At 55.9% G+C, this 57,850-nt stretch overlaps 3 protein-coding genes across 4 annotated transcripts; all 3 read right to left on the bottom strand.

The window, feature by feature from the left end:
* Positions 1 to 13,609: 13,609 nt before the first annotated feature.
* Positions 13,610 to 17,599, bottom strand: ELF3 (E74 like ETS transcription factor 3). The gene is made up of 9 exons (XM_006173452.3): positions 17,449 to 17,599; positions 16,892 to 17,062; positions 16,442 to 16,663; positions 16,225 to 16,320; positions 16,001 to 16,120; positions 15,779 to 15,865; positions 15,519 to 15,635; positions 14,834 to 15,029; positions 13,610 to 14,360 (listed from the first exon to the last, which is right to left on the bottom strand). Exons 2-9 carry the CDS (start codon positions 17,052 to 17,054, stop codon positions 14,246 to 14,248), a joined length of 1,116 nt encoding a protein of 371 aa, XP_006173514.2. The 5' UTR covers positions 17,055 to 17,062; positions 17,449 to 17,599; the 3' UTR covers positions 13,610 to 14,245.
* Positions 17,600 to 20,158: 2,559 nt separating this feature from the next.
* Positions 20,159 to 34,697, bottom strand: RNPEP (arginyl aminopeptidase). Of its 2 annotated transcripts, XM_032466905.1 has the most exons (11): positions 34,223 to 34,697; positions 31,403 to 31,540; positions 30,943 to 31,091; positions 26,694 to 26,810; positions 26,061 to 26,296; positions 24,442 to 24,555; positions 23,696 to 23,808; positions 23,504 to 23,612; positions 22,436 to 22,660; positions 21,475 to 21,617; positions 20,159 to 20,669 (listed from the first exon to the last, which is right to left on the bottom strand). In XM_032466905.1, the coding sequence occupies exons 1-11, from the start codon at positions 34,661 to 34,663 to the stop codon at positions 20,511 to 20,513; spliced, it is 1,944 nt and encodes a 647-aa protein (XP_032322796.1). In that variant the 5' UTR covers positions 34,664 to 34,697; the 3' UTR covers positions 20,159 to 20,510. The 2 variants fall into 2 exon arrangements, with proteins under 2 accessions (XP_032322796.1, XP_032322797.1); XM_032466906.1 differs by lacking the exons at positions 30,943 to 31,091; positions 31,403 to 31,540; positions 34,223 to 34,697 and adding an exon at positions 29,407 to 30,924.
* Positions 34,698 to 45,181: 10,484 nt separating this feature from the next.
* On the bottom strand, positions 45,182 to 55,216 carry TIMM17A (translocase of inner mitochondrial membrane 17A). Its single transcript, XM_032466907.1, has 6 exons — positions 55,139 to 55,216; positions 52,696 to 52,795; positions 52,503 to 52,566; positions 48,972 to 49,100; positions 48,176 to 48,286; positions 45,182 to 46,268 (listed from the first exon to the last, which is right to left on the bottom strand). The coding sequence occupies exons 1-6, from the start codon at positions 55,162 to 55,164 to the stop codon at positions 46,183 to 46,185; spliced, it is 516 nt and encodes a 171-aa protein (XP_032322798.1). The 5' UTR covers positions 55,165 to 55,216; the 3' UTR covers positions 45,182 to 46,182.
* Between the last annotated feature and the right edge of the window lie 2,634 nt (positions 55,217 to 57,850).

Raw genomic sequence — 57,850 nt, 5'->3', positions numbered from 1 at the left:
ATGCAGTGGAGGCTCCCTGCATGCTTCTGGAATAAATCGTACACACGATCATCACTGTGACGTCTTTCACTGAGTTTTCACCTCTCTCCTACAATGTTCTTTTAAAGATGCATATACAAAGGTGTACATTATATACAAAGGTATACAATGAAAGCGAGTGTAATATATACGAGTGCATATATAATGCGTGTGTATACAAACAGCATTTGCTAAATTTATATGTGTTTTTTAAGCTAGAGTCTTGTGATGGTTCTTGAGAAAAATTAGCTTTCTAATACAGAATCTGCATGTGCATTGCTAGGCAAGTATTTACCAGCTTCTACGGTCAGTGCATCTGTTTCTGAAAACAGAATATTTACACGAGAACCACCGGTGTCTTGAAAAGTAGTTTCTTTCTAAAACTCACAATGATCATAAGGAATTTTCTCTTGAGAAAGAACACCATTCTAAAGGGAATGGAGACATCATGAGGGAAAAAAAGTCCAGCCAAATTCTTTTCTGTGCAGTTTTGCCTGGGGATACAACATCTCCTAATGAGGGGCATTCCAGTATTTCCCCAGTCAGTCAAGAGCCCTGTGCTTCAAGTTCTGATGCTGTTTCAGGATTTTCTTCAACTCCCGGGTCCACTTCTGGGGTGGGAAGTACTTTCGGTGTCACCTAGAACGGGTGGTAAAAGTATTTTAAAAATATATATCCTAGTGGGGAGGGTGTAAGTCAGTGGTAGAATGCATGCCCAGCATTTACAAAGTCCCGAGTTCAACTCCTAGTACCTCTGTTTAAAACAATTAAAAACTAAATAAACCTAAAATTATCTTCCCCCATTAAAAATTTTAAAAGAAAGAAAAAAAGAAACGATTTAAAAAGGAAACAAAAAAAGAAAAAAAGAAATATGTATATAGCGTACATTTTGGTTTGGCTGCACACACACGGCCTTTGAACAGGGCTGGACCGGGGAAAAGCACCCGCGCTTTTACAGACTGCGCGCTGCACTTTCCCCCCAGGAAGCCTTCCCAGCAGGTGCACACTCAGCTGTCCCGCAGACGAGTCCGCACAGTACTCACGAGCGGAGATGCAGGTAACAAAGCAGGGGCCACCACACACCCCGGCCCCGGCCGTGGGGCCCCTCTGACCCCTGCTCCGTGGACGTGCCCCCCAGCCAGGTCTTTAAGGCCCTGTCTCCTGGCTGCGAGTCCTGTCCAGGGCTGGTTAAGCATTCATGATGCTCTCGGGTGAGGTAATACGTCTCCTTCGGAGGGCGAGGCCCTGCGGGTGAACCAGCCGGGCCTGAACAGCAGGGATGACGTCACCCGAGCCCGCAGGGGCTGCTGTCCGCCAGGCCACCAGTGGGCTCGAGCGAAGGGCGCATTCCTGAGTGAAGTCACCTCCCCTCGGCAGTCTGGTGGAAAGCCCCGGCCAGCCCCAGGTCCCGCTGCAGCAGGAAGGATGGAGCACCGAGGGATGGGCTGAGAGTCTGAGCAAGCCTTGGCCTGGCTGGGGACACATGTGGTGGGGGCAGGCGGCATGGCGGCTGGTGACTCCATTGTTGGAGAGAACGCAGGAAATGCTCCCTAAATCGGGAGTCTGCAGACCTCAGTCCTGGCTCTGCCCTATCACACGCCATGCCCATTGGAGGACCCCTGCCCCTTCCCCAAATAAGGACAGACCATAAATGCCTTGGTCCCTTCTCTCTGGTTTTAAGTCCCGCCCTCTGCCTTTTCATCCCAGGTCCTTGCGAACCCAGGACCTGCAGGTTCTCTGAGAGGAAAGCCTGTGAGGAGCTGATTCACACAGCCACCCCGTCAGCCCGAGAGCACAAAGAGGAAGCTCCACCGGGGCAGAGGTGATTAGAGCTGGAGGCCTTCGACCTTGCCAGAGGTCACTGCTTCGGGGGTCCAAGGTGATAACCAGTAGCCATTAATTTCCTTATGAAATGTGAGGTGGGACATTCATTTGTCCAATAAATTACTTATTTCCAGTCTTCTCTGCGATGGGGACAGAACAGGCAGGCACAGCGCCGCACCCTCACGGAGCTCCGTGTTCGTGGGAAGACAACAACAAAACAAACAGCACGGAGGTGGGGCAGTGGTTGAGTCCTGAACGTACTTTCAGCTTAAAGACAACAGGCCTTGCTTCCAGGGAGAACACGAGCCGAGAGGGAGTATTCAGGGCTGCCTCCACGGCCTTCGGCTTGAACGGCCTTCGAGGAGGAAGACTACACTGATTAAGGGATGGGTATGCAGGGAGGTGCAGAGCTGGGTTGGAGCATGGGGGCTGCGAGTGGAGAGGCCATGGGGGCAGCTGGGCGTGGGCCGGAGGTCGGGAGGCCTAAGGAAGGGTGGGGGTCTGTGGGAGTGGACAGTTAGCATGGCAAGACCACTGAAGTCTTAACAAAGGGGGTAAAGGAGAGCACACCCACCCTTGAGCCCCCTCGTCCTCCCGACCGCCCAGGGCAGAGTTCAGAGCTAGTTCATCGTCTGTAGGTTAAACTGTTTTACACTGAGGTGTAACTGACTGACAGCACTGCATTAGCTTCAGGTGTATAATACAGTGACTCGGTGTTTTAGTACATTTAGTGTGTATTATGTAATATTTCCATAAAATTAAATTAAATACATTACAAAATGATCAGAAATTGACACATTCTAAATCAACTATACTTCAATCAAAAAAACCGAAAACAAAACACACAATCACCACCTTGATGTCACCTTTGGATGCATTTCCTGACGGAGCCCTGGGTTTGCTCTTGGCCTGGGAGCCATTGCTCAGCTTGAGCATCGTTTACCCCCTGGAGGGGCTGGGCCTGAGAAACGTTCCGCTACCTGCCGAATGCCCAGCCCTTTGTATCCACAAGGCCACTCCCTGGCTGGGAGAAGCCAGCAGTGCCTCGTCCCTGGGCCTCGGCACCTCCCCGCTGGGCCGCCAACTCCGGGGTGTGGGTTCCCGTTCCCACACTGCTGCAGGCCACGCTGTTACTAAGCTTTCCACGCGGTGCAGCCACAGCTCCAGTCCTCCAGCTGCTAGTAGGGTTTCCCTCCCTTCTCTTCATGCCCCACAGGCCCCTCCAGGTCCCTCAGTCCTCCTCCAACAGGCCTGTAACACCCTGCGGACAGTCGCTGTCTCCTAGGGACTGACTGCTTTCAGGGTGTGCCCGCCGCGGGCATCTCAGGGCTGCAGGGAGCTGGCTTGCACGGCAGCGCCCCACAACCCAGTGATTAAGCTACAGCGCCTTCGTTGGTCTGTCTCTCCAGCTGGGCCAGGCATGTCCCCGCGGGGGGTTCACACTGGTCCGCCGGGCAGTGGCTGGCCACACGTCCTGGCCTCACACTCGACGTCGATGCTGGCTGTTGTCTGGGGCCTCAGGTGAGGCCCTTGGACAGACCGTCTCCACGTGGCCTCCCCATGTGGCTTGAGCTTCTCAGGGAAAGGCAGCTGAGTCCTAAGAGCACGTGTCCAGGAGAACCCGCCAGGCAAAAGCTACACTGTCTATCATGACCTGGCTTCAGGAGACACAGGATCCATCACCCTGAGTTTCACTCATCAGTTACTGAGGCCAGGTCTTGGGGACAGAGGAGGGGACAGAGACATGCATGTAAAGTGTTGCTCGTGGCCTCTCACTCGACAGAGAATCGGGCCATCGAGACAGAAGGTCCTCAAATTTCTCCCCTGCACCCTCCCTCCTTCCACAGGGAGAGGTGGGCCCTCTTCCCGACCACAGTTGCTCCTCCACCAGGGCTCTGACTGCAGTCCCCTCTCTGGACCCTGATCTGCCATCTCCTCTGTGTCCCCTCTGCCCCGAAAGACGAAGGCCAGGGAACATCGATAGTTGGGATCTGGGGTCCGGGTTTCTGGAGCCAGTCCTCTTGGGTTTGGAGCCTGGTCCTGCCACCTTCTTGGCTCTGTGAGGCCAGGCAATGGCTCGGCCTCTCCAGACTGTGACTCTCCCTTGCAAGATGTGGAAGACGGTCATTCTGACCCCGCAGGGCTGCTGTCAGCTTCCCCGTCAGCAGAGCGCCTAGACTTAGGGGGAGGAGCTTTTCCCATCGCCAGTGTTTCATCGGGAGGGTGATGGTCCTGGCCTTTGAGCCCTCACGCCCTCCTCCTGGCAGGACGGACAGGCCGGGGGGCAGGAGCTGGGTCCATGAGCCCAGACCCTTCCTCACACCTTCGCCTGGAGTGAGGGGCTGCAGGTTCTACCGCTCCCTGAATGTCTGGTCCTGCAGGGTCGGTCCGCACACGGCTGGGGTTTGCAGGAGGGCCTGTCCGGTGCCCCTGCAGCTGGATGAGTGACTGCATGGTGAGCCAGTGTCTCTGCCTGCAGATGAAACCCGCGTTCTCCGACGTCTGGTTTGTCAGGAACACACGTGCTCTTCTGTTCTTTCGTCTACCTTACTCTTCTGCAAGATGTGAATTTTCTTCCTCCAAATTCGGGTGGGAAATGGTTCTCCTGGAAGACGCCTAGCAAAGCCTGGTTGAGCACACAGCCCTGCCATCAGTTCCTCAAGGGGTTTCCTTCTGACCCGCAATCACCCCGCCTGCCCGACGAAGCCCCAGTTCCCCCTGTTCCCCGTCCACGAGCACTTTCCTGATGAGCCGTTATCTCAGCTTCCCTCACGTTCTAAGCATCCACTCCCCGGTCCCTGGGGCCGCCGGCCGTCTCTCCTGGTCTCGCTGCCCCCCCAGCCCCGCCCGTGGAGCTCCCCCCTCTGTTTCCCGCATGTTTTCTCTGAGCGGCTCCCCGCCCTTAGCTCTGACCAGCATGCCCTCGCTTGATACCCTAAGACCTGAGTCTTTGGCCCAAATCTCCCTCCTGAACACCCCAAGCCCCTCAAATCTAACAAGGCGAGCAGTCAGAACCTCCGCGTCGTGCTGGCCCTGCCCTACGTCTCGTCATGCAGTGTCCGAAGGGGGACTCCCGTGGCTCTCCTGGCCCGAGCCTGCAGGTCACTCTCTGCCCGGCCCTCCTCCCTCTTGCGGGAACTGGCACTGCTCTCTGGTTGGCGGCCTTGTTTCCAGTTTCACCCCATCTCCCTCTACTCTGCCACCAGAGGGATGTTTCCAAAGAGCGATTAGGACCCTGTCACCCTGTTACCAACAGCTTAACCCCCTCAGGGCCACCGTTGCCCTCAGGGTCTGACAGCGTTTTTTCGTGACCTGCAAACCTCAAAGCCCTTTTTCTTGCCCCCACCCCGCCTGGAATGCTGTGCTCCCATCCGCCCCATCTCCTGCCATTCTTTGCATAAACGGGACTGTTTCACGCCCTTTACCTGTGCGCACGATGTCCTGTCTACCTGGATGGCCCCCATCTCGGTGCCCTGGCGAGCTCCCACGCATCTTCCCCAGACCCCCGCACCTGGATCAGACACGGTGCTCTGCTCTGGTTTCAGGCACCTTGTGAGCACGTCCACCACCCAGCGTCCCAGCGTGGGGTAAACAGCTGTGCACTCCTGCGACCTCATGAGGGGACAGTCCTCGTCCTGGCCTTCTTTAGATCATCGATACCTGGCACCTAGATTCCTCAAATGAATCACCAGTTTTAGCAGAGGCGTAGTGTTCTAGATTACAAACAGATGAGTCACGCTGGTTAACCTGCCCCAAATATTAGTTGTGTTGTTTGGGTCACTTTTTTGGAAGTGCTAATGTTTATTTTTTAAAGTGGAGAAGACGTTTGTCTTCTTTTTTATTTTAAGAACAAAAGAAAATTCAGGCAATACAGAAAGGCGAAAAAACAAATGTAAAACTCATGCACATCCCACCCCCCAGAGACGGCCTTTGTCACCAAGCTGATGAGTGCCTTTCCAGACGGTTCTGTGTGCACCTGCACCTGCAGGTATCTCTGCATTTTAAAACCAAAACTGAGACAAACTGCACGTGCTGTTTTATAAGCAGCTTGACCGTCTTGCGTGAACATTCCGTGTCACGACGCACTCTTCTGTCGTTTTTAATGGCTGCATGGTGTTTCATTCTGCACACGTGACAGTTTAACAAACCCCCTGTCTGGGCATTTTGCTTCCTATCCAGATGCCGTGAGTCTCCTTGTAGGTATATCTTTGAACTCTTATCCGATGATTTGCTTAAAACACAGTCCTGGAGCTGAGCTGTCGGCTTGGAGGCCTGCAGGTGTTTAGCGCAGCAGCCCAGTTGTCCTCCAGGAGGACTGTGCAGCCTCCTGCTCGTGTCAGCAGCTCTTCCCTGTAAGACAGTGACAGTGCCCCCCGCAGTACCCATGCTGGGGATTACCACACGTTTCCTCTTTGCCCACCGGGTGGGGGAAATGTTTCTGTTTCTCTTTGAGAGATTGTCAAGTAGCTCTGAGGCCAGCAGCTCTCAGGCAATCACATGGCAGATGCTTGATGTGTGCCTCATGGTGACGGATGGGTGAGTGAAGACAGGCTCACGGAGGGAGCAGTGGCTGGGATGCGCTCTGGACTTGTGTCAGACGTGCTGCGTTCAAATCCTGGTCCCGTTACCTAAGGTTTGTTCAGTCACTGATAAGTCACTTAACTTCTGTTGAACCTCATTTCACTCAGTTGTGAATTAGAGATCAAACTCCTACTTCATCTGATTATTGTGAAATGAATGCGATGCTGTGCTTCTAACAACGCTAAAGCCGTTCAGAATGAACACTTATAATACGGTAAAATGTTCAAGTCATACAGCAGGTTGCTATAAAAAGTCTCCTCGCCCATGCTGACTACCCCCCACACTCCAGATGGAACTCAGGTTACCTTCGTCCCTCACACCTTCCCTCACATGTACACACACACATGCAAACACATGTGCACACACACACATGCACATGCGCGCACATGCACACATGCACATCATAACAAGTCATGCACGTGGCTCTGCCGCTCCTTCCCTGCCCAGCCTGCTTTGCAGATCGCTCCACATGAGTTTGCCCACAGCCACCTGATCCTTTTCAGCTCACTGTAACCTCTATCAGTGGACGTCTAGGCATCAGGCTTAAGAGCGTAAATTCTGGAATCAAACCACTCAGGTTTGAGTGCCAGTTTCAAACCTACCAGCCATGTGACTGGCCTGACTTCTCTGCACCTTGGTTTTCTCATCAATAAAAGTGGTGCTATTGTGGACCGCCTCGAAAGGTGGTTGTGAGACTGAGAGTTTGGACGTGTTAAATGCTAACATCTGACACATAGTAACCCCTCAATAAAGTGACTTAGTTTTGTTCCCAGTATTTTATTGTTTTCCCACAAAAATCTACAATGATTACCCTTGAACCAGTGTGAAGGTACTTCTAAGTCACAGGAAATGGAATGAAGCATTGAGAGAAGGTGGCTCTGGGCACCTGAGGGGGGGTCGTGGACGGCCAGTTGTGTGTGTGTGTGTGCAATCTGGGTGAGGATGGAAAAGGCTTCCTTTTAAGATTATCACAGAGATCTAGGACCTCCCCCCACCAAAAGAAGCACTGTGCGCAGAACACAAGGGGTGGCGACTCGACGTGGACACCGAGAGAGCAGGCAGAGAAAGCTGGAAGGGCACCACTCCGCCCTAGCATCACAAGAACGCCAGACAAATGACACAGAGGGCTGGGGTCACAGGGCACCCGGGGAACCTAGAGCCCAAGGAGAGGCAGGCCCCCCCAAGGACTCACCTGATGCAGAGCAAGGGGAGGGGGAGGATTTGCTAATAAGTTTAAGGACTTACTGAAGGCAGAGCGAGGGCCAGTGTGACAGAACAGAGTGCCCGGTGTCACTCACACACCGGACTCTCCTCCACAGACCTCCACGGGGATCAGGAGACGGAGGGGCCTGTGGGAGACTGGGGGAGCCCCCCTCAGTGGGGGATGGCAGAAGCCCCACCCAGACCCTCCCCCAGAAGAAGCAGGAAGGAGGGGGAGAGGAGATGGGTGAGCTCGGGGCTGGGGACGGAAGGACTTCCTGGTGCGGGTGGTCGGCCGGGGGGGCAGGACACAGTCGTGAACCCGGGTCCTACTAGAGTGCTGGGTCTGGGGATCTTGGTCCCCAGGGACATTTTGGCAATGTCTAGAGACGCTTTTGGTTGTCACAACTGGGAAGAGGGAGTGAGCTGCCGGCATTTGGTGGCTGGAGGCCAGAGATGCTGCTGGGCTTCTGCAAAGCACAGCACAGTCATCCAGCCCCCGATGCCCCGTGTCAGGTGAGGGACCCTCAGCACAGGCCCTGGGGACTGGGGGAGAGGCAGAAACTCCTCCCCACTCAAGACCTGCCCCAGACACAAGGCCGAGTGTGGCTGCCACAAGCCACAGATGTCCAGCATTTAACAAAAAATGACAAGACACACAAAAATCAAAGGGAGAAAAATCTTGCTGTCAAGAAACAAAGTTAGCAACAGAACCAGAGTCACGAATGACTCAGATGTTGAAAGTTCTAGTGGCAAAAGTGGATGGCACACAGGAGCAGACTTGGAATTTCAGCAGAGAGAGGAAAACCATGGAAGTGGGGGAGGGGTGCCAGAAGTGACAAGGACCTGAGCTGAGGACGGCTGCACGGGAAGAAGCACCACGGGGGCGGGGAGAGAAGTGGAGGGACACTGGGACTGGCTGCGAGCCTCCGGATGGAGCCTTAGCCTCTCAGAGCCAAAGGCTCCTCACCAAATTGAAAGACGTTGTTCTTGCCCCTGAGTGACTGACAGGAAGAAACACTCCACAGTCAACAGGTGTAAATAACGGCCCTTGGAAATTTTTCTAACCCTTTGATACTTACAGACTTTATTTTCAAATAGGAAGTAGTTCGGTTCTTTTATAATAATATATACACAATCTAAGTCTTTTCAGAAAATAGTTATTTTCCATGAAGCCACCTGGAGAGAACCACGCACACGTCACAGAAGTGCATCGCTCTACACACAGTGAAGGCAGACCCACCTTCCTCCCACCTAACGGTGCCTCACAGACCGCCGCGCAGGACAGCAGACGGGGCTGTCGCGGAGCAGCCGCCTCGGACCTGAGCAAATATCTCTAGGGGGGTGGATTCCATCAGCCCCTTTGGGTGACTCTGAGGTTGATGCCATTTGCCTGCAATTACAACACGGCCACAATGAGGGTCCTGGTACGTGTGTCTTTGGGCACCTGCCCAGCTGATTTCTTTGGAAATGTTCTCAGACATGAAATTGCCATGTCAGAGGTATGCACGCTTTCACGGCTCCTAAACTGTTGGTCAGAAAGGGCCTCCTACTTCACACCTGGACCAGCGTTTGTGGTAGGTTTGAGTTTCCTCGCATCCTCGCCAGCCTGACATTGGGCGGCGGGGGGGGGGGGGGGCTTTTTACTCCCTGCCGGTTTGCTATACAAGAGGCAGCATCTCTCCAGTCTTGAGCTTCTGGCCTTTCAGAGGAAGAGGGTGCAGGCTTCTGCCCCCGCCGACACCTGCCCCCCTGCACCTTTCCAGACAGGAGGACTCTGAGTCCCAGCAGGCCCTGCAATCACACGGGGGAGGGGAGGTGGACCAAGGGATGCTGGGACTTTCCCTCACGGTGCATCCTAGGTCAGTGAGGTTGGCAGGTATGGAGGTGGGCAGGTGAGGCTGAGTCATGAGGGACACTGGGTGTGGCTTCCTGGATCGGCTCCAGAGTTGACACAAGGTTCCAGTAACGGGTGGCTGAGCTGGGCTAACTGCTGCTGGTGTTGCCCCAGCCCAGCCCTGCACATAGCAGGAGGAGGAGGCGGGGGGGGGGGGGGGGGGAGGTGAAGAAGGAGGGAGGGGAGGGAAGGAAGAGAAGGGGAGGGGAGCACAGGAGGGGATGACGAGGCTACACTCCCCTGCGATGCCAGCCCTGGGAGGGTCTCAGAAACTGGAAACCACTGTCCATCCTCCCACAGGATCACTGGGAAGTTCCCTGAAGGGTGGCTCTGGTGGATGTGCCCACCAGGCACTCCTCAAACTGCACACCTGAGGGTGCGGTTTCAGGCGCTTGGGGAGCAGGAGGACTGTGGACTGCGGTGCTCGGGGCGTCTCGAGCAGTCAGCTGTGGGGTCAAGGCAAGAGGGCCAGGGTTCTAGTCTGGGTCTTCTGCACTTATGGCTCTGATACTTGTGGTGACTCCTGCCCCTCTTCAGCCTCATTTCCTCGGCTGTGAGATGAGGGGTCCACCAGCCTCCCAGACCTACTGGGAGGTTTGTGCAGGTTGAGGTCTTTGGGATTTCTCAGGCCTGACCATCCCAGGGCGGCTTCTTCCCTTCTGGGTCCCCTGCACCCAGCCTGGGGCTGGGACACAGCAGACACTCGGGGACGATGGGTGAGGCAAGGATGTTAAGCACCAGCCTGACACACTGTTCAGCACCCGTAGGTGCTTCTTAGGGGTCAGGTCCTGCCCCGCACGCTGTGTTGCTTTGGGCAAGGCGCCTTCCTCCTCTGAGCCTCTGTCTCCCCGTCTGTAAGAGGGGGCTGGCCCACCCAGACCCAGGGCTGTTTTACGGAGACTGGTAGACAGCGAAGGTACAGGGTTGGACCTGGGGCCCGGCTCTTCCTGGAGAGGTGGGCAAAGGGAGGAGGTGGAGGAAGGGCTGTCGCACAGATGGAGACCTCCGCAGGGGACAGGGCGAGGCCAGGACAAGGCTGTCGGGCAGGGTCACTCTGAGGGCACTCTGGGTTAAGCAGCTGTGCCCAGCCCCAAGGTCACACCCATGTTCCAGTATGCATGGCTGCCCTTGAGTTGTGCACCAGCTGGGCTAACAGTGGTCCTGAGGTGAGAAAATCCGATGCTTCCTAGTAAGTATGGGGGCCCTGGTCCCCATCCCAGGCATTCAGAGCAGAGGCAGCTGGCTGGGTTTCCACACCCAGGGGTGACCCCCCCCATCACCTGTTCACTGACTGACAGCCTCAGCGCGCCATCCGTCTGCAGGTGGAGGGGTGCAGAGCGGGCTCTCAGTCTGGGAGCAGGGGGTGGGGGCGGGCGTGGGAGTTTCCAACTGGGATGGGAAACTGCCTCGGAGCCACGGTGTGATTGTCAGGATGGTGAACTCGGGGCCCCGTTCCTGTACACTCTGGTCCAGCAGGAGAGCCGACTCAGTGCAGCCAGACCTGGTTTTTAAGAGAAGTCACCAATCTAAGTTGTTTTGTGAAAATTCTTCTGATTTTAAAAGTTGACAACGTATTGGTTGGATACATCACTACAACTGATGCAGGCAGCCCTGTGTCAGGATGCGTCGTGGGAGGCTCACGGCAGCCCTAGAGGGCTGGGGGCACAGACGCAGCTGAGATGCCCCCGGGGACCCTCAGGGCCCGTGCTGGAAGGGCCGAACTTGGGTCCACGCTCTGCTCCGCTGTTGCCCCTAGGAGTCGTCAATGATTGTTACAAGGGGCCGAGTTTTCATCTTGTTCTGGACCTACCTGGAGGGGAGGCCTGAGCCCACCTGGCAGGGAGAAGGGAGGGCTTCAGTGGGGGCGAGAGACCAGCAGGCAATGAAGGGGCTGAGGGGGCTGGGGGGTTAATCCACAGCAGGGTCCATCGAGGCCGTGGGTGTGCCTGTGACCTGTGTGTGTGTGTGTGTGTGTGTGTGTGCAGCGGCGTGGCTGTGTGAGTCTGGGATCTGTGTGTGTGTGTGTGCGTGTGATGTGTGTGCATGGGGGAGGTGCCGGCTGGCAGGGAGAGGCAGGGAGGGGCACAGCAGCCCCACAAACACTTGCCCAGCGCTGTCTCTGCGGCGGGCGGGCGGGCAGGCGCCATGCGAGGCCCTGCGATGAGGCCCCAGGCAAGAGGGAGTGGGTGTGGGTGGGCACTGGGAATAGAAGGTGGAGAGGCCAGCACTCTCTCCCACTGCTCCAGGACAGGCAGAGCGAGGGGGAGGAGGTGGGGGGAGCTGAGGGGGAGACCCCCGCAGGCACACCTGGAGGGGCTCCCGCACCTGCCCAGGAGCATACCCCACGGGGCAGATAAGAGGTGAGCAGTCCAGGGCAGGATGGAACAGCTGCCACGCCCAGAGACTCACAGCCATGAGGGAGGAGGTGGCGGTTGGGGAGGAGGGAGGCGGCCAGGTCTGCTGGGCTCTGCTGGGTCCACGGGGGAGGGGAGGAGGCCCTGTGTGGGGAAGCAGACCCCTCTGGAGGGAGCGGAGGCCCCTCCCTAGGGCCACCCAGCCCCCAGCAGGCTCCCATCCTGAGGCAGGAGGCCGGGGTTCTGGTCCCCCGTCACCCACCGCTGACCTTGGACCAGCCACTAGCCTCAACAGGGACAGGAGGACACTCCGTCCCCTTGAAGGGCTGTGGTGCGGATCCAGTGAGATGACAGGATGAGGAAAGCCCCTCGTAACTGAAAATGGCAGGACAAAGGGCAGGCGCAGCTGCCTCCCAGCCCCGCAGCCCAGCCCCCTCCCCGCAGCAGACCCTCGGAGGGGCAGGTGGCATCTCCCCACGGGGCCTCCTTTCTCTCTGCTGGAGGCGCAGGAGCCGGAGGTGGGGGGCCTGGTCCCGGGGGCTCCTGCTTACTCTCCTCTAAGGGACTCAGGCAACAAGGGGGCCTCCCTTTGGGGTGTCAGGATCCCCAGACAACTGGGTGGAGAGGTGAGCAGGGCCCGCACCCAGCGATCTTCAAGAAATGAGGTGATTTCTTGGCTGGGATCCCCAGCTGATCAGCGCCCCCCAACCCTGCGGACTGACACGCCCAGGCTTCAGAAAGGAATCTGCTTCCCACACGCTCCAGAAGATTCTAGCTTCTTTCATGACTCTGCTCTGACCACCAGAACTCTTCTGTCCCGAGTAAGTCCCACGTGCACATACATACACGCTCCAGTTTGTCTCAGCTTTCCCCTCCCCCATCCCTTTGGTGAACAATCTGGTATCTCTAAGACAACTAGACAGCATTTCAAACGTACAGAATGGCCCTGGAAAGTGCACCGTGGAATCCGGGCCTCGGCGGGGAGACATTCTTCTCAAGGGTCTTCGCCTACAGCTCTCGTCAATACCCCGTCCTCTCTGAGCCCTGGAGCACCGTCCTGTGGAGGCGGCGACAGAGTCCCAGAAGTTCTGGAATTTGTGAGGATGCCTTGAGAAGAGCCTGAGCCCTGGAGAAGCCGCCAGGGAGACATGCGGCTCGGCATGGGGCCGCCGTGCCTCCCTCCGTGTGTGAACGGGGTGCGAGTCTCCTCTCCCGGGCAGATCGCGTGGGCGCGGCGTGTCCGGAGCAGTGCCCGCGTGGCCGGAGCTGTCCACACCTCTTCCTCCCCGTCCCTCCTCCAGTCCTCTCTCGCTTTGTCTGTTTTCCCTCCACAAGATCATATCTCCCGTTTCATGTCCGACAGTGAAGCTGGGGTTTATCCTGCAGCTGACCTGGCTGGAATGCACAGGCGTCCACTCCACAAGGCCGGACATGCAGCTCCAGACTTCTTAGAGCACGCAGGTCTACACCCAGCCTCGCGGGGGAGGCAGGCCCGGGGAGGCCAGCAGGTGCCTCAAGTCGGCAGGACGGGTCCCGAGCAGACTCACCTGTCCCCTGCTCCCCCCGCAGCCCCCGCCAGCCAGTCTGTGCCCCTGGCCCTCAGTTCTGGGGCATGCACACCCACCTCTGCCCTCACCTCTGGACAGCAGACCCTGCCCTGGTCCCCTCTCTTAACCCCAGGCCCGTATCTTATCCAGAGCTCCAGACTTGAGTACACAGGTAGCTAAGACAAAGGTTAGAAAAAGTCCCGAAGGCACTTTATTGGAGGTCTCTGCCCCCATTCACAGGAGGAAGGAGCCAGGATTCCGTCTGGAGGGTCCTGGCATCACCCCGCCCCTCACTGGCCCAGCCGGGGGTCTAGAACAGTCAGTGTGACCATGGCGCTGGGTGGGGGAGGGGCGGGGAGGGGAACGTCTTAGAAAAAATAGACCTCTGTGTACATCTGCCGTATTTACAGCACATAAATTAGGGAGTACTCTGACCCCTGCCCGCGGAGTCCGAGCACTGAGCAGGGAGGAGAAAGCCAGTCCAGAGAGAGGGGCCCCTCCCAGAGCCCCCAGGGCCCCGGCCTCCTCGGCTGGGTGCAGCCCTGTAGGAGGGACGGTCCTCCACCAGTGCGGCGTCCGGAGGGGCCTGCCAAGCCCGGACAGAAGGAGCCGCAGGCGCAGCTTCAGTCGGTGCTCGCTCGGCACGCTTCACACCCCAGGCTTGTGATTCCAAGAGGAGGACAGGGGCGAGGCCGCCAGCCCGGAGGCCAGGACCTCCACGTCTCTCCTCAGCACAAGGCACGCGCCCAAATGGCGGCCTGGCAGCCTCCCCAGAGGAGCTGCAGCCTCAAGTCTGAGCCTTTGGTGCAGGGCTGGTCTGAGCCTCAGTTCCGACGCCCGGCCACCTCCCCCTCCTTCCAGCCGCTGGAGTTCTTGCCGAACTTGTAGACGAGTCGCCGGCCGTCCACCCGCTCCAGGATCTCCCGTTTGTAGTAGTACCTGAGGGGGAGGGGTGGTCAGAGGTGCCCAGGGCTCCTCAGGTGACCGGCCCCACCGCGCTCCAGCCCGGCCCACTTGCTGAAACTGCGAGGAGCGTCCACCTAGACTTGTCCAGGGCACCCCCCAGCCCTGCCTGGCTTCTGTCCTAGGGCTTGCCATGAAACCACAGATGTGAGGGCTGGAAGAGGCCTTAGCTAGGTTGATCTGGGGGGAAGCTGAGGTCCCAAGATAAGCACCTCAGCTGCTTCGGGAGAAGAGGCAGGTCTGGTGTGCATCCGGGCTGATGCCCGTTCACCACCGAGTGCCTCGCTCAGGACGAGCCTTGCAGACGATACAAAGAGATGTCGTCAGGCCAGGCCCAGCATGTGCCGTGGGCCGGCCGGCTGCCTCCCAGGTTCTCACTCCGGCCTCGGGCAGGTGGAGCCCAGACTCCCCGCGTGGGCGGAGTGGGGCTGGCCCGCGGGGCCGCTCACCTCATGGCCCTGCTCAGCTTCTCGTAGGTCATGCTGCTGTTCTTCTTCTTCTGGCCCCACAGCTGGGCCACCGCCTCCGAGCGCAGGAACTTGAAGACACCCTCCTGCCGGTTCTCCCACTTCATGAGGCCCTCGTTGAGCTCGGGGTGGATGAGGATGTCTCGGATGAACTCCCACAGGTGGGTGCCCCTGGGGGCTGCCAGGCCAGGCGCCATCAGTCAGCGGCCCAGGGCACCCTCGCGCCCCACAGCCCAGGCCCTGCCCAGTGCAGCCCAGCCCAGTACGCTGCCCGCGGAAGGCCACCTCTCTCCTCCCCTCCCCCACTGGGCAGGACCACGTCTCACACAGCACAGAGGCTTAACGCACTCAAATGTGGAGCAAACACTTGGCTGGGATGCGAGGGGCTGAAGCACCGCACCGCCCTGAGGGGCCCACGGTCGGAGGCCGTGGTTGGAAGCAAGCGCAGCAGCAAAGGGGGGAGGGCGCAGGCCCAGGACCACAGAGCCGGCCCAGGCTCGAGGGCCGGGGCGCAGCTTCCAGAAAGAATAGCCCCAAGGAGCAAAGGGGCCACGAGTGCACAAGCACAGGAAGCAGCCGCGGGGACCCTCCCGCAGGCTGTGGTGGCTGCGGCCCCCCGAGGCCCGAGGCCTGCGGGCAGGGCCGGTGGGGGAGGCTCCCCGCTCACCGTGCTTGTTCTTCTTGCTCTCCACACACTCCCGGGACTCTTTGCTCAGCTTTCGGGGCCGGCCCCGTTTCCGCTTCCCATGCTTAAGGTCCCCCTTCTTGCAGTCAGGTAAGCCATCTGTGGGGGGCAAGGAAGGTCAGGAGAGGGAGGGATGGGGGCACTGGGGGACAGTCCCTCCCCAAGAAAACCCCGCTTGAGAGGGGAGGAGGGCCAGCCCCTGGGCACTGGGCACTGGACCCCCGCGGCCGTCCCTCCCTCACCTCCGAAGAGCTTGGTGTCAGGGGCGTCGAGGTCCACGTCACTTCCACCGGAGTCTGAGGCGTGGGAGCTCTGAGACGTACCTGTCCCTGGGGAGACGGGTCAGAGTGAGCCCCTCACCGCCCGTACCACTGCCCAGCCCGAAAGCCCAGTTCTCGTGCTGAGAGCAGGGCTCAGGGCATCTGGGGGAGGGGAGGTTGGGGGCAGACAGGGGAGGGGCTCACCTGTGGTGGAGACTTCGGAGCTGCCCGGGGAGGGGGCTCCCGCCCCGAAGCTGCCCGGGTAGAAGGGGCTGGCCTGTCTGTAGTCCTCCAGCATCTCCTGGGCGAAGGGGCTTCCCTGCTCTGGGGGAGGAGGTAAGTTCAGCCGGTGCTGGGACTTTTCCAGCTGGGGGGTGAGGCAGAGCTGGGGCAGGACGGCTGGGGAGGGGTGACGAAGTGGCTCTCACCAAAGGGGCCTTGGTCCCCAAGGGGCTCCTGGAGGGTCATGCTGTCCTTCTCCAGCAGCTCCATGATCCAGCTGAGCTCGTCAGGAAAGCTGGAAGCTGATAAGAAGGAGGTCAGAGCCCACTGGCTCCCTCCCTGCCCCCGGGGCCTCTCCAGGCTGCGCCCTGGGGCTGGGCTCCAGGTCCTCCAGCAGCCTCCCGCAGCGAGGAGGGGACTCACTGAGGTCCCACAGCTGGGAGTAGAGCTGGTCTCCCAGGGGCCCGAAGACGAGGCGCAGCTCCTCGGGGGCGCAGCGGCAGAGTGCGGCCCCATCCATGTCACAGCGGGACAGGTCGATGGTGCTGGCGTCGTACTTGTGCTTCTCCACCTGGTAGCTGATCCAGTCCAGGACCTGGGCCTTGGACCACAGCTGGGGCTGCTCCCCTGACCAGCTGGCCTTCTCTGCAAGGGGCCGGCATAGCGATGGGTCAGCCCCGGCAGGGGTTCCGCAGGGAATCCCACGTGCTCACAGCGCCCTGGCCAGCACCTCCCCAGTCGGAGCCCCCAAACCCCAACCCCCAGCCTCTCACAGCACACCCGGCCCTCCTCCCCGCCAGACCTCCATTCGTCAGCAGGCTCTCAGGCGGATGTCTCCCCTCCCCCAACGCCCCATCCTATCGTGAGACCCACCTGTGCCCTCCAGGGGCATCTGCGGGCTGCTCAAGGCCAGTGCCAGGTCATCGGCCCCCAAGGCGGCAGCAGGGGGAACAGAGGCCAGAGTGGGGTCCTCGGAGCTGTACATCGTACTGAAGTAGTTGCTGAAAACGTTGCTAATCTCGCAGGTCGCAGCCATGAGGCTACCTGGGGAGGGAGGGCGAGGCAGGTGAGGGCCAGGGTCCTCCCCTTACCCTCCGGCAGTTCTGCTCCAGCCAAGCCTGGGGCAGGAGTAACTCCAAGGGTGCCAAGGTCAACATCTCTTCAGACACCCTCTCCAGGTTCTCAGACCCAGGGGTTGGGGCACAAGGCCTCCCGCTGGGCTCCCTCCTCAGCCCACCTGGGCCCATGAGTGGGGCCGGCAGTCATGGCCACTCTGTCCCTCTCAGGGACAGTCCCGGGCCTCTCAGACCCTCAGAACACCACCCTGGCCCGCACTCCTGCTTGAGACTCTCCGCAGAGAGCTGCGGAGGGCAGGTTCCAAACACATCCACCAGCCCCTCCCAGGCTCCAAGGCCCGGCTGCAGTCCTACCGAGCAGCAGCGGGTGAGGGTGTGGCCGGCAGGCAGGTTAAGGGGCAGCAGGCGGGAGAAATCCAGGAGGAGAGCTCCCAGGCCGCGCCAAGGCTCTGGCCGCAGCGCCCTAAGCAGGAGCTTCGGCGCCCCGCCCCGCGCCCAGGCTTTATAGGCGCCCGGTAACCTGAGCCGCTGGCTCATTGGTCGAGGGGATTTCCTGGCCTCTAGACGGAGCTCCCGGCCCCAGGTGATTTGCATACTTTGTGCCACTTGGCCGGGATCCAGGCCTTGGTGCTGGGAAATCAGGCCGGGCTGGTTTAATGATTGTCAGAGTCTGTCATCCGCACCCTCTGGGGTTGGGCACAGGGCAGTGGCCTGGGCGGGTGGCGCAGAGCCACTGGGTGGGCATCTGCTCTTTTGGCCACCCTCTGGCTCAGGAAATTCCTCAGGGGGGCCAGGCCAGGGATGGGCTGCTGCGGTGAGGGCAGGTGGGGATCTGGGTCAGAAATGGGTCAGGGAAGCTACTGGCCCCCATTTGCCTGCAGGTGTGAGGATAAGGGGGCCCCGCAGAGAGAGAAGACATGGAGGTTTGGGGATTTTCCCACCCCAGGATTCAGGCCGGACGGGGCTCTGGACACCTGGGCTGCTGGGTGGGAGCGGCCTGCCAGCGGTCGCCAGGGCCCCAGTGTCCCAAGCTACAGGGCCCACTGCTGGCATCTACCTTGCTGGCAAGGTCCCACCATTCTTTGCCTGCCGGACACCATCCAAGCATCAGGGTTCTGCAGCCACCTCTGGGGCAACCTGGCTCTGCTCAGAAGTCCTTCCCAGCCCCGAGGAAGCCCCCCATGCCAGGGCTACTGGCTGGGATGCAACCCACGTAGATGTGTTTTCCCCCATGTCTGGCCTCATCTAATCTCCACCAGCACCTGCCTGCTGCCCTCTAGCGGTCAGAAGCAAGGTCTCCGCCTGACCCTCACCAGAACCTGCTGGGAATGTGTGGCTTTCCCCATCTCACAGGTGAGGAGCTGAGTGACTTGCCCCGGCCACAAGGAGCTAGTTAAGTGGTGGGGCTGAGACAGAAGTCCCTCCTGTGTCTCCCTACGGGCAAGGTGACCCTCCCTGCCGGGTCCTCTCCGTGAACTCAGCACCAAACGCAAGGACGTGTCCTTGAGACCAGGAGACCCTGTGTGTGGGTGGCCCAGGACGGTGGAGACGGATCCTGGGGTCTCTTCAGCTTCCCTCCCTGAAGACAAGTCCCCCAGATCGCTTCCAGATCTCGTTTTTTTTTAACGCATCAAAGACGCAGGGTCTGACTTTCTCTTTCCCTGCCCCCTTCGTTCATGCCGCAGTCCTGGGCCCCTGGCCATACTCAGCCTCCTGAGTGAAAGATGACCCCACCCAGAGCCCCCTTCCTTTAACCCCCTGAGGTTGCTGGGTGCTCTGCAGAGGGCACCAAGTCCAGGGCCCCTTCCCCTGGGCCCTCGGTGCCGCCCTCTGCCCAGCCCCTCGCCCTGGAATGCGGGAGAACCGGTCCAGCCCTGGGACAGCTCACGTGCTCCCTGGCCTGCGGAGAGTGCCTGGCTGAGGCCGGGCGGGGGAGAGGGACGCGGAGAGGACCGGGAGAAAGGCTGGCAGCAGCCTGGCTTCGCGGGACCTCGCGGGGCAGGTGGAGCGGAGAGGGGCTCCCCTGGGCCTGCCTCTCCTCCAGGGATCAGTGCGGCAGGTCGGGGGAGCCTGAGGTCAGGGCCTTGGGGTGAGGGGGGCAGGAGGAGGGGCTCCCAGGACCCCCTCCCACAGTGGCACAGGACTGTCGGGTGACACTGGTGGTGAGTGGGCAGGCGGCACCGCTCAGGACCCCCAGCTGTGAAACTAGACTCCAGGTTCCCGCAGAGGAAGGGCTCCCACAGTGGCCCCTTCACTGCTGCTGGGCTCCTCCGCACAGCCTGGCCGATACAGAACCAGAAAGGATGCCCAGTAGGCAGCAGGGAGGTGTCCAGACAGCCCTGAACAGTCCTTGCCTATATCCTGTAGCGGGGAGCAGCCCCAACGAGCCACAGAGACGGTTTGCTGTCAGCGTCCCAGGGCCCTCTGTGCTGGGGACGCCCACCACCTGCCATGGGGTCCTCGCTCCCAGACCCTGTGCAGGGGAGGGGAGACCTGTGCTGACCACCTCGAAACCAGGACAGAGCACAAGGGGGACTGGTTCCAGGTGCCCCATGTTTAGGAAAAGCAACTGAAATACATTTACATACTTTGCAGCACCCCCTCACTCCACACCCCACACTCGTCTTGAACGCTTAGGTCCCCATGTGGAAACCAGGAAATCAGAACTTGAGGCCAAGTTCTGAGCAGACTCCGTGTCTCCCCACACGACTGACAGTCACCCAGGACCTGGGTGGGGACTGGGGAAGCTGCAGGGATGCTGAGAGGCTGTGGGGAGAATTTGCCAAGGCAGTTTATTTGCAGCAAAGGGAGAAGGAAGGGGTGCAGGGCTGCAGGCTGAGCGTCTCGAGAGCGCAGGCACAGCTCCTGTGTGCTCTCCCCGCAAAGCCTGCCTGACCCACGCTGCTCCTCATGTGCACGTGTGCTGGTGGGACCCCACCTTCTCCAGCCCCCTGCTCCCTAGAACACGGAGACACCACCATCCTCTGGGTCTTTCCCACTGACCTGCTCAGAACACTGGCCAGCAGAGGGGAACCCGGGAGAACGAAGTTCACAGTCACTTAAAGACTTTTCACTCAAAAATATTTATTAAAATCATGATTAAACCTCAAAAAGGAATGCAGCGCTTTGCACAGTACTGAGAGGATCAGCAAAAAGAAAAAGAAAAAGAAAAGCAAATCCTTCTTGCTCCTCCTGAGACCCAGATGGGGGGGAGACGGCCCCTGACAGCGCCAGCGGCCGGGCCTGCCCGAGGGAACTGCCCCAGGCGGTCCCCTGGTCTCAGGTCGGAGCAGAGGCCCAGGGAACAGGCTGCCTATCCCGGGGCTGTGAACTCGCGAAGCTGGTGAGACCCGGCACCGGGAGCTATGGCTGCAGAGCTGCCAAGTCGGCCGAGGCAGAGGCCGTCGCGGGGGCCTCTAAGTGCCCGTGGGCGCCACGATCTGCTGCACGTAGTGGACCACGTTGCTGTGGAGCTGGGAGGCAGTGGCAGCAAAGGTCTCCTTGGCCAGGGCCCGGGCGGCCTCGCCGCCCCGCATCATGGCGTGGTACAGCGGGAGGGTGTACTTCTGCTTCCCCTGCAAGAGGCGTGCACAGCCGTCAGCCCACCCGGGGTCTGCGCCCCAGCACTGCGCTCCTGGACCGTCGTGGTCATGTGCCAAAAGGGATACGGGTGCCAGCGCTGGAGCAAGGAGCTTCCCAGACGCGAAGACCAGCGTCCTGGGATCTCCTTGGAGGCCGAAGACCCGCACGGACGTCTCAGCACTCCCCTGCCTGGGGAGGTCTACGCTCGACAAAACCAGTTTAGGGGGCTTGGCACGTGGGAGAGACCCCAAACTCTCAGAAAGCTGTAAGTGGTCAGCCAGCAAGTCAACAGCAGGCAGGAGAGGCCACAGCCCCCAACACAGGACCGCATGAGGTCCTGCGGCAGCCAAGCATTGGAAAATCCACACGTTTGCACAGCCACCCCGTAAGGTCCTAACCCCCAGAGGCCGGAGGAGACCTGTGAACAGGTGCCTGCGAGCAAGTGTGGGAATCTGAACGCCGCTTCATCCGCAGCCCGGCTCCCACCCTGCTCTGGAATCTCCGGATGCTCATCCGGAGAGCTGGGCAGGCCCCTCCCCAGGAGCAGGAGCCTGTAATCTCCCCTGCATTCAGCTTGTCCCGGCCTCTCCCCAGAGACCAGCACCGCTCACCCATGACCCTCCCTCTCCCGCCCTCCCAGCCTCGGGTCAGCGCCAACCGGCTCCTTCCCCTTGGGCCTCGCCAGCTGATCTGCAGAAAGTTCCCAGGCTGTGGCTCCTCTCCCCTAGGGCAGCCCCACCCACAGGACCACTGCTCCCTGCCATGTGCCCAGGGGGACCCGTAGGTGGGGGCACCCACCTGGCTCTGCAGGAATTCCTTCACTTTCCAGAAATCCTCCTGGTGGTCGTTCTTAAGGACAATCTGGCCCCATCGCAGCCGGAGCTCTGCGTTCTGGGAATTTGAGACCTTTGCATATGTCTCTCCAAGTCTTTTCACATTCCCTGGAGAAAAGAAACAGGTTGTTAACGACTTCCTGGCAGAGCTGAGAAGGCCGATGTCTGCCCAAGGCCCTCCGAGGGCACCAGCAGAAACTTCAAGGAGGCTTCCGACCACCCACCCGACTCGCCCCTTTATGCCTGAAACGGTGACCTTGTCCCACACTTGCCGTGATTCCTAAGGTTCTTCCACCAAACTTCCCTTCGTATTACTACATATCTTCTGCCATCACCCTGTCTTCCTTCCCAGATTAAAGCTCGTGTGTCCCTCTAAAATATCCTGCCCCAATTTTCCTCCCACCAGCAACCTGCTGAAAGTCACCTTGGTTTTTTCTAACCGTTTTTTAGAATTCACTCCTTGGTGAGTATTACTTCTGGTGGAGCAGAAGTGAGCGTTAGTGTTTAAGAGCTTCAGCCAAGTGGCTCCAGGCCCCAGCCCCACAGCTGCTGGCTGCGTGGTCTGTGTCTGGGCTCTCCCTCCAGCCTGGGGGTCACAGTCGCAGCACCCAGAGTGGTCACAAGGGTCACGTGCCCTAGCAGACACGAGGCACTTAGAAGGACCACCTGCAGAAGCCGAGGGTGTCTCCCCTCTTTACAGAAGAACTGGGGGTTGAACCCAGGACCTCGTCCACGCTAAGCACGCACTCTACCACTGAGCTACACCCTCCCTGCTCGGACACGCTCCTTGCCGAGGGCCTCTGCCCACCCCCTACTCCCACCCACAGCCACCTGCGGAGGAGCCTGTCTCCCTCCAGCCCCTGATGTAAAGCTGTGCATGCCAGGGGCCCGATTCACCGCTGAAGAAACAATCCACTCTTTCTCACCGGCGGGGAGAGGGGACTTCTGGAGAACCTTATCCAGGAAGTAAACCAGCTGGTAGGTCTTCCAGGCAGAGATGGACACAGCGTCGATGGCCCTCTGGTCTAGCTCCGCGGTCGCCCACAGCTGGGCCAGCTCGTCAGCCGGCCTCATGAGGGAGTCCCCGGGAGAGAGGTCAGGGAGGTAGGGGGGCCAGCCCGGGGTGTTCAGCCAGCGATCAAACTCAAGTCCTGTTTGGCAGGAGGGGAGAGAGGCCAGAGTTCCCGGCAGCTCCAGGGCAACTCGCCCCAGCAGCTCCCAGGACCTCACCCTCTGCCTGCCTCTCCACATCCCAAAGGCTCCCTCTAGAACTTACACTGCTTCCTACACAGCCACCCGCTCTGCGGGGTCCTGCTTACAGTGATGCCTACACTGTCTCAGTGGACCCCACTGCCCCTTCCACTGTGAGGGTGTCCTGGGCCCCCAGTCATCTTGGTGCATCAGGACCACGGCACGGGTGCGGCCCAGCTCTGCTGCCCAGAACCGCCCGGTGCCAATGACCCTGGGCTCCAGGCCCCGCTGCCTGGGGTCCTGCCCCTGCTCTGCCCGACCAGCTGGGAGCCGTGGGCACGTGATGGCCCTCTCTGTGCCTTGGGGTGAGAGGCCCTGGCGTGGCTGGCAGTTGTGAGGATTAAACGCACAGTAAGAGTTTAGCGCACGGCCTCATGTGTAGTAGACACTCAGCAACTTACATGTCACGAGCTGCAGACCCACAACTACAACCAGAGGGCAGTGCCAGCAGGCTGGCCCGACCCCAGGCGGCTGGGGAGCCAACGGGCAAGCCAACCATGGAGCGGCCCAGGGCAGGACACGCTCCACCCTCCCTCAGGAAGCACTGTGACACAATGACCACGTGTGTCCAGAGACGGGGAAGTGGAAGAGGTGAGCAAAGCTCTTCGTGTCGAACAGAGCCCAAGACCCCACGTTGGCCCCAAAGTGCCACTACCCAGACCCCCACCCCTGGCACCAGGTCTCCCCGAGCGTGAGTCAGACCCTCCCTCGACGATAACCTACAAGCCAGTTCCTCTGCTCACCTGGGATGGAATCCACCCCCTTTTTCTTCAGCTCAGGGAAATATTCCAAGTAGAAGTCAAGAAAGTCATCGGCTAAGATACTTTGGAATTTAAATTCATCCACGTAGGCCTGTGAGGAGGGAGGCGTGTTCGGGCGCCCGGTCCGCAGGCCCCTCCTCCCCCCTGCTCCCCTCCCCTCTGAGCTGACTGCACCTTGAGGAAGCCGTCAAACTGGCCCTGGTCGCCCACCAGGTGGGCCAGGTAGGAGACGAAGCAGAAGCCTTTCTCATAGGGGGTCTCATTGTACGTATCGTCCGGGTCAACACCTGCAGGGAGAGATCCAGATGCAAAGAGCAGCCTCGGGAGAGCCGGGAGCTTTGCTTCCCAGGGACAGCGAGGCCAGGAAAGTCTCCAGACCCAGCTGGGCTTCGCTCCAGGCCCTTCGAGACACCCAACAAGAGGACGGAGAAGGCAGCCCCGGGGCCCCGGCGGCGTTCCCTCATCCCCGAGGGCGCTGTGCTAGGTGGGCTCCTTCAGCCCCGCTGGTCTCACGGACGCGCAGCCGCCCTCCTGGAGCCGCGGGGGTTCTACAGGCGTTCTAGACCGACACCCACCAACTACCCGCCTAGAGAAAGAAGTTCCCGCTCAGAGTCGGCAGCGCCCGGCACGTGAGCTTCAACTGCACAAAAACATTTAAGTCAGTCACATGTGGAACTAACAAAAAATGTTAGGAAACAGAAATTCATGACCTTGGACAAGTCACTGAGCTCTTCTGGCGCTCAGTCACCCCTCCGCCCAGTAAGGATAACAGGACGGTGGGAGTGGGGCGGAAACAGCCCAAGAGGGACGGGGACCCAGACCCGCGGAGTCACTGCAGGGGCTCCTCCCTCGAAGGCCAGCATCCGTGTGCTCAGAGCACATGAGAAGCTGAACCTGACGAGGGCCCCACCCCAACCCACCTGGCTCTATCTTCACCCGCAGCTTGTTCAGTGGGTGGTCCTCGCCCGTTAGGTCCATGTGCTGCCGAAGCAGAGCCCGCCCCGTCGCGGCTTCCAAGCAGGTGTACGCGGCCCCTGCGCAGGAGACAGCGGCTGGTGCCACCCCAGGAACGTCCTCCTGCGTGGCCCCAAGAAGTGGGGACCACGGGTGGGCAGGTGGGGCCCAGGCTCCCCCACCACACCTCTCCCTCCAACTGCGGCCTTCCCCAGCAACGTGTTCTCCTTTTTAGAGACAGTGACTGATCTTCCACAAGCAGAGTGTTTACCCCAACTTCCTCTCAGACTGGAGAAACGTCATCCAAGACTCTCCCGGGCCGCCTCCCTCCAGCTCTAATAGTCACTGAGGGGGCGGCGAGGGGAAGGGACTGACGTGAACCAGCCACTGTCGCTCTCAAGATGCCCTGACTCTGGGCAAGCGACCCGACCCCGCTCAGCCTCGGTTCCCTCATCTGCACAGTGGACAGAAACATCTGCCTGCAGGACTCTCAGCGGCTGCCTCAGACACTCACAAGGGCTCTGGCTGGAGCGAGACATCTCGACACACTTCCTGGGAAGCAGGAACAATGTGTGCCAAAAAGCCTTTGAAGCGTTCGGGTCCTGACATATGTTTCTAGGAATTTCTTTTTATTGAAATAGCCTAAGACGAACGTAAAGATGTTTGTCCGAACACTATTTCATTGGAAAACTGAACACAACCTAACAACTGGAGAGCGAATAAATACAAAGTGTCCATGCTTCGCAGCTGCAGAAGAGAACGTAATGACCTGGGGAAACGTCCAACTTCATTAAGTTCGGGAGAAAAGGCAGTTGTAAAACCGTGTATGGTCTGACGATTCACAAACACAGAAGAACGTCTGAATGGACATCCACTGACTATCTCTGCATGGTAAGGTTACAGGTCAATGTTCTGTGTGCCCTTTTCCACGTGGGCAGAGAAATCAGAGACTACAGCTGCCACGTTGCTAAAGCACCTGACACGCGGTGGGTTTTCATTCTAGACGGCGGTGAGGCTGCACTTGAGAAGCAGAGCTGGGCTCAACCTGAGTTGTGTCCTCGCCTGCCCCGCAGCTGGGGCGCGCTTCGTAGAGTCACGGTGAGCCGCGTGTAACAGAAGCAGCTAGACCCGCTCCCCACGGCTGCCGCAGAGTCGGCAAGCAGCGGGCCCGGTGCCCAGCGGGCACGCAGGTGCCCGTGGCGGGGAAGGCTCACAGCGCTCCCGGGATCACTCACAGAATGAGCTGGCGTCCGGGTGAACAGCCCGGCGGCTCTGCCAGGTGTCGGCCGTTTAGGGAGAACAGGGCACCCAGTGGCTTCAGCACCACAGAGGCACCTTCCCTGGTGTTCTTGGAGACAACTGTCCACTTTGGGCTGCCCTCTCCCCACAGCTCCCGACTAGTGACAGGCAGTCAGGGGGATCCGTTCAGGCAGAACTTTGGTCTCGAGTCAGCCCCGGGCCTCTCCCCCAGCTCTCTGCACTCCCACCGCCTCCCTCCACGCTCACTCGGACCCCCAAACCCCACAAGGAGACAGTGCCAGCCTCGCAGGCCGGGGGTGGGAGGCAGGTCCGAGGAGGGGCTCACCGAAGAGGGTGGTGGAGATCCTCCTCTGGGCGTACATGGTGAAGCCCTCATTCAGCCAGAACTCCCCCCAGTTGGCGTTGGTGACCAGGTTCCCAAACCAGCTGTGGGACACCTCATGGATGATGACGTCGGCCAGGGAGCGGTCGCCCGCCAGCAGGCAGGGGGTGACGAAGGTCAGGCAGGGGTTCTCCATGCCCCCAAATGGGAAAGACGGGGGCATGAAGAGCACATCATACCTGCCGGAGCAGGAGGCCATGGGAGGTCACAGGTAGCTCCAGGGCCACCCCGCCTCCGCCCAGGGCGTGGGCCCGGCCTGCCCGATGGGGACATGGTCAGCCCTGTCACCCCGGCTCCCTGGGGCCCAGTAGGGCCTTGGGGACGTCGGGTCGGAAGATGGCAGAGAGGGAACGGGGTGTGGGGCTGTTCCTGCAGCGGGAGGTCACATCAGTCAACCCCCCGACAGCAAACCCCAGGCACTTTCCCCGCACCCACAGCCCGCCTCCCCGAGCCCCTCCCCGGACCACAACTCCACCAGCAGGGCCTGGATTGTCTCCTCCCCCTCCCTGGCCCTGCCCAGCATGGGGGAGCCGCTCAGTTCAACCACAGAGACATCAGATCCACGTGACACCACACCTGCCCCAAACGTAGGGTCCGAAAAGCTTCTCTCCCGTTGCCAAAAACTCCTCTATCACCCCGTCGTACTCCGCCTTGGCGGCCGCGATGAGGCAGGGCTCAGCCCACACCCGGCTCCTGGACACGAGGGTGCAGAGAAGGGGTGCTGTGCTCATGGCGGGGACCAGCCCCGGCAGCACCTGCAGAAACTGGCCTCCATCTCACACCAGGCCGACGACCGTGACACTGCGGCCATCCCCGGGGACAGGAGAGGCCAGCCACCCACACCGACCTGGAGAGCGCACCACACCTGAGGGGCCAGAGGACCCTAGGCCAGCCCAGGGTGGTGGCCTGCCTGCCCTACGACACCAACACTGACCGCAGCCTTGCAAAAGCTACACAGCCCTCCAGGCCTCAGTCTCCTCATCTGTGGGAGGCACGGTGAAGAGAGAAGGAGGGTGCGGAAGCCCTGCTTCCCACAGTGGCTGGCGGAGGAGACACCGGTTTACCTCACTTCCCCGCAGTGTGAAAAGACTTTCACGACCTAACCTCTGGAATTGAAAGAAACTTTAGAGATAATCCAGTTAATGCTGATAGAAAAGCATTAACTGTCTCAGGTGCCCCGGTGGTCCTGCGGCCATGAGGGAGAGTGCCTCGCTCCTTGGAGAAGCAGGCTGGTTCACCTAACGGTCCAGCGAAACAAAAGCAAATGCACACAAAGCTGGAACTAATCCGGCAACGTGGCCGGGCAGACAGGTATTCAGTGCATCACTCTCCCAACTTCCGATCAGAAATGTTCAATTATGAGAGGGGGTTGGGAACAGCTCCACATTAGAGTGTGCGCTTGGCGTGCATGAGGTCCTGGGTTCAATCCCCAGTGCCTCCATTAAAAAAATGTTAATCATGATATTTTCAGAGCAAAAAGATGAGAAAACAAAGGTAAGGGGTGGGAGGAATGAAGAGGGTCCAGTCCGACAGAAAGTCAAGGCTGAAAGGGGATGGGAGGGACCAAGACCACCCGCGGACTCCGGGCCCTGCAGCTGAAGCCCACGTCCAGCCAAGGCCCCAGATGCTCAGTGGGCCGCTCCTCACATGGACATCCCTAATCGAGGGACACACGGCAAGGTGGGCTGGTGTGAGGCCAGGACACGGGAAGATGGGGTGAGGGAAAGGCGGGCTGGGGGTGGGAGAGGCCGACAAGCTCGGGTCACACGGGGCTTCAAGTGCTGTGTGACACATTCGGGGGTGATCACTGTGGCCGCAGGACACAGAAACCAGGCCAACGACAACAGGGCGTGAGCTTCCCCAGGACAAGCAGGGGGGGCGAGGGCAGGCCCCATGGGGCACCCACACTCGGGGGTGGACGGAGGAGACCCACAAGGAGACCACAACCAGGACGGCCGCATCACGGAGGCAGAGGTAGGTGGACAGAGGCAGGTGAGGCGCAGGGCAGAAGGGCTGTCCTGTGTCCACCAGGCGTCCACATGCCCTCAGTCCAGGACAGTCAGTGAGGCAGAGGGCTGGACTCCAATGGGTGGAAGTGGGGAGAGGGGGTGAGCACAGGCCAGAGCGGAACGTGGGCTCAGTGAGGTTTTGGGTGTGTTTTGTGCTTTTTTCAGAGCTACGAGACGTCATGCTCAGGGGCTGAAAGGGAAGAGGCAGTTGGGCTGCAGGTTTGAACAGAGGGTAAGTAATGGTTGATCAACAGCTTAGATGAAAAGATTTGGCCCGAACAGAAGGAAGGAAGGGCCCTCATCAGAATCCAGAGGGAAGGGAGGACGAGAGCAGACCATGAGGACCTTGGGTGTGCAGGACACAATCGTCCCTAACAGACTGAAGGTCCCAACAGAGCAGAGACAAGACCAGCCGCCTGGCGTGTGGGCCGGGGTCGGAACCGGAGCCCTGAGGACCTGGGTCAAGTCTCCATTTAGGGAGGTGGGAGGCCTGCTGAGCCACGGGGCAGGGTGAGGTGAAGACTGCGTCTGCCGCGTGACCCTCGGAAACCTCTCCAGTGTCTCCGCTGCCTGCCCTTCCGTCCCAGGGCGTGCGCAGTCTCCCTCTCTCCAACCCCCGGCGCAGAGCAGGGAGGGGGCTGCAGGACCCCGGCCAGACGCACAGCAGCAGGACACAGCACGGGGCCTGGGCGTCGCTGAGAGATGACCAGTCACGCCTGGGCAGGACGGAAGCCAGGCAGGAGAGGCCAGCTGCCCAGGGTGTGAGGGGCGGGGACAGGGAGCTGGTGGGAGTGGGGCTGCCACAGGGCAGAGGCCAGCAGGGGTTCAGAGGGCTGCAGGGCCAAGCTGTCACGAGTTCCTGATCCAGCCCAGTCCTCAGCGACGCCCGTGTCCCGGCCCAGGGACCCGGCGTGAGTCGGGGGAGGAGGTGGGGGTGAAGGCCCAGGCCAGCCCAAACCCGGGAGGCCTGCGTGGAGGAAGGGCGCCAGAGCAGGCCTGCGGGAGCCGCCCTGCGAGCCGCACCGCCACCCGCGGGCCCGCAGTTAGCCAAGTCCCCGGCCCAGCGTGCCGGCCATCGGCAGCAAGAGCATCAAGGCCAGGCAAGCGGGGACCCAGACAACCCCCCACCCCAGAACGTGGATGCCATCGGAAGCAATTAGTACGCTCGCAGTCAGCCTGGAATCTCACCGCCAGGATTCTAGAGCGAAAAGCACTGGGTTTGCAGGAGAAACCCTGGAATCTGAATCCCAGTCCCACCAGCCCCGTGGTGGTGCTCACACCTTCTCACCAAAGCCTCCGTCTGCTCATCTGCAAACTGGAGACAGCACCTCCCACGGCTTTGTGAGGATTAAAAAAGGTAACATACAGGAGGCCGGTGGGGAACGTTCACCCATCTCTTCTCCCAGGATTCTCCTCCTGTGGCAACAGGGACTGAAACTGGGGGCCTGCTTTGCCAGGAGACCCTCCTGCTTCACAAACCCCCATAAGACCCTACGATGTGACCCACCCGGGGGGCGAGGACCGTCCACCTGACGGGGGAAGGGGTAGGCTATCAGGCCCGTTACCCAGGTTCTGTCCCTGGATTGACCTACTGTCTTCACTTTTGCACAGAGGGTTCACATAAAGTGCGGTGGCCTGGTGTGTTCAGAAACCACTGCTCCCTCATTTCCACCAGGAGCTCATCCTGTTACTCACAGAACCGTAGCGAGAGTAAGCACCCTAAGATCATTCCTCTGCTCGTCCGGTTTCCTGGCAGCTGACGTGCCTCTGGGCACCTATACCCTGTCCACCAGGAAAGGGACCTTCTCTCTCCGGACTGGTTCTCTTCTGAGTGTGTGGCTGGAAGCAGACACCACCGCAGCCACACTGATCACTCTCTGACCCGCGGACAGAGGACCACGATGCAGGGGATGCTGCTACGCCCGGCTCAAAGCCAGAGGCTAGCAACAGACCCTGTGTGTCGGGGAGCTCAGAGCCTGGCGGGGAGGACAGCTTCCTGTTTGCACCAGGTTAAGCGGGGAGAGAAGACAACAGTGGGCCTAATGTCAACTGTGGACTTTGGTCGATAAGAACGTGCCCGTGTTGGTTCAGCGACTGTACCAAACATGCCACACGGATGAGCGACGCTGAGGGTGGGGAGTACACATGTGTGGGTGGGGAGGGCTATGTGCACTCTGTATTTTCTGCTCAATTCTGCTGTGAACCTGAAACTGCTCTAAAAAATAAAGTCTATTAGCTAAAAAAAAAAGACAACAGTGGGAAACAGCTGCACTCCTGGTCAAATTTCTCTTCTTGGGAAACCTTAAAAAATCCTTATTTATCTCCGCTAACCCCATCCCCTGCTGCAGTGAGGGACCTGTCACCACAGGCTCAGGCTTCTGCATCGGAGCAGAGGGATGGGAGCCACCACGCTCCTGTCCAGGCGGACCGTGAAGTCAAGGCCACGTGTTCTAGGAATTAAGTGCCAGAGAAAATGAGATTTGGTTCAAACACAAAAAACAAATATGGTTGCAAGAAGGTGATTTAGAACTTAAAGGTACCAACAAAGGTCGCTCTCCTGAACTACTGCCCGAGCTCCAATCTGCCTCTGCGAGATGGCCCAGGAGAGCCTGCTCAGCACAGATGCAGGGTGAGAACGGGGCTGGGGGGAGGGGGGGGCGCGGGGACTACAGGGGAGGGGCGTGCTGTGCCGCACAAAGGCCCTGGGCTCGGGAGGCTCCTCCCCGAGAACCACCCCGGCAGGCCCGGGGACTGGTCAGAGGCCTCCATGCCTCGGAGGGCAGTCCAGTCTTGCCTGCAGGGGCCTGGTCTCCTACCTGGGTCCAACATCGGCCGAAACCAGATCTCCAACGGCCAGAGCTACCAGGTAGGAGGGGATGGGATGACACATCTGGAAGAAGAACTTATTTGGACCTCTCTCCTCCCAGGTGTTAGCACTCATCACAGCGGTGAAGCCGTCTGGGACCTGACAACAGAGAAACCTTAGGCGACCTCACCTGGACAGAGTCTGCTTTTGCTGAGCTGGAAGGGCAGCAGGTCCGCCACCTGCATGGTGCTGACGGTGACCTGCAGTCCACCTTGGGAAGCACGAAGGCTTCATGAAACTGAACTTGGGCTAACCTGATGGGACTGAGCACAGATACAATTTCTGCAGGTGGAGGAAGTTCCCAGAGGCCCCCTGGGCGGGGAGTACACTACTAACTGAAACGAGGCCCGGCAGGTCTGAAACGATCATTTCAACCCCAGGGACAGGGACACCCGCCCTCGGCCCCTCACCTCCACAAGAGCAGAGTATCTGAACTTCACTGCAGGGGTGTCGAAGCAAGGAAAGAAGGCACGGTTCAGGACGGCCTGACCCTGGGTGTAGACGAAGGGCTTCTTTCCTGCCGTCTGCTCCGGGGCCAACCAGCAAACCTGAGAGGAGGCGAGAACATTCAGACACCTGCGTGAGCCCAGTGCAGCTGGAGGGAGGCGCTGGCTGGACAGGAGACTCTCAGGTACCCAAATTCTGCCAATGGCGAAAAGGAGTTCCCCTGGAGAATAGACACAACTGTGGGGGTGAGGATATATGTCAGCCCCACATGCTGCCTAGAGTTTGGAGAAGAGTCAGAGGATTCCAGGAGGGTCTCAAGGGAAGCAAAACTCCCTGGCTGGGCCTTGGAAAGTGGACAGGACTGAGGTGGCTGGACAGGAAGGCAGAGGACATCCTCCGGGAGGCGGGCAGCATCATGAGGAAGGTGAGGAGGGATGTGGCCCCATACGGAGGTGGGAGGTGCACCTGGACAGGTGGGACGAAGGACTCTGAACACAGAGACATCTGAGACTGATTTTTAAGAAGCATAAGGGAGGCACACTGGGATGCTGCGTTTTTCTCTGGTCGTGTGTGTGTGTGTGTGTGTGTGTGTGTGTGTGTGTGTGTCTCCTTCCAGAGTCCAGTACAGACGGAAAGATGGGGAGAGAGAGTAACATCTCAGTGGAGAAACCCAACAAGCCCTACCTCAGCCAGGTGGCCAGAGGTCAACACAGCCGTCACAAGTCACACTGACACTACGAGCCCTCAACACGACATTACAAAAATGGCCCTTATCTCTGTGAACTTCCATTCAATTTTGCTGGGAAACCAAAACTGCTCTAAAAAATAGTCTATTACAAACAAACCAACCAACCCCATAACCCCATATCTAATCACGAGAAAAACATCAGGCAAATTCCAAAAGAGGGGCACCCCACTCCTTGAAACTACCAAGGTCACCCACACAGGGAGGTCTGAGAAGCCGCCACAGCCAAGAGGAGCCTGAGGACACGTGGTGGCTGAACGGCCTGTGGATTTCTGGACAGGATCTTGGTACAGAAATACACTAGTTAAAAACTAAGGAAATCCGAAGACACTGTAGACTCTAGTTAATACCAAGGTATCAAAACTGACCCGACAACTGTAACAAATGCATCCTACTGTAAAACTAACAAAGCAGAAACTGTGTGGAGGGGGCTTGGGGAACTCTGTACTACCTGCTCAGTTTTTCTGTTAAAAAAAATCCTAGTGTGGAGGGTCCAGCTCAGTGGTAGAGCACATGCTTAGCATGCATGAGATCCTGAGTTCAATCCCCAGTGCCTCCATTAAATAAATAAGTAAGTAAACCTAATTACCTCCCCCTGAAAAAAATTTACTTTTAATCCTATTAATGGCAAAGACTGTAGCAAGCTGGCAATAAAAGTGAACACTTGCAGAACCCCATGAGGTGCCAGGCTCTGCATTAGACAGAACAAAGACAGCTCCTGTAACTTCTGTCAGACTCATGTCCATAAAGACTGACCACCATCCCCTCCACCATGACTCCTTACTCATCATCTCTGCTTGAGTTTTGTCTGTTTTTGTTTTAGCCTGGAGGAGGCTAGCAGGACATACACTACAGAGTCCACGTCTGGGTGGAGGTGTGACCTGCGGTGGAGGTGAGCGCCCTCAGTAGGATGGTGGCAACGAGAAGGAGCAGGTGCAAGGCCGTCAGTGGAGACCTGCACAGGGCGAAGGGCAGTGCTTTGTCAAGCGTGGATCTCTGCCATCATGTCTGAAAGGAAAGCTATGCAGTTTGGGGCAAGGTGGCAGGGAGGGTATAGCTCAGTGGTAGAAACGTGTGCATGACGTCCTGGGTTCAATCCTCAATACCTCCACTAAAAATAAATAAACCTAAAAATATATATATATTTCAAAAAGCTATGTAGTTTGGATATTTAATTTGGGGTGCCACTTCTAGCAGACAAATTCAGGAGGGGCCAAAATTTTCCAGTTATCCTATTTAATCTCTGCCTCAAATCAGGAACCAGAACATAACAGAGCAAACACGGTCCCAGATGTCATGTCACCCTAGTGGTCCCTGGGTTTTTCCTTTGTAGTTCATTTATTTCCAGAATGGTGAGAGACGGAGACAGAACTGCCCTCTTGAGCAACTTCCAACAGCAAAAGGGGAAATGCTACCAGAGCAGCAAATGCCAAGGGTAGGCAGGCACCAGCTGTGAGCCTCGGAGCCCACCCTACCCAGGAAAGGACTAGCAGCTGCGCCAGGACTCTCGTGAGAAGGACTCTGCGACTCTCAGGGACGCAGGCACATCTTTTCCCTTCTGATTTCCTCCCGGTTAAGACTTAAGAGTCAACCAGCAGTGACAAAGCCAAGAAGCCTAATTCCAGCTCTCACTTTTACTCAAATCCTTCTGTGCACCAAAGCCAGGACTTCGTGAGAGGAAGCACTAACTGGCCGGTTTCAGAGCCGTCTCAGCCCGACGCCCTGGAAGGGCACCTGGAACAAAGGGCTGAGTCAGCACGGGGCAACGAGCCCGCGCCGGCAGGGCCTCCGCAGAGCAGAAGGAAGAGGCTCACCACCCGGCCGGGCCCTGACAGCCCTAAGCTCACTTCCTGAACCTTCGCGGTCCAGGGAGCCGGGAGCGTGCGGTGGCCTCCTGGGGCACAGGCGGGCCAGGGAAGGCGGTGCGGTGACGGGGCACAGGGGGCGTCTGGAGGAGGACAGGCGGAAGCGACAGGAGGGGCTGTGGGCGTCTGGACCAGGGCTGGCCGGAGGAGGGGCGCGGGGAGGAAACACTCACCCCGGGTCCCTCGCCGACGTGGTAGGTGAGCTGCACACGCACGCGCTCGCCGGCGCCACACGGCTGCGGGAAGTGCACGCACAGCGCCTGGCCGTAGTGCGAGAAGGGCCGCGTGCTCACCGGCACCGGCTCGGGCTCCGGCTCCGGCTGCCCCGCGCCCCGCGGACCCCGCCGCAGCGCCGCCGCCGTCACCTCCACGCACGGGTGCGAGTCCAGCCGCAGCTCCGCGGCGCCGCCGGGCTCGAGGCAGCGCAGCTCCAGCACCGCCGAGCCGTTCAGCCCGCGGCTGCCCGGGCCCGGCCCGGGAGGCCCGAACTCGACCCTCAGGTCCAGGTGCAGGTGCAGCAGCTCGAAGGCGCGGAAGTTGGAGGCCGACGCCACGTCCTCGGCCAGCGCCGAGCGCAGCACCCGCCCGCCAGCTCCGGTCCCGCCGCCCGCCATCGCCCAGCGCAGCCAACGCCCGGGCGGCCGCAGGCCCCGCCCCGCCACCGCCCCGCCACCGCCCCGCCCACAGGCCCCGCCCCTCCGCTCCTCGGCCGCTGGGCAGACCCCGCCCTCCCGCCACAGCCCTTCCCCTCAGCGCAGGCCCCGCTCCTAAGCGCAGACCAAGCGAGGCTGCTCGCTAGGGCCCCGGGCGCCGTTGTGCAGACCTCGCCCCCACCCACCCCCGCCACAGCCCTGGGCCCGCCGCAGGCCCCGCCCCTCAGACCCCGCCCACAGCACAGACCACGCCCCCAACGCCCCGAGCGCCCGCAGGCCACGCCCTGAAACAGGCCGGGCCTCGCCCCTCCTCCTGATTCCCCAGAGCCCCCCTCCCAGCTCTGCCCGCACCGCAGGATTTGGACAGTGTGGGTGGGATAATTGGGTCCACCTCTGTCCGAATTCATCCCCGCGTCTGACTCCAGGCTGGCCGCACCGAGCCCGGATTGCAGGGGTCTGGGTTTCAGATCGTACGCTCGCACTCGGCCAATTGTTGGGGCCTTGTCGCCTTGGGCAAACCTCCCCCAAGAAAGGGGACTCTTTCCCAGCCTTTGGCACGGTGCAACAGGAGGAATTATACCAGTCTCTCGAGTCCACTGTGTCCTGTGTCTAAACACACCTGGGAAACAGCACGGAATCCACACCTGCCGCGTTCTCCCGGAGCTCCGGGCGCGCAAGGGCTGGGGACAAGCAGAGTCTCAGCGGACAGCTCCCTGAGCCGGCAGGCCCCGACTGCGTGCTTGGTTTCTCTCCTGCACCAGTGGTGGCAGTGGCCCTCTGTGACCAGGAGCAAGTCAGTGGTGAGATTTTTACCAATCAGACAGGAAATGAGATTTTGTTAAAGTAGGGAGTTTTTCATAAAAGGAAACATTATCCTAGAATATGCTTCCAGTTTTCCAGTGTTAAATACATCTTATTTTATAAGATGCTTGTGGCAGATGTTTTTAAATTCCATAAAGTCAACGTTATTTTTTTTTTTTAACTTACTGGCTAGCAAAATCCCCAAACTTTGGAAAACCACTTTTCAGACATTCAATGCATCTACCTTCAAGTTACCCATTCCCTACACACCAGCTGCTGTGCTGGGTGCTGGGGATACAGCCTAAGCACGCCTGCCACAGTGCCTGTCCCAGCGGTGCTCACAGGCCAACTCACACTTCAATTTACAGAAGGAACAAAGGTCATGACAATTCCACGTGCTGTGCTATGACCTGGGAAGAGCAGGGTGCCTCAGGAAGGCGAGGGGACATGGGGCCTGATCTGTCCAGTGTGTATCGCCTAGAGGAAGAGGGCCCTTTATCTTTGGCTGCAGAGCAAAACATCTGTGGAGCTATGACGTTTGTCCTTCTAGCATTAACTTATCCCTGGGAATACAAGTGGCTACCTCCAGCCCCCTCAGTGCTGCTTCCCCTGTAGATGGCACCCTAACAACTCACGCACAGCAGAGACAGTCAGGAAAGCCTTCTGAGACAGCCTACCTCTCCCCCAAACGGCTTTCATTATTTATTTCCCTTTGAACGCTTAGAATGCCAGCATATCTTGGATTTTGAAATAATGGCCTTCTGGAATTGATGAAAGCATGATTCTAAAGATTTAAAAGTCAAACGAATTGCAAGCAAAAATACAAAGATAAACCATACAGACATGTTTTGGTTAAACTGAGAAGGCCAAGACAAAGATCTTAAGACTAGCCAAATTAAAAGCAGGTTACTTATAAAAGAATGACAGAGGGGAGGGTACAGCTCAGTGGTAGAGTGCATGCTTAGCATACATGATGTCCTGGGTTCAATCCCCAGTACCTCCCTTAAAATAAAGAAAAAAAACCTAACTACACCACCTCCCAAAGAAATTAACACAACATGATAAACCAACTATATACTTCAATTTAAAAAAAAAAACTTTTTTTAAATGACAACTGGAAATTGGACCAACAGCAGACCTCTCAATAGCAACGATCAAAGCCAGAAGGCATTTTCTTAAAAACAAAAAACAAAAACTGAAAAAAATCTGTCAACTTAGAATTGTATACCCAACTAAACTATTATTCAAGAATGAAGGCAAATAGATTTTTAGATAACAAAATTCAGTGTTTAGCAATAGTAGACTCCCACTAAAGGAATTCTAAAGGAATTATACTTCAAGAAAAATGATCACAGAAGGAATGAGATGCAAAAAGGAACAGTGAGCAAAGAAAAGTGGGAAATTTTAAATACTGTATAAAACACCAATAGTAATATATTAAAGTTTGCATGAGGGAATCAGGATAAAATGAAAATATTAGACTAAACGTACATAAGAAGGGGGGTAATTGAAGTTCTAAGCTCCTTGGATTAGTAGACAAAGAGTAGATTTAGGGATAAATGTGAGATTTTTTTCTTAGGTATGTGTATTCAGATTCTAAAGAAAACCACTTGAAGAATATAAAACGGTTATAACTCACAAACCAACAAATGGGAAACTATGTAGTATAAAAAAAAAAATCAAGGAAGAAAAGAAAACAAACTGGCTACGTTAGTAGTTACCCAGGCTGGGGGAGTTACCTAAACACAGGCTCAAAATACAGAAAACAAAAACTAGAATTACAAGGGAAAATGGGCAAATCTGCAACACAGTGAGAGACTCTGCATACCTCCCCCGCAACTAAGAGCTCAGACAAGTTATGCAGACATGAGATCTGCACAAAAGTGTTACAGCCTTGACCTAATCAACACACAACAAATTCTGCACCTAACAGTTAGAGGAAACACACAAAACTAACCATAGACAAGCCACGAAAACTCTCAACAAATGAAAGAATCAATTCCTTTGACCACAGTACAATTGCGTTAAAGCCAACGCTGGGAGAAGTGCTCCACAGATCACACGCATTCCTGCACATCCTGCGAAGCGAGGAGCTGACTACCCTTTGCTCTGGACTCTGTTGGAGGATGCTTCTACAGAGAACAACTCTGAAGGACAGACGGTGACTTCCTCTGGAGCAAAGGCTGAGTTTGCTTATCAGAGCGATTCTCAACCAGCGGTGGCTCTGCCCGCTAGCAGATACTTGACGGTGTCTGGAGACACATGTAGGGGTTACAACTGAGAGAGGAGGTGCCTCTGGCATCCAGGGGCAGAGGCCAGGCGTGCTGCAGCCCACAATGCACAGGACAGGTCCCCACAACTGACTGCCCAGCCCCAGATGTCTGCAGCGGCAAGGCTGATAAACGCTGGCTTACAACCTTAGCCGGCAGAGTAGTGTCCCCCTTTGGAACCAAGGAGCGTCACGTTTACTGTCTAGGACAATGAAGGTGACTCTCTCCCTCAAGGCAGAAAGCAGGGATGCTACTGCCCACTGCACATGCTCCAGGTGCCCTGAGCTCAAGGTTCCTCTTCCACAGTGCCATTCACTCAACATGCAGGTGTCCTACTCTGTAAGAGAAGTTCTTGAGGCAGAAGAATGTATCAGAGAAGAACTTGGGTCTCTGAAGTAACAGATTCCTCGAAATGGAATCAATATAGGTAAAATGAAATTAACCTTTTTATTTTTAATTGCTCCAAGACAGAGGTGGCAACTTTTTTTCCCTCTAAAGGACAAATATTTTGGGCGTTGTATGCCCTGTGGTCTCCGCTGCAAGCACTTAACTCTGCTTATGGGATGAGTGCTGCCATCACCAGGCGTGGAGTCAGGACTGGCTGTGCATCAGGGAAGCTCTGTTTGTGGACACTGGGATTTTAATTCCATGTAATGTTCACGTGTCATAAAGTCTTCTTCGTCTTTTGATTTTTTCAACCATTAGAAAAATTTTAAATCCATTCTTCACTCACAGGCCATAAAAAAGAGGTGGCAGGGTGAGTTTGGCTGCTGGCTGACTTCCGCTGTAAGACAACCTCTGGCACAAAGTGGAAGCAGCAGCAGTGCGCCGCGTCCACAGGAGGCAGGACGTGCCTGGGTCACAGCAGCAACAGGGCGAGGAGGAGCTGGGGAGAGACCTGCAGTGAGGTCCTTACCCATGTGGCGTGACATATTATTATCTTACGATAAACTCCAGTTATAGATGTATCTTGTAAATCCCAGCTCAACCATGAAAAACCTTTTTAAATAAGTAAAAATAAGAAGTTAATAATGAGATTAAATAGGATCTTTAAAACTGTTTGGTTAACCCAGATGAGGCAGAAAAAGAATAAAAGAAAAAACAGCAATAAATAGAAAACAGCTCACATGGGTCAACATGAAGAACCTAATATTTGCATTACAGGGGTCCCAGAAAGGGAAAAGAGAGGAAACCTGAGAAAATATTTGGAGAGATAATCACCAAAAACTTCCCCAACCTGGGAAAGGAAACAATCACCCAAGTCCAGGAAGTGCAGAGTTCCACACAGGATCAACCCAAAGAGGAGCACACCCAGGCACATAGTCATCAAACTGACAACAATTAAGGGTAAGGATAAAACATTACAACTAGCAAGAGAAAAGCAACAAATAACATACAAGGGAACTCTCATAAGGTTTCAGCTGACTTTTCAGCATAAACTCTACAGGCCAGAAGGGATGGCACAACATACTTAAAGTGATGCAAGGGGGAAACTTACAACCAAGAACACTCTATCCAGCAAGGCTCTCGCTCAGATTTGATGGAGAAATCAAAAGCTTCACAGATTAACAAAACCTAAAAGATTTCAGCACCACCAAACCAGCTTTACAGCAAATGTTAAAGAAACTTCTCTAGTCACCAAACCGTAAGAAAAAAGATTAAAAAAAAAAAAAAACCTACAAAATTGCTTTGTTGGTGAGGGAGAGCGTAGCTCAGTGGTAGAGTACGTGCCTAGCGTGCACAAGGACCTGGGTTCAATCCCCAGCACCTCCATTCAAATCAATCAGTCAATCTAATCCCCACTGCCCCGTGCCAAAAAAAAAAAAAGGATTGCTTTGGCAGTTCAGGGTCTTTTATGGTTCCATGTAAATTGTGGAATTGTTTGTTCCAGTTCTGTGAAAAAAGTCATGAGTACTTTGACAGAGGTTGCACTGGATCTGTAGATTGCTTTGGGTAGTACGGCCATTTTAATAATGTTGATTCTTCCAATCCAAGAACACAAGATCAATTTCCTTCATCAATGGTTTACAGTTTTCAGAGCATAGGTAATCTCCTTGGTTAAGTTTATTTCTAGGTATTTTGTTGTTTTTGATGCAATGGAAATGTTTATGCCAGTTATAAAACTCAGGTATTTGAAGTGAAGAAAAAAAAAGTGAATGAAGGGCTGCAAATGGCAAAATAGCCTTCTTTTTTATGGGTGAGTTGTATTCCATTGCACATGTATGCTGCATCTTTTTTACCCATTCATCTATTGATGTGCACTCAGGATGCTCCCACGTCTTGGCGATTGTAAATAGTGCTGCTATTAATAGCACAGTGGATGTATCTTTTTGAATTAATGCTTTTGTTTTTCTCTGATATATGCCCAGGAGTGGAACTGCTGGGTCACATGGTGCTTCTATTTTTAGGCTTTTGAGAAACCTCCATATTGTTTTCCATGGTGGCTGCACCAATTTGCATTCCTACCAACAGCGTACAAGGGTTCCCTTTTCTCCACATCCTCGCCAACATTTGTTATTTGTGTTCTTTTTGATGCTGGCCATTCTGACAGGCGTGAGACCGTGTCTCATTGTGATTTTGATTTGCATTTTCCTGGTATTAGTGATGTTGAGCAACTTTTCATGTTCCTGTTGGCCATCTGCATTCCCTCTTTTGGAAAAATGTCTATTCAGTTCTTCTGCCCATATGTTAAATGGGTTGTTTGTTTGCTTTTTAATTGAAGTACAGTTGATTTAAAATGTTGTATTACTTTCTGGAGGATTAAGAGGTACAAACTATCAGGTATAAAATAAGTTACAAGGATGTGTTGTACCACATGGGGAAGATAGCCAATACTTTATAATAACTACAAACAGAGTATAACCTTTAAAAATTGTGAATCATTATATTGTATACCTGTAACATATAATATTGTATATCAACAGTACTTCAATTAAAAAAATGATATTGTAAAATAAATACATAAAAAGCTAAAGTTCTAAACTGTTCTTAGAAACAATGAATAGTACATATATGTAAATTTTTAAAAATATGTACAGTATATTGTATATCTGTATTTACATGAAATACATTATATATATGCAGTCAAATTGTATCAGTGTTACCTAATAAAATTGAAAAGTGCAAAAAAGAAAACAGCTTACAAGAGAATACATTTAAATCCACAAATATCAATAATCACATTAAATGTGAATCGCAAAAATACAACAGTCAGAGGTAAGAGATTGTTATAGTAACAGAGAAAGGCACCAACTATACATTGTCTACAAAAAACTTTAAACATAAAGACATAAGTTAAAATAAAAGAAGGAAAAAAGATATAAAACTAAGCAAACACTAAGCAAAACAAAGTTGGAGTAGCTATATTAATATCAAAGAAAACTTCAGAGTAAGAAATATTATAAAAGATAAAGAGGGATTTCATATAATGGTAAAGGGGTCAATTCCCCCAAAATGTACAATCCTAAATGTGTTATTTCACTTACAACAGAGCTTCAAGTCATGAGGCAAAAACGGATAGAACTGAAAGGGAAAATAGCCAAATCCACAATTACAGCTGGAGATTCCACACGTGTCTCTCGATAAGAGAACAAGTGGACAGAAAATCAATACAGATACAGAAGGTCTGAACAATGCTACCGACCAACCAGACCTAACTGGCATTTATCAAACAATATCAGAACACGTTTTCCTCAAGTTCACATGGAACATTCACCAAACAGGCCATATTCTGGGCCACAAAACAAACCTGCACTGAAAAGCAAATTTGCTTTTCACAGAGTCATGGCTCAGCAATTCTGAAATTACCCTAAACAAATAAGTAAATTATTGTAGATAATGAGAACAAGGCTTCTTACAGTTACAAACAAGGAGAGAGAGCTACTGCCGAGCCTGGGCTGCTGGATGGGAGCTGGAGGGGCTCGTGGTTTTTGTCCTATACACACGTGGACAGACCCAGGAATGAACACAGAAGTGCATGTGCGCGGTTAGTACGTTACATGCCTTCCCACTGGATGGGACGAGCAGCAGTGACACCCCTGTAGGAATGAGTACAGTTAACACCCAGATTTGGATTTCTAAACACTATTCTCTAGTAGAAGGAACTAGGGCTCCTTGGAGAAGAGACTGACTCCAGGGCTGGGGCAAGAAACACAGAAGATGAGCTGGAGCATCTTGTGATACTGGGAAATAATGAAGTAGTAAAAGAATAAAAAACAGTAACAAAAAGTATGCTAAAAGGGCCTCAGAGCTAACCTAAGAGTCCCCAGTGGCCACAGTTAGAACCACCCGGGCAAACAAGCAGCAACAGAGCTGGATTACAGCCCCAAATAACTCGAGCACCAGCGAGTCCACGCCGACATGGACACGCAGCTGAGTAAACAAGTGAGAGAGAGGCCAGAGAGGACAACTCTCCCCTACAGCAAACTCCAACTAACACAGGTAGAGGGAATGAGAAAACAGGAAATCACCACTAGAACTCCAGTGCCAAAATCAGTGGGCAAAAGGGTAAGCAAAAAACATATTTGCATAATTTCAAAGTATCTCCCCTCGGATATTAATTACAAAAATGGAAAATAGTAATTTTACGGTGGATAAAGCCTGCAGACATGACCGGAATCAAGTGTTCAAGGTCACCCTCACCAGCAACGGTTCACACAGACACCATCTGCCCTGGCCTGAAGAGGGGGCACACAGAGGGGGGCCCACCACCCGAGAACACACAACTTTAGGAGAAAATAGCAGACAAACCTAAACTGAGGGTGTCTTCAAAAGAGCCATCTCTACTTCTCACCAGAATCAAGGCCACAAACAAGGGAAGGCTGAGGACTGCCCAGATGGGAGGGGACAGGACGACCCTGAGACATGGGACAGCGTGCTGGACCCCAAAACAGACAAGGGACGTTATGGGGAAGAGCAGGGTCCAAACGCAGCCTGTGGCTCAGCTGAGGGGAGCATGTGCACAAGGCAGCCGTGCTGGCTGCGCTCTGCCTACGCGAGCGCACGGTAGCGGGCGGGGAGGCTGCGTGGAAGGTGTTCTGAACTCTATTTTTGCAGTTTTTCTGTAAAGCTCAGATTATCTCAAATTAAAACGATGAATTAAAAACACAAGGAAATACATGGGAGTGATAAGCACCAAATTCAGGGGGGCAGTTAATTGTTGAGGGGAGGCTGGTGCATGAGACTGGGGAGCTGTACAAAGAAGGCCCCAACTCCGGGAGGAGGGTTCACTCCTTGTGGTGTGTGGACGGTACATGGATTTTCAAAAATTACATGTGTATGCCTGAATGTATTTCTTTAAAAAGCTTCAGACTTTCAAACTGGGCACAGACACATCTGCATATAGGAATCTGGTCACCTGCCCGATGTTTACGGAGTACCTGTCACAAAACGAGGGTCCTCCCTGCCTCTCCTGTGTTGGCTGCACAGGGTCTACACCACAGCTGCTCAGCAGCAGCAAGACGGCAGCACGGCCACGGCAAGCGGGTGTGGCCAGGGTCCAGGAGGATGCCCCTCAGCCCGCTGCCCCGGAGACGGAGCAGATTTAGACAGAGTTCTGAACCCAGCCCGCCACGGGGTGGAGCTGTGACCGCGGTGTCACGATCCGCAGACTTTCCACACATGAAACAGACGCACTTCCAGCAGCAGGTGCAGCTGAACCCCCTCGTCTTCCAGCCCTGGCTCAGAAGTTCATGATCACGTGCCGGTTTCACACAAAGCATCAGAATCCACGGGAAAAAGGGGAGAAACAGACGGGACCTTCCTGATGGGCATTTCAACCTTCAGGTGAGGAACTAACTCCACCATTCCACAAAGGGGCTGAGGGAAGCCTCCTTCCTGTCTGCTTGTTTCTGCAGACATTTATTTTGGTAATTAGAACAATTTGGTTATTTCACATTTTATTCTGGGCTCGAGCATACCAGAATTTGTTTTAGAATATTTATTAAACATTTCAAATCACTATTTTAAGATATTTATTAGAATTTACCTACCTTTCTATTATTTGCTAAACTTAAAACCATATCCTATAAAGCTCATCAGTGAGTGTCGTAAACTTTCAGTTTCCTCAAGAAGTGGGGGGACAGATGGATACGCACGTGGCGACACGAGCGCCATGCACAGCCGCCAGGAGCATCCATGGAGCCCACTGCGAGCCTCAGCTTTACAGGCTGATACTCTCATTGGGAAACTGGGTACAAAGGGGAGGGCAGAGAAAACAGATGAGCACCAGCCCCACACAACGTGCCCTTGCTGGGCTGAGCATGACCCCAGGACCGGGAGGGGACGAGTGGGGACCTCAGACCCAGGAATGGGGACCTCAGACCCAGGAATGTGCCCGCAAAATACAGGGTGGGGGGAGACCTCAGACCCAGGAATGTGCCCGCAAAATACAGAGGGCAGGCAGATGGGGGGCCTGAACACCTGTGCCAGGACAACGGTGCTTGGTCTCCCGTTTACCTCCCTCCTCCAGCGCCACACGGGGCGCGTCAGGTGGTTTGAGCACTGCCTTCAGAACAAGCTGTAGCAGCAAGGTGGACAGACAGCTCTTCGCAGGGCAGAGCCTCTCCCGAGGAGAAGGGGGCATCTTTTATCCACCACACAGAAGGGCAGCCAGCAGCCTCGGGGTCAACTGGAAAGGCCTTAGGGATTTCCACCTGCTGTCCTGCATAGGGTAGAATTAAATGTCAACCTCTTCAAAAAGAACTGATTCTCCGTCTTTTTCCAGGCCACCCCTAATTCAGAAAATTCGTCTGCAGCCGAGGATTGCTTCCGGTACGCTAAGCTGAAGACACTCAAGAGTTAACCGATGAAATGGCAAAATCATGCCACCATCACATGTACACTCCCCGCAGAGTCAGAATTCACAAGAAAGCAACTTAACTTTCCAAAGCAATACAGCACTTAGGAGAACAAATTGAGGAGGCCTTAAGAAATATAAAGCATTTTCTCTGCAGTTCAACATACCCTCAGCCTTGAACTGTTCTTCTGATGAACATCTTGTGTTTACGACTGGAAATTAAGAGCTCTGGGCTGGAAGGCAAATGCTGCAAACACACAAACGGCCAACAGGCACGGCGCCACTTGTCAAGGGGGCAACGCCGCCCCAACCACCATGCACAGCCTTGCCTGCGCTAGATGGCTATCTTTTTTTTTATGAAAATAACAGGTGTTGGCGAGGATGTGGAGAAACTGGGAACCCTGTGCACTGCTGGTGGGAATGTAAAATGGGGCAGCCGCTGTGGGAAAGTTTGGTGGTTCCTCAAGAAGTTAAACAGAACTACCATTACTGGAAGTTACTGTCCAGCGGGAACTAAGTTTATGCCGGCGATGATCAGTCTTGGTTCACATGACGGTGATGGTTACAACACTGTGACTGCGTTTAAATTCCACTCAGCTGTACACTTACAAATGGTTAAAATTTTAAGTATTATTTTATGGATATTTTACCCCACACAAAGTAACCCAGCATTAGCAATTAAACGCTTACTGCGTGTCTGGCGTTGAGTGGAATGTCAGTGTGTGCTCACCACCCACGCGGCCTTGGTTCTCCGTCTCACACACAGGTGGGCGGGTAACAACAGCCTGCCTTCTGGAAGGCTGCAGGTCACTCCCAATACAATCAGCAAAACGGCCCATTCGGAAGTGCCAATTCGTCTTCCAGGCTCAACCAGACCCCAAATACCCCCTGGATGAAGAGCAGCTTCAGGGGACTTGCAGCTCATCAAAAACAGCCTGTGTTCCTTCCCAGGATGCAGTGAACACCACCCCCAGTGCTGCTGTGCCCCCTTGATCCTTCCCAGACAGAACGGGGTGCGCTGGAAGGAAGCTCTTTCCAGCCAGGTTTCAGAGGGTTCAGAGTCAAGACACAGCCATCCCGGAGGTAAAGAGCGCTGTCCTGATACCCAAAGCCAAGAGGACGCGTACCTGGCAGCGCCTGGTAGTGGCAGCCGCAGAGGCCGCCCCACCACTGCCCACCCGCCGTCGGCGGGGCCCACGTCCCGGGCAGTCTGCGGGGCTGGAGGGAGCGCTCCGCAGCTGAGCCTGAAAGAACCAGCCATCTCCAGGCGCTGTTTATTGTTTGACTAAGAGAGCAAGACCAGGCAGAGAAGCCCCGCGGAATGACAGTTTGCTGTGTGGTCCCTCGTCTTCTCGGCACGCGCCATGCTTCCACGAACGACGCTAGGCTGTCACTCTGATCACAAGCGCAATCCAAGTGTAAGTATGTGTGCTCTCCTTCCAGCTCCCACCCCCGCCCGTGCTCCTCTAAGTAGAAAAGGTGCTGGGTGTCTCTTCAGAGCCTCCATGGCCACAGCTCTCCCACCTGGGGCTTAAAACAGACTGCAGCTCGGTCTCCCCAGGTCCATTCTGAAACCGCCGCACGCTCCACGAAGGAGCCCCGGGAGCGAGGTCCTACTGATACTGCCGGTGGTCTCCGAAGGGCGAGGGCGGCAGCTGGGCTACAGGCCCCTGGGCAGCGTCTTCAGCAAAGACAGGACCTGTGGTGAAGGAGAACGGAGACACCACCTGGCTGTCATGTCGTTTACAAGAACCAGACCCCGGAGGGAGCGAATCAGTCAGCTCGACCGAAGCAGGTGCCACGTCAGAGCTGGGCCCGAATCCCTGCGCCTGGAGAGAGCCGCACCCTCAGCCCTGCCAGGGGTGGCAGGTGGGCTCATCAAGGCAGGAAGCAACGCTCAGGCTGCAGAGCAACTGCCAAACAAGCTGCAGGTCAGGGCTGGACGGAAGCGCCCGCCTGCCGTGTCCTCAGCAGCGATTTTAAATCTGCAGCGCAGGCGCTGCGTCTCAAGAGGACCCCGAGATGCACCTACATGACCAAGTCAGTGTGGACCGGGCTCTGACGCAGGGACAGCCCGCCCCGGCCTGCAGAGCAGGGGCCTCCGTGTTTCATCTCTGAACAAGGAGAAACTGCGGCTCCTTTGAAAAGACCTGAATGGGAGCAATCATGCCTTCCTCAGGGAAACGGAGGCAGACTGCAAGTATCTGGAAGGGACAAAGAGGGCTTTCCAGTGCTCCAGTCACGTCAGTTTTTACTATGAAAACAGCACCCGTTCATCACCGCCAGCCTGAGAAGACAGAGGGTGAAAAAGACAAAGCTACGGATAACCACTGTCGTCATTTAGACACAGTTGTGAGTGGTTTTCCTCACTGTTTAAGAACTTTCACGTGTAAGCTAATTTGAAAAACCTGATTAATTTTTCAAAGACCCCCCCCCCACCCCCCCAGGTTTTTGGAAACACATCTCCTGTCTAAGATAAAACACTTCTTTCCCTCTGAGGAAAAAAGCTTAAAGCAACTACACGAGGCTAAATCCCGTTAAGACAATGTGACCAAGATCTTGTTTTAGTTCTGAAAACATGGAGCTTTCCTGATGTCTTATGTGAAGTCTTTCCCACTAAAGGGTTAAACAAACCAAAAAGCCAAACGGAGAGTGGCCATCACGACAGGGCTAACACCCAAGTAACGACTGAGAAACAGGAACCCGGGGAACAGGCCCAGGGGCCTGCAGGTCACCGCACGGGCACCTGGCGAGTGGGGCCTGGGAACACCGTGCCCAGAACACACTGAACCTCTCACTCGGGGCCTCGGGAGGATCAAGTCAAACTGGGAGCCATGACCTACTCCTAACTCTAGGCTGAATCTTCTCCGAGCTCCAAAAATAACTCTCAGTGTGTCTCACTATTCCGCGTGTCCCCCCACAAACGCCAGGCCCTACTGTCCGACTGTGACCCTGTGTCTCCTGCTTCCTCCAAAGGCAAGGAACAGTCCTAAGCAGACAACCGGTGTTTTCTCAGTGACAAACTTCACACGCTAACCTCTGAGCAGATGCTCCAGGACCGTGTGTGACGGCCTGCGGGGAGAGGGCAACAGAAAATCCTCCAACAAAGTACATCACCAACTTCTCAGAAAGCTCTACCTTCCAACCCTGCGGTGACCCCTCACCACCAGCTGCCTTCTCCCTCGCTGCCCACTTTCTCCAAGGCGAGCAAAGCGACCAGACCACCTCCTCTGCTGCTGGGAAGCTGGTGCCACACCCGCTGCCCTGTGCCTGGGATGGGGCCCACACACGTGCGGGCATAAGCTGTCGCCTGCCTGCTGCCACTGTCACACCTCAAGGCCCTCTCCTCAAGCACCTCCAAAGTGATCAGCATGTCTCAGACGATAAAACTGAGAACACTAAGGAGAGGTCAAAGGCAATCCTCGGGCCGCAGCACTTGGGCTGCTGTGATTAAACACGGCTAACTGCACGCGCGCCCACCCCGTCTGACGGGCGCACGCCCGTGCTCAGTCCCTGCGCACTGATACACGAGGCAGACCTTCTCTTTACACGCCAGGAAGCCACGCCAGGACGCTCGAGCCGCGGCGCCGGGCAGAGGAGACTCACCACTGGGGAACTGCGCAGAGGCAAATCTCGTCAACAGGATGCCGGCTCCTTCGATCAGAGCGAGGAGAACGCCGCCCATCACGGCTGACCCGGCCATGGCCACTGGTCCATCTGGCACAGTGGTGACAGAGAGGTTACTTTGGCAGGAATCCAGTTTGATGTCAGGTGTAACAAAGGAAAGAGCTGTCTGGACAGCTCCCTGCCACTGCCCTCCCAAACCTCCCACTCGCTGGCCAAGACCTGGTCCCAGCCAGCTCACTGTCCACGTGGGCCACGTGCTACGGGGGCAGCCCCGCCATACACGTCTGCACTGCCGCCGCTGCTGTCGGGGCCGGTGCAGAGCTGAGCGGCCAGGACGCAGCCCCTCAGCCCACAGGGCCCAACACTCCGACTCCTGGGCCCTGTGCAGAGGAAGCATGCTGACCCCTGGCTGGCCTACTAAGCCCAGACGAATTCCGGGTTGCTCCAAAAGATGGCTCTAGGCTCTTTACTCAGAACAAGGCTATGTGGCCAGGACCCCATTAATTCCAGAGGCTGGAGAGGAAGCCCAGGCACAAAGGTGTGGTGAACCAGCCACGAACGTCAGCGCAGGGCGGGAAGCCGCACTGCTCCCTGGCCACGGGGGTTACGGTTGGAGCCCAAGCTCTCTGTTCGCAAACACGCCACATCCAGAGACCCTTTACAGCTCCCCCAGATCACACGCACTCACACTTTCCCAGACGATGCAACACTCAGTGTTACGCGTCATGGGTGTCACTAAACCAAGATGACCGTGTGTGTCGGCATGACTGCTTACTTCTGGCTGCCAGGATGGCCCCGGTCAGGGCACCACTGGTGATGGGGTTCCAGGGGTCTTCCTTCCCTCTGACTTGAACCATGCTGCAATCAATCATGGAGAAGAGACCGCCCCAAACTGCAAAACTACCTGTTTTATTTAAAAACAAAGTTTCATTTTTGTATCTTAGATTTAAAATGTTACAATCAAACATAAGTCTGGGGGGGAGGGTATAGCTAAAGTGGTAGAGCACATGCTTAGCATGCGTGAGGTCCTGGGTTTGATTCCTAGCACCTCTATTAAAAAATAGACAAATAAATAAACCTAATTACCTCCCTCCTAAAAATAATTTAACAAAAAAATTAAAACAAACAAAAACATAAGTTTAAATAACAATACACTGTAGTCTTAAAACCTCACACTCTTAAACAAACACATGCAGACAGGCCTGAACAAGCACTGAACAAAAGCCAGAATGCATGTGTCTTCAACGCAGCTGGGCTTGCGCTGCCCCGCTGGGAATCCGCAGTCCCCAAGCCAGGCCTGAGAGTCAGGGGCACACGCTCGCCCCCCAGAACCACGCGTCTGTTCAGAAGCCCCTCCTTCCTTCTCCCTCTCCTTCCTCAGAGCTCTACCTGCCCCGTTTTCCTTCTCTTCAGTTAAGAGCCGCAGAGCATCTGCTCCATGAAAACCACCAGCAGGAGCAGGAAAGCCAGCTGTTGTGGAACGTGTTACAGGTGGAAGCCAATACACGCTGACGCAAGTGAGGGGTACAAGCGACCAGAGTTGTGGGAAAACACGGGAATGGAGGGCACCTTTCCGCTCTCCTTTCTAGCCTTCATTCCTCAAGTATGAAACCTGCAACCACCCCAAATCAGGCTACTTTGCCTGTAAATGCTTCCTAAACAGTCACAATTTCATAAAATAACATCCACCCACACATACATACACTTAAGTACACGCAAAATCGAGAAAGACAACACCAAGATTTCATCACCGGCACCTCTGGTGACAGGTAACAGGTGACTTAATTTTGCTATGCTTTGCTTTATTTTCTAAATCTTCTCCACTGAACACACACGACGTGCACTACAGGAAGAGTTCTCGTGCGTGCCAGGACGAGGGAGAGGAGGAAGATGGCAGGGGAGCCCCAGGCACGCTGTTCCTTCCCCTCTGAAACCTCATGGCTGCCGGGCGTGTGCGTGAGGGCCACGCCCAGGTCTGAGCAAGACTGTCACCAGCGCTCCTCTCCAGCCGTCACGCTGGGGGTGAAATCTGGCTGATACAACCAGTTCAAATACGCATGAGCCTCCTTGTTTCTGTCCAGTGCTAGACATCACACACGACACGAAAGTAAAGCAGCCCTTTCTTCTGATCCAGCGGTTCTGCGCCCTGGGGGAGCAGTGGCGCCCAGGGAAGGGACGCTAGAATTTCCTGCTTCCTCAAGCAAGGCCCTCCCACTCCTTCGCAAGAGTCGGAAACCTCCACAGTCCCAAGCATGGCACGGGGTGAGCTACGGTGACGGACGAAGGTGGAAGGTGAGCCCACAGGAAGGACACTCAGGGCATGGAGCGTCCCTGTGTCCACGTGGATGGGTGGCCTGCCACCAGGTGCCACAGCCAAAGTGGGGCAAGAAGGAAGATGTTCATATGAAAAGAGAAGAATGGACCTGTGGGCTGGATCGACTTTAGAGGTTTATCAGTGTGAACTTGTGATTTCCAGTATGTACACATGTATGGATAAAACCTGTGCACGTATATGGACGGGGTTAGCGTGTGTTCACATACATACACGCACACATTCCTAAGCTCTGCTACAAAGAAGGCCTGGGAACTGCAACACCCAACAGTCACAATACACTCTGTGTCCAGACTTTGGCTTCTAAATACCACCCTCAACCGAAAGGAACCAGGGCTCCTTGGGGAAACGGCTGCCTCTACAGCTGGGCCGGGGCGGGGGTGGGGGGAGCACACAGGATGAGCCTGGAGCACCTCGTCCCAAGTGCAAGGAAGTGCCTGAAGAGTAAGGCAGACACATCAAAGCACCTCGTATTTCTGCTATGAGAATGTAAGACTTCTCAGGACACAATTATGACTTTGCATTTCCTGGGATCTTAACCGGAAGCTCAGCAAATGCTCATTGAACTAAACTGAAAATGCCATCCAGTGTTTTTAAAAGTCAAGACTTCATAAAGATCACTCAGTGGTTTCCTTAAAAAGGCCGATTCCCAGGATTTGAAATGAATGGTCCCAGCTCACCGGCACTGTGACATACTCTCCCTCCATTCCACCCCAATTGTTGTTTTAAACAAACCTTTAATTTTAGACTAGTTTTGGAGTTACAGACAAGCTGTGAAGACGGCAGAGTTCCCGAAACACCCCACAGCCTGTTCCCCACACGGAGCATCTGACTTGAGTGCTGTGCCCCTGTCTCAACTGACGGCCCAACACTGACCCGCTGCTCCCGAAGTACACACTCACTCACACTCACTCCGATCTCCTCGGTCCCAGGGCCTCACTACATTCAGTCCTCTGGGCTCCGTAGGCTCTTCATGCCTGTTAGTCACCTGATTGTTTTCTTAGTCACTGAAAATGCTTGTGACAGATGTGTCCTCTCAAAAGCCTGCAAAACCCACAGGACCACCGCCTACGTGGAGGCTTGGGATTTGGCATGGACTCTGACAGCACGTAGCATCCCCGAACAACACAGCAACCGTTAAGACACAGGAAAACTGGTCACACTGACTTTCCAGGCTATGCAATCACTACAGAGCGAAGACCATCACTTCAACCCTCAGCTTCCTCGCTGGAAGATGGCGAAATAACTACCTCTCATGTTGCTGAGGATGAAGTCCAATATCCTGTGAAAGCCTCAGCAGAGTGCTGGGCGCACAGCCTGCACTCAATGAACATTCGATACTAGCTACTCTCTGCTAAAAACAACAACCACTTCTTCCGACGCACAGACTCACTCAGAAGAACTGAAAGCACCACGTCGTTACCACGCGGTACACATGGTCTCTTCAGCCTGACGGTACCTTTACAGGCGAAGACAACCTCCAGGCTTTCTCACCATCTCTTCTCCCAGCTTCTGAATAACCAAGTTCAAACAGCGGGAGGAACACAGCCTTCTCCGCTGTGGCACCGACCTCGGCATCGTGTCCAAAGCCAGCCTTACAGCCCCTCTCTCACAAACCTCAGCCCTTCAGCTCATTCTCCTCGGCGTGACGCAGCCCCGAAGCTACCACCTCTGACTCTCACAAACCCGAGCTGTAGGCACACTGTCTGCCTTCTGGATTAAGAGGGAAAAACAAAACACCACCGAGCGTTTGAAGGACAGACTTATTTTCAGTAGGATGCAACAATTCAGGTTAACCTTCCAAGGAAATCATAAATCAAGGCCCTTCAGAGATGTTAAGCTGTGACAAGCTTTTATTTAGGCCAAAGTAAAATGTCTAAGTGGTATAATCTTAAAAAGGAAAAAAACAGAACTTCATCTTCCAAAAAATGGGAAAGAAATTGTCTGGAGTACAAATGGAAAAACTCTACTTACCTCCCAGCTGCGGGGCCCTTGTTTTAACAGCTGTCAAACTCCCTCGTAGTCTGTGGTTTACTCCCTATAAGGAAACCAAAGAAAACTAAAATATATTAGAAATATAGTACATCTCCAACCCAGTGATGGGGCCTGAGTGATGAGCAAACCTAGGTTTCGAGAGATGACAACATGGGACCCTTCAGCCACTTACCACCGGAGAATTGCGAAAGCCTTTGAGTGCCTGAAAGATACCACCACCTATGGTTCCCATTGTAAAGGCTCCACCGCAGTCGTCCACGATTCGCCAGGGACTAGTGGGGGAAGAACAAGAAGGCTGTATTTCTCATTTATGAACCATAAGACCCTCTCTGCTAACCCAGCAGGGACACAACAGATTCCACGGCAGGGCCCACCACAGCCAGGAACATCTGAACACATTCTGTCTATTCGGCCGAAGCCACCTAAGCGAGAGGGAATGGAACTGGCTTTAGGTCCTGCCTGTTTACAGCACTTTATTCACTCGCTCAGCTGCTGGTGTATCTATTCTGAGTCCCACACTGCCCCAAAGCAAATAAATAAGCATGTGGAAAATTACACTATCATCAGCGATGGGGATCCAGCCTCCTGGGGAGGAAGGTAAACTCTCCCGCTGCAGCAAAATTGGAAGCCGAGACCAAAGACCGAAGATTCAACAGGTGCAGAGCATTTGCAGCTGCAGTTTGTATGATACATTTAGCACATCGTATTCTCTAATACCCATTAATCAGAGGTGAAACTCGTAAACTCAGCTTCCAACGCAGCACCCTAACTTATGCGGCTCAGTGAAATCTGGGTAAGCTCATTAGAACAGAACTGCTGTCCTAGCAGTGTGGCTTATAAAAGTCTGTGAATAGCTAAATTCATCTTCAGCTCACTGTGAATAAACATTTCTTCTGGTCTCAAGGGTCAAGCCTGTGGGCAACCCAGCTGCTCAAGTAACTTGTGAGCTCAGCGCATCGTTGCCACTGGAGACCCTGAACGAGTAGTTTCTGACTTTGCCAAACAGAATGCAAAACGCTGAATGAAGCCAAAACACCTTGTCCCTTCCAAGCGTAAGACAAGTCGGGAGCTTGTGAAGAACCACAGCCTCACGCAGAGGCTCCTACTGTCAGCCTGCTTCTGCCGTCCTAAAAGCAGAATCAGCAACACCTGGGAGCTTGTTAAACTGCACTCCTGGGAGGTCCCACCCAGAACCTACTAAATCCGTTCACTATTTAACACGGTCCACAGGTGACTTGATTTCACTGTAGAAGTTTGAGAAGCAGTGCCTTGAGAGCTTTTTCTTACAGAATCCCTCATCCTTTACCTTTGGAAAAGAGTATTCCTGTCTCCTCTCCGTTTTACAGATGAACAGAGGCTCAGTAACCTGCCCAAGGGCACACGGGTAATGACTAGTAGAGCCAATTTAAATACACATCTAGTACTCCAAAGCCCCCAGATTCTTTTCACTACATCCTACAGACTAAGGCTTTTGAAGAGAAAACATAACTGAAAGGTGTTTAGGACAATTACGTACCTATGACGCATTAAAGGCTGGAGGAAAGGAAAGCACTGAGGAAGCTACTGTACAAGACATTAAGGAGGCCAGGTAAGGTCCTAACAGGAAGTGAAAGGCGGGAGTGCGGAAGAATTCAGACTGCATGTGGGGTTGGGGTGGGGGTGCAGAGGGAGGGGAAAGACGCTTGGATGACTTCAGAAACGGGTGGCCCACAAGATCCAAGTAGTTCTGAGCACACAACAGACAACCGATGGTACTGCTTCAGGACTAAGAGAAAGCGAAGGGGCACTTAATACGTTAGGAGATGAAAATTTACGTTTCTCGTAACATCTTTAACCCAAATAACTTCCCCTGCTGCTGAGCTGTGTCATGACATACCCGAGAGCAGTCGGCAACAGTGCACAGGGTCCTGCATACCTGCGCACCACCCAGGAAGGGGTCACTACCTCTGGAGAAGGTAATTTTAAGGAGCTGGGAGCCCTGAAACATACGCTGCGTCTCATTTCGAGGGGCGGGGGCAGCACAAAGCAGGCAACGTGGTTAGTGCTGGCAAGGCAATAACGCAAAGCCCTGGCCCTTCCGCACAGCTTGAGGGCACCGTGGCGCGCGCTGACGGGGAACACCGGTGACGACCCCGGTGACGAGAGCTGGTTTTGCCTCGTGCCCCCAGAGGGAGTACGCGCCTGACCCCGTGGTGCCCTCATTCCTGGGGCCCCGTGCGGGCGCAGAGCCCCCCATCCCCCGGTAAACGCGGAACGACGGGCTCGCGTCCGCGGTCAGCGGGCGCGCTACTCCCTCCGCACTCCCGTAACGCCTGCCCACCGGAGCGCCCCAGCACCGCACGCCGTCCTCTCGGGCCAGCTTCCCTCCCCCACGCGGGGCGAGTCAGGGTGGGCGGCGGGCGGAGGGGCTGCTCCCGACCCGTCGGGCTGCAGGGCACAGCCGAGCCCGGGCGCCCTCCATCCGCCGCAAGGTCACCGCGCGGCCCCGTCCGAGGAGCCGGCCGCTCAGGCCTGCGTGCTCTCTGCCCCAGAGCCTGAGACTGAGGGCGCCCTGCGCCTGGGAGGCCGGGCGGGGACGGAGGCCGGGCGGCGGGCAGAGGGTCGGGCAGGCTCACCAGGGCTCGCGCGCGTACTCCTCCATCTTGACTCCGCGGCGCCAGCGATGCCGGGCGGGCGGGCGGGCGGGGCGGGGCCTGGCCCGGCGGCGGAAGTGATCCCGAGAGGAGGGCGTTACACTGAGGGGATTGGCTCGCCGCCTCCTCCCGTAGCCAATGGGAGCCGGGATCCGGGGCGGCGGGGCGGGTGCTCCAGGCGGTGGGCGGGGCTCGGGCGGCGGGGCGGGGTTTGGGGGTTGCTCCAGGCGGAGGGCGGGGCTCCGCCGGGTCCTGGGTCCTCCGCGTGCGCGCGGCGGGGCCGAGCGGGAAGCCCAGGTGCGGCGAGGTTCACCTGACTGGAGATGCCGAGTCCACACAAACGTGGAGTCACTCGGCTGGGGTTCCCCGAAGCTCTCGAACTCGTTTCTTTGTTGAGTACTTGGCTGTCGAGTGTGAATTAACGCTGCCTACTTCGTCCTGGGCGGAGCTCCTTTAGGACGGCCCGTGCCTGAGTCCTTAGTCTCGGCCCGCAGTGCAGTGGGTGTGCCGTCCGTGCTTGTGAACTTCTGGGGTGCCGTGACCCCTGGGGGCCCTCGACGTGGGGGACAGCGACGACGGAGCCTCTTCCAGGCCTCACTCCACCCCAGGACCCGAGGCTGTCCAGCTCAGAGAACAGGAGACCCCCGGCCCCTTCGGTTTACCGTCAGCAAAACCTCGTCGTGTGAGAGCTGCTGCAGGAGCTCTCCTCCACCCTGCGCTCCTGACACTGACTTTAAAATGCAAACGTATGTATTTCTTCGCACACATCATCGTATTTAATGTATGTAGTAACGCCATAACCCTGTGCAGCATTTTTTTTCTCTAGGTGGGTACTTTTAAGAACCTCAGTTTCCATCTCCTAAGGTTCAGAGAGGTTAAATGCCTTGCTTGAGGTCACACATCTCAGATTTGAGCCCATGTCATTCGACTCCAGAGGCCATGGCCTTATCTGCCACACTATACTGCCACCCTATATTCCTGAAAATGTGACTTTCCTGGGGTCATTCAGCCCAGATGAGAGCCACCCTGAGCATAAGTTAAACTGGTGCTGCTTCCCTGTGCTTACACACAGCACACAGTTTGGCCAGAGCTTGGGTCTCTTTTCTTTACTTCCTTCCTCTCCCCATCCATCTCGCACAGGAGTGCTGGTTTTTCTCTGAGGACCAGGCCATCCCATAATCCCCTGATACTCAGGATTAACTTGTCTCCGGGGGAAGTGGATTCCAAGCTTGGATAACCATTGCCCCCCACAGAGTGTGTGGGGCGGTGGTCTGCCGTTGCAGGGGCTGGAGGAGGCTGTACTCCTGGCTACGGGTTCCGGAATCCTCCCGCCTGCTGGCCGTGATGCCTTTGGCTTTCAGTCTGCGAGGACTCACACAGAGCCCGGGGCTGCAGGGAGCAAAAGGCGTCAGACTGACGCGTCAGAAGAGCCAGCTGTTCGGAACTGTGGGACCGCTTTGCCTTATGGCAGAGAAGATACAGGGTTTGTGGTTAGAAACCTTTGGTTAGGAGGCTGTCCTGCCCTTTAAGTGTGGAAGCTGTGACTTTGTTTTCCGAGTGTGTTCCTAGAACCCGAAGGAAGAGACAGCTGCCGAAACCAGGTGGCCCGGGGACTGAATGACCCCTTCTCGGGGAGAAAGTCCTGGGAGGCTGGAAGAGCTGCTTTCAGCTGACAGGCGACCGATGAGAAGTTGGCTGAGTTGGCTCTGGCGCCGGGCATCCCAGATGGTGACGCCTCTTCTCGGCCAGAGTGCGAGCAGAGACAGGAGTGCGGGTGGAGGTGCTGTGCGTGCGGGTGGGGCCCCTTCGCCCCACACCTCTTCTGGAGCCCGCCTCAGGCCAGCTCAAGGCTCAGCCTGCCCGCCAGGCCACCCACTCCTTCTCCCGAGAGGTTAGTGTGTCTTCGTTGGGCTCTTGGCAGTCGCTTCTTGCTCCCTTGTTTCACTTTGCCTTGTAGCATAATTTTTTTACCTCGTTAGATTACGCATTTAAAAGAGAATAACCACTTTGTAAGTCGTTTGTAGCTCTCTCCCTATAGTACCTGGCAGGGCGCCAAATATGCACAGCAGTGTCTGAATAAACGCCTGAGGGAGTGAATGGTGCGCGCGCAAACACGTGAGTGGGTGTGCGTGCGTCTGTGCGTGTCTGTGCGCATATGCCTGTGGGCATATGCCTGTGCGTGCGTGCGTGCGTGCTCCCTTGCGTGCTCCCGTGCGTGCGGGCGGGCGCCGGAGCGCGCGCGCGGGTTGAAGGTGGTTTCTGCGGAACGACAAGCAAAAAGACGAGAGGAGGCGGGCTTGGAGAAAACAACCCGGTACAAGACTAAGTGTGAGCTGTTGTAGTGCCCCTGCCGGTGGTGGTGCGGCCACCTCCGTCGGGAGTGCGTGTGCATGTTCAGTCTTAACACTGCCGCCCCTCGAGGCGGGGCAGTGCTGTCCTTGTTTCACAGATGGTGATGGCGAGTCCCGGAGAAGGAAGCAGCCGGAACCCGTGTCGGGTAAGCGGCCGTCCCGGGGCCCAACCAGGCCCGCTGGCGCGGAGAGGCCGAGCTTTAGCCGTTACACCCGCGCGCCTGTTGTGTTTCCCTGGAGCCCCTGGACTTCCCTTTTGAGGCGTTTTGTAAACTCTCTGGTTTCTAATGGATTGTTTGAAGTTATGTGTTTATTAACTGTCTTCACTGATAAGACTGTAAGC

This window comes from Camelus ferus, chromosome 23, assembly GCF_009834535.1.
Source record: "Camelus ferus isolate YT-003-E chromosome 23, BCGSAC_Cfer_1.0, whole genome shotgun sequence".
Taxonomy (NCBI): domain Eukaryota; kingdom Metazoa; phylum Chordata; class Mammalia; order Artiodactyla; family Camelidae; genus Camelus; species Camelus ferus.
This window is presented reverse-complemented; position numbering and strand designations above follow the sequence as displayed.

Coding starts and splice junctions, on each gene's coding strand:
- ELF3 (XM_006173452.3), bottom strand. CDS start 17,054: ATGGCTGCGACCTGCGAGATTAGCAACGTTTTCAGCAACTACTTCAGT. Junction 16,121..16,224: donor TGGGGACCAAGGCCCCTTTG/GTGAGAGCCACT, acceptor CTCCTCCCCCAG/AGCAGGGAAGCCCCTTCGCC. Junction 15,866..16,000: donor CTCCGAAGTCTCCACCACAG/GTGAGCCCCTCC, acceptor CCGTCTCCCCAG/GGACAGGTACGTCTCAGAGC.
- RNPEP (XM_032466905.1), bottom strand. CDS start 34,663: ATGGCGGGCGGCGGGACCGGAGCTGGCGGGCGGGTGCTGCGCTCGGCG. Junction 26,297..26,693: donor GGACCCTACGTTTGGGGCAG/GTGTGGTGTCAC, acceptor CTGCTCCGGCAG/GTATGATGTGCTCTTCATGC. Junction 21,618..22,435: donor GAAGTCCCCTCTCCCCGCCG/GTGAGAAAGAGT, acceptor TCTTTTCTCCAG/GGAATGTGAAAAGACTTGGA.
- TIMM17A (XM_032466907.1), bottom strand. CDS start 55,164: ATGGAGGAGTACGCGCGCGAGCCCTG. Junction 49,101..52,502: donor AAGGGCCCCGCAGCTGGGAG/GTAAGTAGAGTT, acceptor TAAATAAAACAG/GTAGTTTTGCAGTTTGGGGC. Junction 46,269..48,175: donor CTCTGCGCAGTTCCCCAGTG/GTGAGTCTCCTC, acceptor CCTTCACCACAG/GTCCTGTCTTTGCTGAAGAC.